At 39.0% G+C, this 72,089-nt stretch overlaps 2 protein-coding genes across 14 annotated transcripts in view; both read left to right on the forward strand.

Moving 5' to 3' along the window:
• Positions 1–3,014: 3,014 nt before the first annotated feature.
• On the forward strand, positions 3,015–35,615 carry LOC133582925 (tubby-related protein 1-like). 6 transcript variants are annotated; one of them, XM_061937035.1, is made up of 16 exons: positions 3,029–3,090; positions 3,156–3,182; positions 4,958–5,042; positions 5,382–5,420; positions 11,372–11,492; positions 11,564–11,674; positions 11,734–11,856; positions 20,946–21,065; positions 21,166–21,285; positions 21,592–21,671; positions 26,923–27,087; positions 28,218–28,330; positions 28,742–28,850; positions 28,913–29,011; positions 29,081–29,252; positions 31,988–35,615. In XM_061937035.1, the coding sequence occupies exons 1-16, from the start codon at positions 3,044–3,046 to the stop codon at positions 32,119–32,121; spliced, it is 1,665 nt and encodes a 554-aa protein (XP_061793019.1). In that variant the 5' UTR covers positions 3,029–3,043; the 3' UTR covers positions 32,122–35,615. The 6 variants fall into 6 exon arrangements, with proteins under 6 accessions (XP_061793035.1, XP_061793019.1, XP_061793027.1 ...); XM_061937043.1 differs by having other exon boundaries at positions 11,375–11,492; XM_061937073.1 differs by having other exon boundaries at positions 3,048–3,090; positions 4,961–5,042.
• A 14,494-nt stretch (positions 35,616–50,109) lies between these two features.
• The window catches only part of LOC133582976 (transcriptional enhancer factor TEF-5-like), a 111,033-nt gene continuing 89,053 nt past the window's right edge, over positions 50,110–72,089 (forward strand). For all 8 annotated transcript variants that reach the window (XM_061937092.1, XM_061937098.1, XM_061937113.1 and 5 more), the window contains exons 1-2: positions 50,110–50,261; positions 50,604–50,675. The gene's annotated coding sequence lies outside the window, so the exon portion shown is untranslated. The remainder of the gene's footprint in view (positions 50,262–50,603; positions 50,676–72,089) is intronic.

Consider the following 72,089-nt stretch of genomic DNA (forward strand, 5'->3'; position numbering starts at 1 on the left):
TTACTCTTCACCCCTTTCCAATATCACCTTTTTCCCACCTTTTTTAAGGAGCGCCGTAAGTGGCTGATCCATCGGCGGTCCCGTCTTGTCTCCCTGTAACGTATGTCTGCTCTTAGTGGGACTGGGCCCACATTTCCGTTCTTATGTGTCTTGTACATGTTAAAGAATGGACAATAATAAAGCATCTTGAATAATACATACAATGTAAATGTATATATATAATATATACAACGTAAATGTATATATATAATACATACAATGTAAATGTATATATATATAATACATATAATGTAAATGTATATATATATATATATATATATATATATAATACATACAATGTAAATGTATATGTATATAATACATACAATGTAAATGTATCTATATATAGTATATATATAAAATACATACAATGTTAATGTATATATATATATATATATATATACATATATGTGTATAAATATATATATATAATATATATATATATATATATGTTTATATATATATGTATATATATATACACACTATACATACAATGTAAATGTGTGTGTATATATATATATATATATATATATATATATATATATATATATATATATATATATATATAATACATACATTTGGACTGGATGTAAAGTTTCTTCAGCGCAAAAAATATAACTAAAGTGGTGAAGCTGTATTTTTATTTCCACTTGAATTCTACTAACAGTTTAGTGAGGAAACATATTCATTATTGAAGTAGTGTATTTATTTGATTACTACATACTTGCATGTACATTTATGATTCACTCTCATGCAGTACTAATATTTGTAATCATGCTGACCTCGGTCTAAGGTTGATGTGTTGAGTAAATAATCATCTGGAAGAACACATGATTTCATATCAGTGGACAAGTTGTGAACTGTAAATATAATTATTGAGTATGATTCAAATAAAGAGTAAGATTACTAATTCTGTGCTTTTTGTCCTGTGCAGCCATCATGTTGTTGATGTAGATGATCTATATCTGCTCTACACTTTGACTCTAGGATAGAGAAGTGTTGACTTATTTGTATTTGACTTTGTTACATGGATTTTTATAACATAACCCCACAAGCAGTGAAGTTGTCAGGTTGTGTAAATGGTCAATAAAAAGAGAAAACAACAAATCCTTTTCAACTTATATTCAATTGAATAGACTGCAAAGACAAGATATTTCATGTTCACAATGAGAAACTTTCCTATTTTTTTGCAAATAAAAGCTCATTTGGAATTTGATGCCTGCTGGCACAAGTGGCAAAAAAGACTGAGAACGTGGAGGAATGCTCATCAAAGACTTATTTGGAACATCCCACAGGTGAACAGGCTAATTGGGAACAGGTGGGTGCCATGATTGGGTATAAAAGCAGCTTCCATGAAATGCTCAGTCATTCACAAACAAGGACAGGGCGAGGGTCACCACTTTGTCAACAAATGCCTGAGCAAATTGTTTAAGAACAACATTTCTCAACAAGGAATTTAGGGATTTCACCATCTACGCTCCGTAATATCATCAAAAGGTTCAGAGAATCTGGAGAAATCACTGCACGTAAGCCATGATATTACGCACCTTGGATCCCTCAGGAGGTACTGCATCAAAAAGCCACATCAGTGTGTAAAGGATATCACCACATGGGCTCAGGAACACTTCAGAAAACCACTGTCAGTGACTACAGTTGGTCGCTACATCTGTAAGTGCAAGTTAAAACTCTACTATGCAAAGCCAAAGCCATTTATCAACAACACCCAGAAATGCTTCGCTGGGCCCGAGGTCATTTAAGATGGACTGATGCAAAGTGGAAAAGTGTTCTGTGGTCTGACGAATCCACATTTCTAATTGTTTTTGGAAACTGTGGACCAAAGAGGAAAAGAAGCATGGGGACTGTTCTAGGGTGAAAGTGTAAAAGGCAGCATGTGTGATGGTATGGGGGTGTATTAGTGCCCAAGACATGGGTAACTTACACATCTGTGAAGGCACCATTAATGCTGAAAGGTACATACAGCTTTTGGAGCAACATATGTTGCCATCCAAGCAACGTTATCATGGACGCCCCTGCTTATTTCAGCAAGACAATGCCAAGCCAGGTGTTACAACAGCGTGGCTTCATAGTAAAAGAGTGTGGGTACTAGACTGGCCTGCCTGTAGTCCAGACATTGAAAATGTGTGAAGGCTAAAATATGAGAAGGGAGACTGTTGTAAAACTTAAGCTGTACATCAAGCAAGAATGGGAAATAATTCCACTTCAAAAATGTGTCTCCTCAGTTCCCAAACCTTTACTGAGTGTTGTTAAAAGGAAAGGCCATGTAACACACTGGTAAAAATGCCTTTTTTGCAATGTGTTGCTGCCATTAAATTCTAAGTTCATGATTATTTGCAAAAAAAAGAACAAAGTTTCTCAGTGTGAACATGAAATATCTTGTATTTGCAGTCTATTTAATTGAATATAAGTTGAAAAGGATTTGTTGTATTCTCTTTTTACATATATATATATATATATATATATATATATATATATATATATATATATCCAGTATTTATTCCACCTGAATGCAGCTGGGATAGTCTCCAGACACCCAAGAGAGACAAGCGGTATAAAATGGATGGATGTATAAGTTTGTGTATCTGCTTTGTGTGTAGTTGCAGTTTATGAAGTCAATGGCGCCACCTGCAGTCCAAACATGCTCCGTCATTCACCTCCACCCTGCACAGCCTGCTAATGCTAGCAGACGGTTAGCAGCTGATGACTTTAATCCCAATTGAAGGTTGAGGTTTGGAGATAGAGGGGGGGTGTCGGGTGTTGGCGGCTTTAAAAAAGATCCTCTTAGGTCAGGTCATGTGACCGCTCTGTGGGTGTGTAGGCATTGACTGGCCATGTTGGCTCCTCCTCTTAGCGTAGCTTCACGTGCTACTAACCCGTCTTCTTATTGGTCCACAATGCCACTCCATGATAGCAGGACTCCAGAGGCCTGGACCCGTGACAGGTATGTGGTCTACCTACTACTAACCCGTCTCCTTATTGGTCCACAATGCCACTCCATGATGGCAGGACTCCAGAGGCCTGGACCTGTGACAGGTATGTAGTCTACCTACTACTAACCCGTCTCCTTATTGGTCCACAATGCCACTCCATGATGGCAGGACTCCAGAGGCCTGGACCCGTGACAGGTATGTGGTCTACCTAACAATCATGGTATTTGTGTGTATGCATGTCTTTTTCAAACACCACCTTCGCCCACTTCGGGTGTTGCTCTTTTCTAGATGGCCATTACTGTTTGGCCACGCCCACTTTCCGACCCAGCTGGCCAAGTGGTGCTAAACCAATTAGTGTCAAAGCTGCCATGCAAACTGTTGGGCTGACTCAGTCATTGGGCGGCCATTTTTAAGCCTTTGTTTTGATCCGCCTGTCCAGAATGTTCTTGTTGGTCTTACTAATGTTCATTAATTATTGGTCTTACTAATGCTGATTAATTGTTGCTCTTACTAATGTTCATTAATTGTTGGTCTTACTAATGCTGATTAATTATTGGTCTTACTAATGCTGATTAAATGTTGGTCTTACTAATGTTCATTAATTATTGGTCTTACTAATGCTGATTAATTGTTGCTCTTACTAAAGTTCATTAATTATTGGTCCTACTAATGCTGATTAATTGCTGGTCTTACTAATGCTGATTAATTGTTGCTCTTGCCCATGTTCATTAATTATTGGTCTTACTAATGCTCATTAATTGTTGGTCTTACTAATGCTCATTAATTATTGGTCTTACTAATGCTGATTAATTATTGGTCTTACTAATGCTGATTAATTGTTGCTCTTACAAAATGCTCATTAATTATTGGTCTTACTAATGCTGATTAATTATTTGTCTTACAAATGCTCATTAATTATTGGTCTTACTAATGCTGATTAATTGTTGGTCTTACTAATGCTCATTAATTGTTGCTCTTACTAATGTTCATTAATTATTGGTCTTACTAATGCTCATTAGTTGTTACTTGTACTTACAGATGTAGCGACCAACTGTAGTTACTGACAGTGGTTTTCTGAAGTGTTCCAGAGCCCATGTGGTGATATCCTTTACACACTGATGTCGCTTGTTGATGCAGTACAGCCTTAGGGATCGAAGGTCACGGGTTTAGCTGCTTACGTGCAGTGATTTCTCCAGATTCTCTGAACCCTTTGATGATATTACGGAGCGTAGATGGTGAAATCCCTAAATTCCTTGCAATAGCTGGTTGAGAAACGTTATTCTTAAACTGTTCAACATTTTGCTCACGCATTTGTTGACAAAGTGGTGACCCTCGCCCCATCCTTGTTTGTGAATGACTGAGCATTTCATAGAATCTACTTTTATACCCAATCATGGCACCCACCTGTTCCCAATTAGCCTGCACACCTGTGGGATGTTCCAAATAAGTGTTTGATGAGCATTCCTCAACTTTATCAGTATTTATTGCCACCTTTCCCAACTTCTTTGTCACGTGTTGCTGGCATCAAATTCTAAAGTTAATGATTATTTGCAAAAAAAAAAAAGTTTATGAGTTTGAACATCAAATATGTTGTCTTTGTAGCATATTCAACTGAATATGGCTTGAAAATGATTTGCAAATCATTGTATTCCGTTTATATTTACATCTAACACAATTTCCCAACTCATATGGAAACGGGGTTTGTATATATATATATACACACACACATATGTACATATACATACACATATATATGCATACTTATACATACATAAATACACACACACACATATTTTATTTTTAATTTTTTTGTATTTCTCCTTAATTCAGTTATTATCCTAAGTATTCTAAAACTGGGATTGGGTTGGTTTTGGGGTTGTTGTATTTTCTTTGATTAGATTGATTAGTGTGTTTTTGAAGTAAATGGGGGAAAAGGTATATTAAGTAAGACTTTCTAATCTTCCACACAGCAGCGACCAGGAGCGGATCGATAAGTGTGCATCCTCCTCTCAGCTGATCAATAAGTGTGCATCCTCCCCTCAGCTGATCAATAAGGTAAACACTGGATTCATAAGATGAATATTCCTCCCTCTGCCACTAGAGGCAGTATCACACATCACACTTCAGCTTGGTGCAGCTTTGACAAGTGGAATTATGTTGTCTTGTTAGGTAAACACCCCACAAGTCCCAGGGACACGTCACACACCTTCTCCCCCCCTCCCCCCCTGCTGGGTTTAGGTGTTAGCAGATGGCTGCACACCTCAATCCTCTTAGATGCACTGAATACAACCATGTCTCACTGTGTCCTCTTCTCACTAGTCTTCTTTTCTCCTCTTGTCTCCATGTTGTGACCACAAGTCTTCTTTTCTCCTCTTGTCTCCATGTTGTGAGCAGAAGCTGACGTCAGGAGGCCTCACCATGTCTGCAGAGAAGGTAAAAGGCAGAGTTTGACCTTTAAAACCGTTGATGGACTCTCACAAGTCCAGTCCAGGACTAACTTTGCTAATTATTGTTCATAAACAATTAATATTGTCTATTATTTTCAGAGCAAACAAACCACTGATGTAAAGACCATACATAACAATAATAATAATAATAATAAAAGTATACCCTTTCAAATGCAACAAACTTGTATTTATACAATATTTTAACTTTGGAATGTCAACTTTGAAATGTCCAAATGAAATAAGACAAGTAATAAAAAGTCAAATAAACTACATCTGTTAGCAAACATGAATAACAATTCGAACCAAAAGCAATTAAATGTGTTGCGCCCTCAAAATATACCCTACCAAAACAATAAATAACATTGCTAAATACAATTAATGTGACCAAAAATATTACGCTCATCATATCTTCAAATGTGTTTAAAAAAAAAAAGTACTGACACTAAAATATTTGAACCAAGTTGTATTTTAATAACTAATATAAATAAACACGCAATGTGCTTTCTTGACAGAGGAAACATTAAATGATTATTTATTTATTTGTATTTAATATTTGTGAGTTTAATATGTTTATCTTCTTCTATTTTAATTTGTAAACGTTCTACAATGTTTTGTCACTTCCTGTTTGTGTGTGACATCACGTGAGTTCACTTCCTGTTCACGTCTATTTCAACTTGACACTGTGGACTTTATATCCACAACTTTGTGCAAAGACACAACATTCTTTATGTTTAATGTGAATACTGTATCTTAGTAGTTTATGTTTAATGTGAATACTGTATCTTAGTAGTTTATGTTTAATATGAATACTGTATTTTATTTGTTTATGTTTAATGTGAATACTGTGTCTTAGTTGTTTATGTTTAATGTGAATACTGTATCTTAGTAGTTTATGTTTAATGTGAATTCTGTATCTTAATTGTTTATGTTTAATGTGAATACTGTATCTTTGTTGTTTATGTTTAATGTGAATACTGTATCTTAGTTGTTTATGTTTAATGTTAATACTGCATTTTATTTGTTTATGTTTGATGTGGATACTGTATCTTAGTTGTTTAAGTTTAATGTTAATACTGCATCTTAGTTGTTTATGTTTCATGTAAATATTGTATCTTGGTAATTGAGACAGTAATGTGTTCATACAAGTTTAGTTTGGGGTATGATGTTTCTTAATGGGGAGAGCTGTTAATGTCTCTGTTTTTCATGTTAGCATTGAAGCTAATGCTAGTTGGTCCATACATTTATCAGGGTGTGTTTATCCATCACGTTTTTCAACCATTTAAATTCAAGACGGTTATCCTAAATGTGGGGAGTTTTACAGCGGTTATTATTTCTCCTGTTGATGTTCATGTCGTACAAACGCTGCTGAAACTGTGACTGCTTGTGATGCTCCTCACCTCGCTTCTTGGCCTTTATGTTGCTTATCCAGGCTGGCAAACGTATCCACTTGATGTCCATTAATCGTTCGAATAATTGACTAGTCGAATATCAGCCCACGTTTAGTCAAGTCAAGTCATAGCTTGTCATTTATATTTGTATTAGTACATATATTATTTATATTAGTACATATATTATTTTTATTTATTTATTTTAGTACATGTATTTTTTATACGTATTTACATTCGTACATATATTATTTATATGTATTTATATTAGTACATATATGATTTTATGTATATTACATTAGTACATATATTATTTATATTTATTTATATTAGTACATATATTATTTATATATATATTTATATTAGTACATATATTATTTATATTTATTTACATTAGTACATATATTATTTTTATTTATTTATTTTAGTACATATATTTTTTATATGTATTTACATTCGTACATATGTTATTTATATGTATTTATATCAGTACATATAGTATTTTTATTTATTTATATTAGTACATATATTATTTCTATTTATTTATTTTAGTACATGTATTTTTTATACGTATTTACATTCGTACATATATTATTTATATGCATTTATATTAGTACATATATGGTTTTATATATATTACATTAGTACATATATTATTTATATTTATTTATATTAGTACATATATTATTTATATATATATTTATATTAGTACATATATTATTTATATTTATTTACATTAAATGATAAATAAATGATAAATGGGTTATACTTGTATAGCGCTTTTCTACCTTCAAGGTACTCAAAGCGCTTTGACACTACTTCCACATTTACCCATTCACACACACATTCACACACTGATGGAGGGAGCTGCCATGCAAGGCGCTACCAGCACCCATCAGGAGCAAGGGTGAAGTGTCTTGCTCAGGACACAACGGACATGACGAGGTTGGTACTAGGTGGGGCTTGAACCAGGGACCCTCGGGTTGCGCACGGCCACCTTCCCACTGCGCCACGCAGTACATATATTATATTATTTTTATTTATTTATTTTAGTACATATATTTTTTATATGTATTTACATTCGTACATATATTATTCATATGTATTTATATCAGTATATATATTATTTTTATTTATTTATATTAGTACATATATTATTTATATTTATTTATATTAGTACATATATTTATTTATATTAGTACATATATTATTTATATATATTTATATTACTACATATATTTGTTATAAGTATTTAGATTCGTACATTCAAACAGAATACTATAATAATAATTAGACTTTCTTAAATCTGGACGTGTTTGCCTCTTTAAGTAAAAAGACAATCATTCACTAACCAACTAACTAACTAACCCACATAACATTTACAGCAAGTTGTTGAATAGAGTCAATCATGTTTCATAGAAGATCAAAGTTTTTGTGTACAATTTCTTGAGAACATTTCTTCTCGACATTTGTTGAATCCAATAAGATCTACATGATAAAGAACCAGTTCAAGTCAAAATAAATGACTACTTTTGAGTTATTTGCACGATCTTTCTCCTATTCCAGCATTTACTGTGCATCTGGAAAGTATTCACACGTTTTATATATTTTGTTGTGTTCCAGCTTTATTCCAAAATGGAATAAATTCATTTTTGGCCTCAAAATAAAATATGTTTTATTTAAATTGTTTTAGATTTTTTGGCAAATTTGTAAAAATAAAAAAATAAGAAATACATATAAAACATTTATTTACCTAAACCACAAACTATGTGTTTGAAAACACGTCAACTGTTTATTTTTAACTTGAAACATGATTTGGAGTACATGAGAAAGTAAAGTACAAACATAGCTCTTTGACCACATCAAATGTATTAGATAGATAGATAGATAGATAGATAGATAGATAGATAGATAGATAGATAGATAGATAGATAGATAGATAGATAGATAGATAGATAGATAGATAGTACTTTATTGATTCCTTCAGGAGAGTACCCTCAGGAAAATTAAAATTAAAACATATATTGTACAACATAGCTAATAGGTAATATTTTATAATAAGTACACACTATTAGGCAATAATAACGCTTTAGTAAATACTAAATTCATCATTTATAAAGCATATTTTTGACATGAGTATTCAATAGTAAGCCGTTTATAAAGACAATTGTATGTTAATTATTGGTTAGCATATTATATATATATATATATATACAGTATATATATATATATATATATATATATATATATATGCAAACCCCGTTTCCATATGAGTTGGGAAATTGTGTTAGATGTAAATATAAACGGAATACAATGATTTGCAAATCCTTTTCAAGCCATATTCAGTTGAATATGCTACAAAGACAACGTATTTGATGTTCAAACTCATAAACATTTTTTCTTTTGCAAATAATCATTAACTTTAGAATTTGATGCCAGCAACACGTAACAAAGAAGTTGGGAAAGGTGGCAATAAATACTGATAAAGTTGAGGAATGCTCATCAAACACTTATTTGGAACATCCCACAGGTGAACAGGCTAATTGGGAACAGGTGGGTGCCATGATTGGGTATAAAAACAGCTTCCCAAAAAATGCTCAGTCTTTCACAAGAAAGGATGGGGCGAGGTACACTCCTTTGTCCACAACTGCGTGAGCAAATAGTCAAACAGTTTAAGAACAACGTTTCTCAAAGTGCAATTGCAAGAAATTGAGGGATTTCAACATCTACGGTCCATAATATCATCATCGGTTCAGAGAATCTGGAGAAATCACTGCACGTAAGCGGCATGGCCGGAAACCAACATTGATCTCTCAGACGGCACTGTATCAAAAACCCACATCAATCTCTAAAGGATATCACCACATGGGCTCAGGAACACTTCAGAAAACCACTGTCACTAAATACAGTTGGTCGCTACATCTGTAAGTGCAAGTTAAAGCTCTACTATGCAAAGCGAAAGCCATTTATCAACAACACCCAGAAACACCACCGGCTTCTCTGGGCCCGAGATCATCTAAGATGGACTCATGCAAAGTGGAAAAGTGTTCTGTGGTCTGACGAGTCCACATTTCAAATTGTTTTTGGAAATATTCGACATCGTGTCATCCGGACCAAAGGGGAAGCGAACCATCCAGACTGTTATCGATGCAAAGTTCAAAAGCCAGCATGTGTGATGGTATGGGGTGCATTAGTGCCCAAGACATGGGTAACTTACACATCTGTGAAGGCACCATTAATGCTGAAAGGCACATACAGGTTTTGGAACAACATATGCTGCCATCTAAGCGGCGTCTTTTTCATGGACGCCCCTGCTTATTTCAGCAAGACAATGCCAAGCCACATTCAGCACGTGTTACAACAGTGTGGCTTGGTAAAAAAAAGAGTGCGGGTACTTTCCTGGCTCGCCTGCAGTCCAGACCTGTCTCCCATCGAAAATGTGTGGCGCATTATGAAGCGTAAAATACGACAGCGGAGACCCCGGATTGTTGGACGACTGAAGCTCTACATAAAACAAGAATGGGAAAGAATTCCACTTTCAAAGCTTCAACAATTAGTTTCCTCAGTTCCCAATCGTTTATTGAGTGTTGTTAAAAGAAAAGGTGATGTAGCACAGTGGTGAACATGCCCTTTCCCAACTACTTTGGCAAGTGTTGCAGCCATGAAATTCTAAGTTAATTATTATTTGCAAAAAGAAAATAAAGTTTATGAGTTTGAACATCAAATATGTTGTCTTTGTAGCATATTCAACTGAATATGGGTTGAATATATATTTACATCTAACACAATTTCCCAACTCATATGGAAACGGGGTTTGTATATGCACACACAAAATAAAGCTAACACATTCACAAATAGTTATTACATGTGTGAATTTTGTAAGTGCATGCATCAAAATACATCTAAAGAGGTTATTAATTATGTACTTTCAAAATGAAGGGTTCATAAATGTTCTAATGCTTAATGCAGAAATGCTGAATCATTAATGAAAGTGTGAAAAAGTATCTCTAAAACATTTGTTGTGTTTATACTAATGAATATTCATGTCTGAAATATGTTTATATAGATGATGAATTTAGTCATTATTTACTAGTCTTCAACTAATGTGTTTGTAAGTCAAATATGTTGCATACTAATGAGTAAGTCAGAAATATGCTTTATCAATTAGGATGGTTGTCGTAGCGACCAGGAGCAAACTGCACACTCAGCAATATTGCCAGGGATGATGTCATCGTAAAGAAGAAATGTAACACACCAGATTGTCATTTGAGAGAAACATCTGCTGGATGCTGACCACTAACGCTCCCTCAAACGTGTATCTTGTGGAGTTTAATTACATCAGGAGGTCGCCTACAGCCACGGCTCTTGATGGTATGGTGCTAGTTAGAGACAAACTGAACTTGTTTTTGTTTCTTTACCCTTGCATCATCCTCTGATCGGATTGGTGCTGGTGAGTTCTTCACATGTTTCATACTTTGAGATCATCTCTGATACAAGCTGACTTAATCATTTAGTGTCATGTGACCCTTGTGTGACAGGAAATGGACGAAAGAAGCCAAAGAAGAAGAAAGAGGAGGCCAGCAGCACCACGGAGGCCAAGCTGAAAGGAGGCGAGGCCAAGATGAAAAAAGTCAAAAGTAAAAAGAAGGAGGAGGCGCCAGAGGAGACTCAAAGTAGACCTCAGACACTTTCCTACTGTTTGTCTGCTGGCAATGACCAGAGTGCATCAAATATTGTGTTCCAGGTGGAAAGAAGGTGAGGAACAAGAAGGCAGAGAAGACTAAAGAAGAAGCAGACCCAGAGAAGGAAAAGGAGAGCAAAAAAAAAGTCAAAAGTGATCCCAAGAAAAAGAAAGGTCTGTCGTTGCTTCAACACATGAAAACATCTTCTTCATTGGTCGGGCTGCTTGTGTAGGTTCTGTCACGGACGAGGAGGACCAGGACGAGGAGGAGAAGGACACCCCCAAGAAGAAAGGCAAGAAAAAGACCAGCAAGGACAGCTCACCTTCTGCCAAGGAGAAGAAACCTCGATCTAAAGGTGAAGAACATCACCTTGTTGTGGGGGAACCTCCTCAATATGTGGGGTAACCTCCTCAATATGTGGAGGAACCTCCTCAAAATGTGGGGGAACCTCCTCAAAATGCGGGGGAACCTCCTCAAAATGTGAGGGAACCTCCTCAACATGTGGGGGGACCTCCTCAATATGTGGAAGAACCTCCTCAAAATGTGAAGGAACCTCCTCAATAAGTGGGGGAACCTCCTCAATATGTGGAGGAACCTCCTCAAAATGTGGGGGAACCTCCTCAAAATGTAGGGGAACCTCCTCAAAATGCGGGGGAACCTCCTCAGAATGTGGGGTAACCTCCTCAATATGTGGGGGGAACTCCTCAATATGTGGAAGAACCTCCTCAAAATGTGAAGGAACCTCCTCAATATATGGAGGAACCTCCTCAATATGTGGGGGAACCTCCTCAATATGTGGGGGAACCTCCTCAATATGTGGAGGAACCTCCTCAATAAGTGGGGGAACCTCCTCAATATGTAGAGGAACCTCCTCAATACATAGGGGAACCTCCTCAATATGTGAAGGAACCTCCTCAAAATGTGGAGGAACCTCCTCAAAATGTGGGGGAACCTCCTCAATATGTGGGGGAACCTTCTCAATATGTGTAGGACCCTCCTCAATATGTGGGGGAACCTCCTCAACAAGTGGAGGAACCTCCTCAATATGTGGAGGAACTTCATCAATATGTGGCGGAACCTCCTCAATATGTGGGGGACACTATTTCCACATACACCATTCACACACTGATGCAAGGCTCTAACCACGACCCATCAGGAGCAAGGGTGAAGTGTCTTGCTCAAGGACACAATGGATGTGTGTATATATATATATATACTGTATATATATATATATATATATATATATATATATATATATATATATATATGTATATGTATGTGTATGTATATGTATATGTATATATATATGTATATATATATATATATATGTGTGTGTGTGTGTGTGTGTGTGTGTGTGTGTGTGTGTGTGTATATATATATATTTTGTTTTAGTTTTTTAGTTTTTTTTATTCAATTCATGGTCCTCAACCTGAATTTCTCACATTGTCCACAAGATGGCGACTAAGTTGCAGTACTCACACTGAAAGAAAATCAGTATAATTACGTAAGAACATGTGCGGAGAAACCTGCCAGAAAGTTCTGCTCTAAAGTCTCATTTGGCGGTAAAACATGACTTTTTCTACCTGTACGAAAGCCTATTGTGTGCCGTTAACCAGTTCTGTAATGTTCCTGTGCTTTTAAGTTGATAGGTCAATCTGTGACGTCATTTCCCCTTTAAAATCAGAATAGCCGGTTTTGTTCAATGGTGGCAGGCAGCCTTGTGTGCGTTGACGACAAAATGTAAGTTTTGTCAATTACTGTTACAGCATTTGTCACATACTGTTACAGCATTTGTCATATACTGTTACAGCATTTGTCACATACTGTTACAGCATTTGTCATATACTGTTACAGCATTTGTCACATACTGTTACAGCATTTGTCATATACTGTTACAGCATTTGTCATATACTGTTACAGCATTTGTCACATACTGTTACAGCATTTGTCATATACTGTTACAGCATTTGTCACATACTGTTACAGCATTTGTCATATACTGTTACAGCATTTGTCACATACTGTTACAGCATTTGTCATATACTGTTACAGCATTTGTCATATACTGTTACAGCATTTGTCACATACTGTTACAGCATTTGTCATATACTGTTACAGCATTTGTCATATACTGTTACAGCATTTGTCACATACTGTTACAGCATTTGTCATATACTGTTACAGCATTTGTCATATACTGTTACAGCATTTGTCACATACTGTTAGAGCATTTGTCATATACTGTTACAGCATTTGTCATATACTGTTAGAGCATTTGTCATATACTGTTACAGCATTTGTCATATACTGTTACAGCATTTGTCATATATTGTTACAGCATTTGTCACATACTGTTACAGCATTTGTCATATACTGTTACAGCATTTGTCATATACTGTTACAGCATTTGTCATATACTGTTAGAGCATTTGTCATATACTGTTACAGCATTTTTCATATACTGTTACAGCATTTGTCACATACCGTTACAGCATTTGTCATATACTGTTACAGCATTTTTCATATACTGTTACAGCATTTGTCACATACTGTTACAACATTTGTCATATACTGTTACAGCATTTGTCGTATACTGTTACAGCATTTGTCACATACTGTTACAGCATTTTTCATATACTGTTACAGCATTTGTCATAAACTGTTACAGCATTTGTCATATACTGTTACAGCATTTGTCATATACTGTTACAACATTTGTCGTATACTGTTACAGCATTTGTCATATACTGTTACAGCATTTGTCATATACTGTTACAGCACATTTGTCACATACTGTTACAACATTTGTCACATACTGTTACAGCATTTGTCATATATTGTTACAGCATTTGTCACATACTGTTACAGCATTTGTCATATACTGTTACAACATTTGTCACATACTGTTACAGCATTTGTCATATATTGTTACAGCATTTGTCACATACTGTTGCAGCATTTGTCATATACTGTTACAGCATTTGTCACATACTGTTACAGCATTTGTCATATACTGTTACAGCATTTGTCATATACTGTTACAGCATTTGTCACATACTGTTACAGCATTTGTCATATATTGTTACAACATTTGTCACATACTGTTACAGCATTTGAACTAAATGTGGTGCCTTGCTACTTCTGCACATGTTTGCTGCATCGTATGCTAAGTTCAGATGGTTTTGGGTCAATTGAAAGATAATTAGTCTCATTGCAACTGCGATGGCGTAGTTTGGCCTCTAGATGGCGACAGAGTTCACATAATTGTCATTCATGGCTCTGAAGCTTAGAAAGTTGTTGAAGTTCATGCATAGTTGAGTGCAGTATTTATGTTGTTGTTATGCAGCTTTATATTATATTATCATGTATATTGCTGCATATTAATGACTATATCGTTGGATTGTCATTCTTCCTATTTTCTCTATTTGTTTAGACCACACACACACACACACACACACACACACACACACACACACACACACACACACACACACACACACACACTCACACACACTTGCTTACTTGCTTATGGTTGTCCATCGATTCGACGATGACCATCTTCTTTTATTTATGAGTCTGCTCCGGCCCTAACCAATCTGGCGCCCTAGGCAAGATTTTAGGTGGCGCCCCCCCACATCGGCAGTGAAGTGTATATACTCACAAGAACCCGAATAGCTTTGTCTTTGACCTTTTTTTTTTACTTACAACTATACCTAATATATAAAGGGGTGGAAAAGTGACTATTACCTGCAGGGCAAACATTAGCTAACCAGAAGGCAATAACAATGTAAACAAAAAACACCTGCTTGAGAGAGACCTAATACAAACATTTATATGCACGTACAACACTTAGAACTTTTAGCATATCAGTATGTGGAATTAAATTATGGAATAGATTAAGTAAAAAAGTTAAAAATTGTACTGATATGATCCAGTTTAAGAGGTTGTTCAAAATAATAGTGCTTACAGAGTTTAAAGAAGAAGAATTATGAGAAATACTTTCAACCTTATTGAAAATAAGATATTCTTCATCTCAGTATGTTAATAATGACTGAATTAATTAATTAATTACATATTACAAAACTGTTGTATACTAACTCATAGATGTTATTTTATTATATAAAAAGGTCAGTAAATGATTCTATATATTTGTAAACGCTTTGAAGTGGGAAAGAGGTAGGATTAAATAAGCTTTGCTTCTTCCTACTCCTTTTCGGGCATGATGTAAAATGAAATGATATGAAATTGTGTGATGTATTATGATGTAAGTGTGTTCATGTTCGAAATAAACTAAAGAAAGAAAGAAATGTCCCTGAGGAATGTAAAGTGGGAGTACTGTAATTACCTAACGTTACATTATTATTTTCCATAACAATTTAGCCCCCTCCACAATATTAACCCGACGTTAAAACAGAACTATTAGCAATTGCCGAATCATGTAACATTAGCTTAATGCTAAAAAGCCAGGTTACTATCACATTCTGTAACAGACAAATAATTTCATGCAGGCTAACGTTACCTACCTGCTACCTCTGTCTTTTCTCGTTTCTCCTCCTCTTCTTTTCTCTTTTTTCTTCCCTGGGCACCTGACAGTTTTGGCATCTTGTGTTGATTTTTTGATGTGGGGACGTCCAAAAAGAGTCATGATACGGGAAGGGAGGGGGCGCACCGTGCGGGGGAGGAGGGGGGGGGGGGGGGGGGGGTAATGTTGTAACAAATAATATTTCTATTAAATAGGCTTTACTTTGCATTTTAATTAACGTGGGACTATTTTTTGTATTTAGAAATAATAGTACCAACTTTTTTTCTTTTTTTTTTTTCTCCCAACATTTGTGGCACTGGCGTGGCGCCCCCTGATGGACGGCGCCCTTAGCATTTGCCTATACGGCCTATGCCACGGGCCGGCCCTGAGTCTGCTGATGTTTGAACAGTCCGATCCTGGATCCACAGATGCAGTTAGAGACCGGGCATGTGAAGGAGGTGCTGGGGGGAGCAGGGGTGGCTTGGCGAGCGTGCCTCTTCACACACTTTGCTGCACGGTGTTGTGTGCGCTGTTCCTCTATATAATCCACTCCCTGTGAGGAGTGGGAGCGCCAGAAGTCTCAGCAGGAAGCAAGTTCCTCCAGTGAAGAGGGGTTGATCTGGCATCTCTTCAGTGTGGTCTTCATTTGGTCTTTGAACCGCTTCTTCTGCCCACCAGCAGTGCGTTGGCCTAGGTGTAACTGACCATAGAGGATTCTGCGTGGGAGTCTATGGCTGGGCATTCGGATGACATGCCCCAACCACCTGAGTTGGTGTTGGGTCATGATGGACTCCACGCTGCAGCTGCCTGCCCTCTCCAGCACTTCTGTGTGCGGCACTCTGTCCTTCCATGTGATGCCAAGCATCTTCTGCAGACATCTTACATGGAAGGTCTCCAGGCTTCTCAGATGGCGGCTGTAGATAGTCCATGCCTCACATCCGTACAGTAATGCAGTGATGCATACTGCTCTGTAGACCAGCATTTTGGTGTGGAGTTTGAGGTTGCTGTTCTGAAAAACCCTTCTCCTTAGACGACCAAAAGATGCTGATTCTTGCTTGAGGCGGTTCTGGATCTCGTCATCCATTGAGCAGGTGTCAGCTATTATGCTCCCCAGGTATTTGAAGGTGGGCATCGTGAGCAGCTGTTGCCCTGCTGCTGTGAGGGTTATTGTGGGGTTTTGTGGGAGGTCAGCACTGGACTGACAGAGTACCTCTGTCTTCTGGGTGTTGATCGTCAGTCCCATTCTGGTATATGCAGTTACAGCTGCCGAGAGGATGTTTTGCAGAGCCTGTGGTGTATGGCCAACCAGGGCACAGTCATCGGCGCATTGCAGCTCAATGATGGTCTCCGAGGTCAGCTTGGCAGTTGCCTGTAGCCTCCTGATGTTAAACAGGTTACCATCAAGCCTGAAGTCTAAGGTAACTCCAGCCTGCTCCTCCATCCCCCTACATAGCAGTGTTGTGACACAGACGAGGAAGAGGTTGAAGAGAACTGGAGCCAGCACACAGCCCTGCCTCACTCCAGTTTTCACATCAAAGGGCTCTGAGCTGTGTCTTCCCACTACCACTCGGGCCATCATCCCAGAATGGAACTGTGCAAGGATGGTGAGAAACTTGGGTGGACACCCAAATCTCTTCAGGACTTGCCACAGTAGGTCCCTGTTCACTGTGTCAAATGCCTTTGAAAGGTCGACAAAGGCAATGAACAAGTCCGTGTGCTGCTCCCGCCATTTCTCTTGGAGCTGACGTGTCACAAAGATCATGTCAACTGTCCCCCTGTCCTTCCGAAAACCACACTGCGACTCTGGGGTGACCCGTTCTGATATTGCGGGGATGAGTCTGCGGAGCATGACCTTGGCAAGGACCTTTCCAGCAATGGCCAACAGAGAGATACCCCTACTATTGGAGCAGATGGATTTGTCTCCTTTGTTCTTGTAGATGGTCACTGTTAGAGCCATTTACTCTTTCTGTCCGTCAAATTCATGACGTCACTAAAGGGGTTGGCTCAAGGTCAAGTGCCAGTCTACTTAGGGAAGGCCTGGGATCTTGCTCAGGTGTTGCTGAGTAGAGGCGCAACAGTTTTTTACTGTGTCAGGCTATGATTTGTTTGCTCCCGTTTATTTTCCGTTTTTGTTACAAAGTGAGTTTGATTTACGTGACTGTATGTTAATAAATATTTGTGTTAAACATGGACACAATTCTGGACATCAATTATTAGCCAGCTGCACACGTCTAAACTAGCTTCAGTTATATTCGGCAACCAGTAGCAGTAATAGTTTAGGACTTTACCGCTACCGTCACAATGTTGGCATCTTTCCACTGTTGCGGGACACACTCTCGTCTCCACACCTCTGAAATGTAGAGATGCAGTGTCCGTGTACAGAGCTACCCTCCTTCCTTGAGAAGTTCAGCCGGGATGCTGTCAGGTCCAGGGGATTTATTGTTTTTCAGGGTTTTGACTGCATGCATGATTTCTTTGAAGGTTGGGGGGAGGTCGAGATCTGGCAAGCTAGGATGTTCAGGGACCTCTGCAAGGACAGTTGGGTCCCCTGGGGTGGGCTGGTTGAGCACGGTGTTAAAATGCTCAGCCCACCGCTCCACTATCATAGCCTGATCCTTGATTAAAGATGTTCCATCAGCAGATCTAACAGGTGCCACGGAGCAGTTTCTGGGGCCGTAGATGGTTTTCACTGCATCATAGAAACTGTGCATATCATTTCTATCAGCGTGAGACTGGATTTCATTGGCCTTTGAGATCCACCACTCATCTTTCAGTTTTCTGAGAGTTGTTTGGGCCTCAGAACGAAGGGCTTGCCGTTGCTTTTTATGGAATTGGGATTGTGGGTTGTTCAGGGTGGCTCTGTGTGCCTTGTGCATTCTGTACAGGAGGGTGGAGATCTCTCCAGCATTCTGGTCAAACCAGTCCAGGTGTTTCTTGGTTTTGAAACCAATGACTTGGGCTGCAGTGTCAAAGAGGATGGTGGATAGAGAGGTCCACTTCTCATCCATCCCAGACTCTAAGGTGATCAGGGGCTCAATGTCTGCCAGCTTCTCAGCTAGGGAGCGACGGAAGTTGTCACGGGTGTCGCTGCTGGAGAGTCTGGCACAGTTGAGTGTTTTTCTCTTTGGTGCACGGTGACGTGTTAGGGGCCGAACATGCATTCTGACCTTTGTTAGAATCATGCGGTGGTCGGTCCAGCAGTTTTGCCCTCGCATAGCTCTTGTAATGAGCACGTCCTTGAGGTCAGCCCTCCTCACGATCGCATAATCGATCAGGTGCCAGTGTTTGGACCTGGGATGCATCCAGGATGCCTTATATTTGTTCTTTTGTTGGAAGATGGTGTTTGTGATGGTAAGATCGTGTTCCGCACAGCGACTAAGGAGTCTCATGCCATTGGGGTTGACTTTTCCAATGCCGTGGGCGCCGATCACACCATTCCAGTTTTGCGTGTTCTTTCCGACTCTTGCATTGAAATCACCAAACAGCATGATTTTGTCACTCCTCGGGATGTGACTTAGGATGTCATCGAGTGCCAGGTAAAAGCAGTCCTTCTCTTCATCATTGGATGGCAGAGTTGGTGCATAGGCACTTACCAAAGTGACATGTCTGCATTTTGCAAGGGGGATGCGAAGAGTCATGAGCCTTTCACTGACACCCACTGGTGATTCTGTGAGCTTGAGCAGAAGGCTGTTCTTAATTGCAAAACCAACTCCGTGAAGGTGTGGTCCGCCCATGGGGTATCCTTTCCAAAAAAATGTATAACCCTCTCCTACTTCATTGAGTGAGCCTTCCTCGAGGAATCGGGTCTCACTGAGTGCTGCCACATCCACATTGTAGCGCTTTAGCTCGCTGGCAACAAGTGCTGTTCTGCGCTGTGGTCTGTCCGGACTGGCATCCAGGAGTGTCCTTATGTTCCATGCTGCAATTTTAAATGGTATAATCTTTGTATTTCGACCGCGTTATGGAATGTCCCAACAGGTGCGGTTTCCTGCCAGGGTACTGTGTTGAGTGGGCAATCTTTAGGCCACCTTTTCTAGGCCTTTCCCCAATTGGGGTGAGCAGTGCGGTCTCTAAATAGGGACTGCCCAGACGCACAGGAGTCTGCCGGAAACAGCTGCCATTCAATCCCAGCTGCTAACGACCGTTGTCCTGTGCCGCTGACGTGCAGAGTTCCAGCTAAGAGCTTCCAGCTCATTCAAACCTGCCCCCGTTACTGGGCGCTCCATCGCCGTCAGACTTTTGAGGTCGGAGACTCAGGTAAAGAAGATACCTGCGCAATGATGGTTTTTAGACTGGCATGAGGAGTGCGCTTTTCCCAACGCCACTACCTTGATTGTAAGACGATCGTTCCAGTGGCAAGGGAGAACCTAGACGACCGGCATCTTCTTACAACTGCAGGAAGCTGCCAGAATCCAGGTTTTTGGAAAACCGCCTCGAAGCTTGCCGCCACCAGCATGCTTTTCTGTCAGGGTGTGCTCCCTTAGCCTCCGTCCGCTTTTACAGCCATTGTGGTGCTTCTCACTGCTACCATCTTCTGCCTGCTCCACCGTTGAGGTCTTCGGGATCACTCTTAGTCTGGACTCTACCCTTCGACCTGTTCGGCTTGGGTAACCCTGCCAGGAGTACAAGATTCCAGCCGTCATAGCTCTAGGGGTCATGGAGACGCGCAAAGTGCCCCACCACGTAAAGGTGGTGATCTCGTCGACACACACACACACACACACACACACACACACACACACACACACACACACACACACACACACACACACACACACACACACACACACACACACATTCACATCTACCTTTCAGCAATAAAGATGATTAAAGGATTCTCTGTCCATCGTGTCCCAACTCTAAAAGAACTACTATCCCTTCCTCACACTACCTGTTGTTCATCTTTCATAACTGACCCTCAGAGGACAAGGAGTCGGATGGAAAGGAGAAGAAGTCCAAGTCCAAAGAGAAGGACAAGAAGCTAGAACCAGCCTCTATGTTCCAGATAAATGCTGATAAAGACTCCAAAACCAAAAAGAAAGGTGACAAAAACTCACCTTGCATACCTGCAATAATGACATCATCTAATTACTGCTAATGACGTCATCTAATTACTGCTAATGACGTCATCGCATCCTTCAGCCGCCAAGTCTGAGAGCGACGAGAGCGAAGAAGAAAGCAAGTCCACCAAGTCCAAGAAGAAATCAGCGTCGTCTCTCTTCCAGACGTCAGGAGACAAAGACAAGAAGTCCAAGAAGAAAGGCAAGTGTCTCGTCTTCTCCTGTTGGACATAACACCACATGTGTTACATTTGTGTCTTCTCCTGTTGGACATAACACCATATGTGTTGCATTTGTGTCTTCTCCTGTTGGACATAACACCACATGTGTTACATCTGTGTCTTCTCCTGTTGGACATAACACCACATTGTTGCATTTGTATCTTCTCCTGTTGGACATAACACCACATTGTTGCATTTGTGTCTTCTCCCGTTGGACATAACACCACAGGTGTTGCATTTGTGTCTTCTCCTGTTGAACATAACACCACATGTGTTGTTCCCCTCAGGTAAGGCGGAGCAGAGCCAGTCGGACTCGGAGAAAGAAGAGAAATCCAAAAAGAAAAAAGGCAAAGGGAAGAAGAAGAAGGTATCGAAGACACTTTGATTTATAGGAACCTGCTTGTTAGCATGTTGCTAATATAATGTGTTAGCATTTTGCTATTATAATCTGTTAGCTTGTTGCTAATATAATGTGTCAGCATGTTGCTAATATAATATGTTAGCATGTTGCTAGTATAATGTGTTAGCATATTGCTAATATAATCTGTTATCTTGTTGCTAATATCACGTGTTAGCATGTAGCTTATGTAATTTGTTAGCATGTTGCTCATATAATGTGTTAGCATGTTGCTAATATAATGTGTTAGTATGTTGCTCATATCATTTGTTATCATATTGCTAATATAATGAGTTAGCATGTTGCTAATATACTATGTTAGCATGTTGCTAATATAATGTGTTAGCATATTGCTAATATAATCTGTTATCTTGTTGCTAATATCATGTGTTAGCATGTAGCTTATGTAATTTGTTAGCATGTTGCTCATATAATGTGTTAGCATGTTGCTAATCTAATGTGTTAGTATGTTGCTCATATCATTTGTTATCATATTGCTAATATAATGAGTTAGCATGTTGCTAATATACTATGTTAGCATGTTGCTAATATAATGTGTTAGCATGTTGCTAATATAATGTTAGCATGTTGCTAATATAGTGTGTTAGTATGTTGCTCATATCATTTGTTAGCATATTGCTAATATAGTGAGTTAGCATGTTGCTAATATACTATGTTAGCATGTTGCTAATATAATGTGTAAGCAGGTTGCTCATATGTGTTAGCATGTTGTTAATATAATGTGTTAGCATGTAGCTCATATAATGTGTTAGCATGTTGTTAATATAATGTGTTAGCATGTAGCTCATATAATGTGTTAGCATGTTGCTAATATAATGTGTTAGCAGGTTGCTCATATTATGTGTTAGCATGTTGCTAATATAGTGTGTTAACATGTTGCTCATATAATGTGTTAGCACGTTGCTATTATGATATGTTAGCATGTTGCTAATACAATGTGTTGGCAAGGTGTTAACATAATGTGTTAGTTTGTTGCTAATATCATGTGTTAGCATGTTGCTCATATCATTTGTTAACATATTGTTAATATATTGAGTTAGCTTAATGCTAATATACTATGTTAGCATGTTGCTAATATAATGTGTTAGCATGTTGCAAATATAATGTTAGCATGTTGCTCATATAATGTGTTAGCATGTTGCTAATATGATGTGTAAGCAGGCTGCTCATATTATGTGTTAGCATGTTGTTAATATAGTGTGTTAGCATGTAGCTCATATAATGTGTTAGCATGTTGCTAATATAATGTGTTAGCAGGTGGCTCATATTATGTGTTAGCATGTTGCTAATATAATGTGTTAACATGTTGCTCATATAATGGGTTAGCATGTTGCTAATATAATATGTTAGCATGTTGCTAATACAATGTGTTAGCATGTTGCTAATATAATCTGTTAGCTGGTTGCTAATATCATGTGTTAGCATGTTGCTCATGTAATTTGTTAGCATGTTGCTCATATAATGTGTTAGCATGTTGCTCATATAATGTGTTGGCAAGGTGCTAACATAATGTGTTAGCATGTTGCCTAATATCATGTGTTAGTATGTTGCTCATATCATTTGTTAGCATATTGCTAATATAATGAGTTAGCATGTTGCTAATATAATGTGTTAGCATGTTGCTAATATTATGTGTTAGCATGTTGCACATATAATGTGTTAGCATGCTGCTAATATAGTTGTATAAAGTAACTGTATAAAGTTACAACTATATGTCTTAACTTTACAACATTACAGTTATGTACACTGTTTAGATGCAGTACACTGTGTAGATGCAGTACACTGTTTAGATGCAGTACACTGTGTAGATGCAGTACACTGTGTAGATGCAGTACATTGTGTAGATGCAGTACACTGTTTAGATGCGGTACACTGTTTAGATGCAGTACACTGTGTAGATGCAGTACACTGTGTAGATGCAGTACATTCTGTAGATGCAGTACACTGTTTAGATGCGGTACACTGTTTAGATGCAGTACACTGTGTAGATGCAGTACACTGTTTAGATGCAGTACACTGTGTAGATGCAGTACATTGTGTAGATGCAGTACACTGTTTAGATGCGGTACACTGTTTAGATGCAGTACACTGTTTAGATGCAGTACACTGTGTAGATGCAGTACACTGTGTGGATGCAGTACAGGATACATGCTCTCCTTTCTGAGCTGCCACCTTATGGTGGTCGAGGAGTTTGCGTGTCCCAATGATCCTAGGAGCTATGTTGTCCGGGGGCTTCTATGCCCCCTGGTAGGGTCTCCCAAGATAAACAGGTCCTAGGTGAGGGATCAGACAAAGAGCAGCTCGAAGACCTTTATGAAAAGTACAAATCGAGGACCTAGACTTCCCTCGCCCGGACGCGAGTCACCGGGGCTCCCCTCTGGATCCAGGCCCGGAGGTGGGGCATGATGGCGAGCGCATGGTGGCCGGACCTGACCCCATGGGGCTTGGCCGGGCTCAGCCCGAAGAGGCAATGTGGGTCCCCCCTCCAATGGGCTCACCACTCATGGGAGGGGTCATAGAGGTTGGGTGCAGTGTGAGCTGGGCGGGAGCCGAAGGCAGGGCACTTGGCTACATAAGCTAGCTCTTGGGACGTGGAACGTCACCTCGCTGGGAGGGAAGGAGCCTGAGCTAGTGCGCAGGGGGGAGAAGTTTCGGCTAGATATAGTTGGACTCACTTTGACGCACAGCAAGGGCTCTGGAACCATGTCTCTTGAGAGGGGCTGGACTCTCTTCCACTCTGGCGTTGCAAACAATGAGAGGCGACGGGCTGGGTGGCAATTCTTGTTGCCCCCCCGGCTCAAAGCCTGCGCGTTGGACTTTAACCCAGTAGACGAGAGGGTAGCTTCCCTCCGCCTTCGGGTTGGGGGACGGGTCCTGACTGTTGTTTGTGCTTACGCACTAAACAGCAGCTCAGAGTACCCACTCTTTTTTGATTCCCTTGAGGGAGTACTGGAGAGTGCTCCCTCGGGTGATTCCCTTGTTATGCTGGGGGACTTCAACGCTCATGTCAGAGAGAGTTTCAAATCCCACCTCCGGAAGAACTTTGAACATGTCACGAGGGAGGTGCTTGACATTGAGTCCGAGTGGACCATGTTCCGTGCCTCTATTGTCGAGGCGGCTGATTGGAGCTGTGGCCGCAAAATGGTTGGTGTCTGTCGTGGCGGGAACCCTAGAACCCGCTGTTGGACACCAGCAGTGAGAGATGCCGTCAAGCTGAAGAAAGAGTCCTATCGAGTCCTTTTGGCTCATGGGACTACAGAGGCAGCGGACAGGTACCAACATCCCAAGCGAAGTGCGGCTTCAGCGGTCGCGGAGGCAAAAACTCGGACATGAGAGGAGTTTGGGGAAGCCATGGAAAACGACTTCCGGACGGCTTCGAAGCGATTCTGGACCACCATCCGCCGCCTCAGGAGGGGGGCGGTACACTGTCAACACCGTGTATGGAGAGGATTGTGTTCTGCTGACCTCTACTGCGGCTGTTGTGGATCGGTGGAGGGAATACTTCGAAGACCTCCTCAATCCCACCAACATGTCTTCCTATGAGGAAGCAGTGCCTGGGGAATTCTGTGGTGGGCTCTCCTATTTCTGGGGCTGAAGTTGCCGAGGTAGTTAAAAAGCTCCTCGGTGGCAAGGCCCCGGGGGTGGATGAGATCCGCCCGGAGTTCCTTAAGGCTCTGGATGCTATGGGGCTGTCTTGGTTGACAACACTCTGTAACATCGCGTGGACATCGGGTGCGGTACCTCTAGATTGGCAGACCGGGGTGGTGGTTCCTCTCTTTACGAAGGGGAACCGGAGGGTGTGTTCCAACTATCGTGGGATCACACTCCTCAGCCTTCCCGGTAAGGTCTATTCAGGTGAACTGGAGAGGAGGCTACACCGGATAGTCAAACCTCGGATCCATGAGGAACAGTGTGGTTTTCATCCTGGTCGTGGAACGGTAGACCAGCTCTATACTCTCGGCAGGGTCCTTGAGGGTGCATGGGAGTTTGCCCAACCAGTCTACATGTGCTTTGTGGACTTGGAGAAGGCATTTGACAGTGTCCCCTGGGAAGTCCTGTGGGGAGTGCTCAGAGAGTATGGGATATTGGACTGTCTGATTGTGGCGGTCCGCTCCCTGTATGATCAGTGTCAGAGCTCCGGCAGGAAGTCGGACCTGTTTCCAGTGAGGGTTGGACTCCGCCAAGGCTGCCCTTTGTCACCGATTCTGTTCATAACTTTTATGGACAGAATTTCTAGGCGCAGTCAGGGCGTTGAGGGGATCCAGTTTGGTGGTTGCAGGATTAGGTCTCTGCTTTTTGCATATGATGTCGTCCTGATGGCTTCAACTGGCCAGGATCTTCAGCTCTCACTGGATCGGTTTGCAGCCGAGTGTGAAGCGACTGGGATGAGAATCAGCACCTCCAAGTCCGAGTCCATGGTTCTCGCTCGGGAAAGGGTGGAGTGCCATCTCCAGGTTGGGGAGGAGACCCTGCCCCAAGTGAAGTGGAGGAGTTCAAGTACCTCGGAGTCTTGTTCACGAGTGAGGGAAGAGTGGATCGTGAGATCGACAGGCGGATCGGTGCCGCGTCTCCAGTAATGCGGACGCTGTATCGATCCGTTGTGATGAAGAAGGAGCTGAGCCGGAAGGCAAAGCTCTCAATTTACCGGTCGATCTACGTTTCCATCCTCACCTATGGTCATGAGCTTTGGGTTATGACCGAAAGGACAAGATCACGGGTACAAGCGGCCGAAATGAGTTTCCTCCGCCGGGTGGCGGGTCTCTCCCTTAGAGATAGGGTGAGAAGCTCTGTCATCCGGGGGGAGCTCAAAGTAAAGCCGCTGCTCCTCCACATTGAGAGGAGCCAGATGAGGTGGTTCGGGCATCTGCTCAGGATGCCAACCGATCGCCTCCCTGGGGAGGTGTTTAGGGCACGTCCGACCAGCAGGAGGCCACGGGGAAGACCCAGGACACGTTGGGAAGACTATGTCTCCCGACTGGCCTGGGAACGCCTCGGGATCCCCTGGGAGGAGCTGGACGCAGTGGCTGGGGAGAGGGAAGTCTGGGCTTCTCTGCTTAGGCTGCTTCCCCCGCAACCCAACCTCGGATAAGCGGAAGAAAATGGATGGATGGATGAAAGGATACATGCTGGGACATCCTGTAGTGTCAGTTTTAATGGATGAGGCCCAGATGTGTCCAATAACAACATTCTTTGTGACTAGACAAGATCGCCATCGCCCGAGATCCACTTTGACAACCTGGAGGTGTTTGTGTTGGAGCCTGCACCTCAAGGCAGGGCTGTGAAGTGCAGAGTGACCCGGGACCAGCGGGGGATGGACAAGAGTCTCTACCCGCTCTACTACCTGCACCTAGACAATGACAAGAAGGTAGGAGGTCACCTCATGAAATATTACAATACAGTGTTACTGTTCAAACTGTGTGTCATGTTACACTGGCCTAAAATATGAAATACACTTGTTCATTAAAACCTCTGTCTTGTTTTAATGAATACTTAGGTCTACTACGCTACTGTATTTAATGTTGTCATTATGGTGGTACTTAATGAATACTTGGGTCTACTACACTACTGTATTTAATGTTGTCATTATGGTGGTACTTAATGAATACTTAGGTCTACTACACTACGGTATTTTAATATTGTCATATGGTGGTACTTAATGAATACTTAGGTCTACTACACTACTGTATTTAATGTTGTCATTATGGTGGTACTTAATGAATACTTAGGTCTACTACACTACGGTATTTTAATATTGTCATCTTATCTTCATCATCACCTTCATTCCATAAGACACATTAGTTTCATTGTACACAACAAACTGTAACACACTTATATTATTAAACATGTGAGGAACATATTAAAGCCATGCAGCTACTGCCATCTAGTGGCCTACATCAACACCTACACCCACAACTAGTGGCCTACATGAACACCTACACCCACATCTAGTGGCCTACATCAACACCTACACCCACATCTAGTGGCCTACATCAACACCTACACCCACATCTAGTGGCCTACATCAACACCTACACCCACATCTAGTGGCCTACATCAACACCTACACCCTCATCTAGTGGCCTACATCAACACCTACACCCACATCTAGTGGCCTACATCAACACCTACACCCACATCTAGTGGCCTACATCAACACCTACAACCACATCTAGTGGCCTACATCAACACCTACAACCACATCTAGTGGCCTACATCAACACCTACACCCACATCTCGTGGCCTACATCAACACCTACACCCACATCTAGTGGCCTACATCAACCCCTACACCCACATCTAGTGGCCTACATCAACACCTACACCCTCATCTAGTGGCCTACATCAACACCTACACCCACATCGAGTGGCCGACATCAACACCTACACCCACATCTAGTGGCCTACATCAACACCTACACCCACAAGTGTTTCATTGGTAGACCAGACCCCAGACCATGAATGGAAACATTCCTGGTCCTTGTCTTCTTCTTCCAGACCTTTCTGCTGGCTGGCAGGAAAAGAAAAAAATGTGCAACCTCTAATTATCTCATCTCTACTGACGCTACCGATCTATCAAGAGGAGGACATAATTTCATAGGGAAGCTGAGGTATGGCATTCATTCATTCATTCATTCATTCATTCTGTCCCAACATCCAACTAGATGCTAACATGGTCATGTGTCATTCAGGTCCAACTAGATGCTAACATCCAACTAGATGCTAACATGGTCATGTGTCATTCAGGTCCAACTAGATGCTAACATCCAACTAGATGCTAACATGGTCATGTGTCATTCAGGTCCAACTAGATGCTAACATCCAACTAGATGCTAACATGGTCATGTGTCATTCAGGTCCAACTAGATGCTAACATCCAACTAGATGCTAACATGGTCATGTGTCATTCAGGTCCAACTTGATGCTAACATCCAACTAGATGCTAACATGGTCATGTGTTATTCAGGTCCAACTAGATGCTAACATCCAACTAGATGCTAACATGGTCATGTGTCATTCAGATCCAACTTGATGGGCACCAAGTTCACGGTCTTTGACAACGCTCTGAACCCTGAGAGAGCCCTACCAGACATGTCTAATGCCCGGCAGGAGTTAGCAGGCATCATCTACGTAAGTCAGCAGAAGTCCTCTTCAACCACACGAGCATCTTCAACCTTGATTTCTGGCACCAGGAGACCAACGTCTTAGGGATGAAGGGCCCCAGGAGGATGACGGTCATCGTCCCCGGCATGGACAAGGACGACGAGCGAGTGGCCCTACGGCCAAGAAATGTGGGTTCCGGGGAGAAGAAGTCCTTGACCTGGTGTTTTCCTGCTGTGTGAACCATGACATGTTTCCAGGACTGTGACGGCCTGCTGATCCGGCACCAGAACCGCAGGATGGAGAATCTGATTGAGCTTCACAATAAGACTCCGGTGTGGAACGAAGAAACCTCCTCACATGTGCTCAACTTCAATGGCAGGGTCACCCAGGCCTCCATTAAGAACTTCCAGATAGTCCATGACAAAGACTGTAAGTCCTCCTATAGTACACATCAATACTACCTTCTTCTACCTATAGTACATATCAATACTACCTTCTTCTACCTATAGTACATATCAATACTACCTTCTTGTACCTATAGTACACATCAATACTACCTTCTTGTACCTATAGTACATATCAATACTACCTTCTTGGCGCTATAGTACACATCAATACTACCTTCTTGTACCTATAGTACACATCAATACTGCCTTCCTGTACCTATAGTACACATCAATACTACCTTCTTGCACCTATAGTACACATCAATACTACAAACAAACTTCAACCAGCCAACTACAAAGACTGAGTCTATATATTCGTTATATAGAAGAAGATCTACCATCTAGCTACCATCTAGTTACCATCTACCATCTGGCTACCATATAGCTACCATCTACTATCTAGCTACCATCTAGCTACCATCTACCATCTAGCTACCATCAACCATCTGGTTATCATCTACCATCTAGCTACCATCTACCATCTGGATACCATCTAGCTACCATCTACCATCTAGCTACCATCAACCATCTAGCTACCATCAACCATCTGGCTATCATCTACCATCTAGCTACCATCTACCATCTGGATACCATCTAGCTACCATCTACCATCTGGATACCATCTAGCTACCATCTACCATCTGGATACCATCTAGCTACCATCTACCATATAGCTACCATCTACCATCTAGCTACCATCTACCATCTGGATACCATCTATCTACCATCTAGCTACCATCTACCATAAAGCTACCATCTACCAGACGGTAGATGGTAGCTAGATGGTAGCAGATGGTAGCTAGATGGCCGCTGCTAAGCAGAGGCTAAGCAGAGGGTGTGGGAGCAGTTTGGAGAATCCATGGAGAAGGACTATCAGGCGGCACCAAAGCTGTTCTGGAAAACCATACAACACCTCATGAGGGGGAAGCGGGGAACCATCCAAACTGTGTACAGCAAGGATGGGACTCTGCTGACTTCAAGTGAGGAAGTCGTAGGGCGCTGGAAACTCCTGAACCCAATTACATCAGACACACCCTCCCTGACAGGAGCGGAGCCTGAGGATGATGGGGGATCGATGTCGATCTCTCGGAGTGAAGTCACTGAGGTAGTTAGACAACTCCACAGTGGCAAAGCTCCGGGGGTTGACGAGATCTGTCCAGAAATGCTGAAGGCTCTGGGTGTTGAGGGGCTGTCTTGATTGATACGCCTTTTTAACATTGTGTGGAAGTCTGGGACAGTGCCGAGGGACTGGCAGACTGGGGTGGTGGTTCCCCTTTTCAAAAAGGGGGACCAGAGGGTGTGTGCTAATTACAGGGGTATCACACTACTCAGTCTCCCTGGGAAAGTTTACGCCAAGGTACTGGAAAGGAGGGTCCGGCCGATTGTCGAACCTCAGATTCAAGAAGAGCAATGTGGATTCCGTCCTGGTCGTGGAACAACTGACCAGCTCTTTACTCTTGCGGGAATCCTGGAGAACACCTGGGAGCATGTCTATCCAGTCTACATGTGGTTTGTGGATTTGGAGAAGGCGTATGACCGGGTCTTCCAGGAGATCTTGTGGGATGTGATGAGGAAGTACGGGGTGAGGTGAACCCTGCTGAGGGCCATCTAATCTCTGTACAACCAAAGCGAGAGTTGTGTCCGGCTTCTTGAATGAAGTCGGAGCCGTTTCCAGTGGGTTGGTCTCCGCCAGGGCTGCGCTCTGTCACCTATCCTGTTTGTGATTTTCATGGACAGGATTTCTAGGCAGAGTCGTAGCCATGGCGGAGAGGGTTTACGTCTCGGGGGGCTAAAGGTTGCGTCACTGCTGTTTGCAGATGATGTGGTCCTGATGGCACCTTCGGTTCGTGACCTTCAGCTCTCACTGGATCGGTCCGCAGCAGAGTGTTCAGCGACTTGGAAGAGGATCAGCATCTCCAAATCTGAGGCCATGGTTCTCAGCAGGAAACCGATGATTTGTACAGTCCAGGTAGAGAACGAGACTCTGTCCCAGGTGGAGGAGTTGAAGTATCTCGGGGTCTTGTTCACGAGTGAGGGAAAGATGGAGAAAGAAATCAGCCGGAGCAGCTGGGGCAGCATTGCAGTCTCTCTGCCGCACTGTTGTGACCAAACCAGAGCTGAGCTAGAAGGCAAAGCTCTCGGTCTACCGAGCTATCTACATTCCTACTTTCACCTATGGTCATTAAGTGTGGGTCATGACCCAAAGAATAAGATACAAGCGGCAGAAATGAGTTTCCTCAGAAGGGTGGCTGGAATCTCCCTTAGAGATAGGGTGAGAAGTTCAGTCACCTGAGAGAGACTCGGAGTAGAGCCGCTGCTCCTTCGCTTGGAAAGGAGCCAGCTTAGGTGGTTCGGGCATCTCGTGCGGATGCCTCACCAGCGTCTCCCTAGGGAGGTCCTCGTTGCACGTCCCACTGGGAGGAGACCCCGGGGCAGGCCAAGGACCAGATGGGGGGATTACATCTCCTCTCTGGCCTGGGAACGCTTTGGGATTCCCCAGGAGGAAGTTGCTAATGTTGCTCTGGAGAGGGAAGTCTGGGGGTCTCTGCTGGAGCTGTTGTCCCCGCGACCCCATTCCGGATAAGCCGTTGAAGATGGATGGATGGAAGTGTATATTAGTATTGTAGACTATTAGAAGATACTACATACATCATTCCATACCTATCTATTCAGCTATAAATACAGAATGTTGATGTAACATGTCACCTTCCTTTCCAGTGGACTACATCGTGATGCAGTTTGGCCGAATAGCCGACGACATTTTCACTCTGGACTTCAAGTACCCTCTGTGTGCCGTACAAGCCTTCGCCATCGCGCTCTCTAGCTTCGATGGTAAACTAGCCTGCGAGTAACACACACACACACACACACACACACACACACACACACACACACACACACACACACACTTTCATGTATTTCTTACCTTCTGAGACCTCCAAAAAAATGCCTCCCTCTTTAGGACCAGCCTTTCTAAATATATAAAGAAATGTATGCAAAAGGTCAGAATGTCACAAGAAAAACTTGGACTTTTGGCAGTTTTATAATAAAAGTCGAAATTTTACTCAACACAAGTCAAAATGTTACAAGAAAAACTGAACATTTGTGCAATATTTTGATAAAAAGTGGAATTTTACTCAATAACAGTTGCCATTTTACAAGAAAATCTTACAATTTTGGCAAGTGGTCATTTTACTCGACAAAAGTCACAATTTTATAAGAAAACATTACAATTTTGGCAATATTACAATAATAATGTAATTTTACTCGGCAAAATTATGACAAAAGTCATAAATGTCACTATTTTACAACAACAACAAAAAAGTTGGCAATGTTGTGTTAAAAGTCAGAATTTGATATGACAAATGTCATCATTTTGCATTAAAAAGTAATAATTTAACGTAAAAAATTAATAATTTTACGAGAAAATATTGCAATATTACAAAAACAGAAAGAATATGAGAAATTGTTCCCAATTTTATAAGAAAAAGGTCGACACATTGTGAGAAAGACTGCTTTTAGTTAATTAATTATTGTTTGGGAATTTTTTGTTTGTAATTGTTTTTTAATCTTCATTATTTACTTCAAGTTATTACCGTTTGTCTCTATATAGATATTTATTTAATTGTTTTATTAATTTTACACACACACTTGTTATTTCATATGTTAACCAGAGGGGGAGCACTTAACATTTTTACACACACTTGTTATTTCATATGTTGACCAGAGGGGGCGCATTTCAATTTCTTACACACACTTGTTATTTCATATTTTGACCAGAGGGGGAGCACTTCACATTTTTACACACACTTGTTATTTCATATGTTGACCAGAGGAGGAGCACTTCACATTTTTACACACACTTGTTATTTCGTATGTTGACCAGAGGGGGAGCACTTCACATTTTTACACACACTTGTTATTTCATATGTTGACCAGAGGGGGAGCACTTCACATTTTTACACACACTTGTTATTTCATATGTTGACCAGAGGGGGAGCCCTTCACATTTTTACACACACTTGTTATTTCATATGTTGACCAGAGGGGGAGCATTTTTAAAAGCGACACACAGTCAATGTGAAAATCCCTCCTTTTTGGGACCACCCTCATTTTGATAGATGTCACCAGCAAATGAGACGTTGTCTATTAGATGTTATTGGGACCATGATTTATGTCATCACTTGTTCACACCTCCTCATATGGAAGATACTTTTCCTTCTTCATGTCTCAGGAAGGGTAGAAATACAAGAGAATACACATACACACACACACACACACACACACACACACACACACACACACACACACACACACACACACACACACGCCTATCAGACCGAGCCAGGTCCGAGGAGATGAACGTGACGATTCTGCTGCTGGGGTGGAGGCGCCACTCTCCAGGGTCTGTTGTTCCCCACAGTTATACGTCTGACGACTCAGCAGACATCTGGACTGTGGACCTGCTGTGGACGAGTCCTGATGACAATAACAACAGCATGGGTGCATCATAACAACAGCATGGGTGTATCATTGTGTTCAAATGGTGGCTGGATAGACAATGAAATGTTTGATTGGTTCCAGGCTGGTTCTTTCTCTCCAAGTCTTTGCTTTGTTACTCGACTTACAAACCCCGTTTCCATATGAGTTGGGAAATTGTGTTAAATGATTTGCAAATCCTTTTCAAGCCATATTCAGTTGAATATGCTACAAAGACAACATATTTGATGTTCAAACTCATAAACTTTATTGTTATTTGTTGCAAATAATCCTTAACTTAGAATTTTATGGCTGCAACACGTGCCAAAGTAGTTGGGAAAGGGCATGTTCACCACTGTGTTACATGGCCTTTCCTTTTAACAACACTCAGTAAACGTTTGGGAACTGAGGAGACACATTTTTGAAGTAGAATTATTTCCCATTCTTGCTTGATGTACAGCTTAAGTTGTTCAACAGTCCGGGGGTCTCCGTTGTGCTATTTTAGGCTTCATAATGCGCCACACATTTTCAATGGGAGACAGGTCTGGACTACAGGCAGGCCAGTCTGGTACCCGCACTCTTTTACTATGAAGCCACGTTGATGTAACACGTGGCTTGGCATTGTCTTGCTGAAATAAGCAGGGGCGTCCATGGTAACGTTGCTTGGATGGCAACATATGTTGCTCCAAAAGCTGTATGTACCTTTCAGCATTAATGGCGCCTTCACAGATGTGTAAGTTACCCATGTCTTGGCCACTAATACACCCCCATACCATCACACATGCTGCCTTTTACACTTTCACCCTAGAACAATCCGGATGGTTCTTTTCCTCTTTGGTCCGGAGGACACGACGTCCACAGTTTCCAAAAACAATTTGAAATGTGGACTCGTCAGACCACAGAACACTTTTCCACTTTGTATCAGTCCATCTTAGATGAGCTCAGGCCCAGCGAAGCCGAAGGCGTTTCTGGGTGTTGTTGATAAACGGTTTTCGCCTTGCATAGGAGAGTTTTAACTTGCACTTACAGATGTAGCGACCAACTGTAGTTACTGACAGTGGGTTTCTGAAGTGTTCCTGAGCCCATGTGGTGATATCCTTTACACACTGATGTCGCTTGTTGATGCAGTACAGCCTGAGGGATGGAAGGTCACGGGCTTAGCTGCTTACGTGCAGTGATTTCTCCAGATTCTCTGACCCCTTTGATGCTATTACGGACCGTAGATGGTGAAATCCCTAAATTCCTTGCAATAGCTGCTTGAGAAAGGTTTTTCTTAAACTGTTCAACAATTTGCTCACGCATTTGTTGACAAAGTGGTGACCCTCGCCCCATTCTTGTTTGTGAATGACTGAGCATTTAATGGAATCTACTTTTATACCCAATCATGGCACCCACCTGTTCCCAATTAGCCTGCACACCTGTGGGATGTTCCAAATAAGTGTTTGATGAGCATTCCTCAACTTTATCAGTATTTATTGCCACCTTTCCCAACTACTTTGTCACGTGTTGCTGGCATCAAATTCTAAAGTTAATGATTATTTGCAAAATCAGTTTGAACATCAAATATGTTGTCTTTGTAGCATATTCAACTGAATATGGGTTGAAAATGATTTGCAAATCATTGTATTCCGTTTATATTTACATCTAACACAATTTCCCAACTCATAGGGAAACAGGGTTTGTACTTTATGTCAACTTTTTTTTGCACTGCAGGGTTTTAAGAGACTAACATGTCAAGTATTTGCACTTGCACCCAGGGGTGCTACACAGACAATAAGTGGTGATCCTTGCTTTAAATCATTACCACTTCCACCTATCGGGGATCAATAAACATTGATTAGAACGTCTTCTTTATTTCATTCTTCTTGTCTTTTTGTCCACACAACTTATTTTCAAAGGGAACTTTTCAAAGGGAACTGCACTAGGAGTGACAAAAGAGGAACTAATCAATATTGTGAAAAAAGGTCAATCCAAGACCTCAACTAATTGCAACAAAATTGATATGAAAACAATAAAAAAGGTTATTGAAGAGATTTCAGAACCTTTAACAAACCTATCATTTCAAACATTCCCAGATCAAATAAAAATAGCAGAAGTTGTACTGATTTATTAGGTTGGAGACAAAGAGTTTAGAAACTACACACCTGATTCTCTACTTCTACCATTTGATACAATTATTGAAAAAGTGTTGAACAGATTAGACAAATTCATCCATAAACAGTCAGAGACAACAATGAGGATACAGAGCCAACATCTCAGCATCAATGTTAAATTTTTTTTTTATGGATTTAACAAAAACATTTGATCATATCTTAATAAACTAAATAGAAGGGTATGGCATCAGAGAGTTGGTCTTAAACTGGCTTAGAAGCTACTTAACCAACAGGAAGTAATACATGAAGATAGGAGAACACACTTCTACTAAATATATCTTGTGGTGTACCTCAGGGTTCAATACTAGGACCAACATTGTTCAATCATTATATAAATGACATTAGTAAAGTTACAAAGGAATTAGGCAAGGCAAGGCAACTTTATTTATATAGAACTTTTCATACACAAGGCAGACTCAAAGTGCTTCACAGACAACAAAGTGAAATGAAAGAAAATAAAAGCAAAATTAAAATGCAGACAATAAAAACAGTGCGGACGTTAAAAGTTAAAAGATTAAAAGATTTAGCTGAAAGCTAAGGTGAACATAAAAGTTTTCAGTCTAGTTTTAAAAGTAGTCAGAGTTGGGGAAAGTCTGACATCTTCAGGAAGTTTATTCCAGCTATTTGTTGCATAGTGACTGAATGATGCTCTCCCTTCATTTGACTTTACTCTGGAAACCGCTAACAGATTGCTCTCAGAAGATCTTAGTGATCTAGAGGGCTTATATAGTGGGAGCATATACTTGGGCCCTAGACCATGTAGTGATTTATATGTGAGCAGGAGGACTTTGAAATCAATTCTCTGATGTCTAGGGAGCCAATGTAAGGATTTAAGAATTGGTGTAATGTGCTCACATTTGTTGGTCTTTGATAGAACTCTAGCAGCAGCGTTCTGAACAAGCTGTAGCTGCCGGACAGTTTTTTTGGGGAAGACCTGCAAGGAGACCATTACAATAGTCTAGCCTACTGGTAATAAAGGCATGTACAAGTTTTTCTAAGTCTTGTTACATTTTTGAGGTGATAGTAGGCCGATTTTGTTACTCATTTGATGTGACTGTCGACATGTAAATCAGAATCTAAAATAATACCAAGATTTCTGACTTTATTTGAGGTTTTCAGGGACAGTGATTGAAGGTGTTGGATGACTTTAAACCTTTCTTTTTTAGCAGCAAAAACAATGATCTCAGTTTTATCTTCATTTAGTTGTAGGAAATGTTGGCACATCCAGTGTTTGACTTGCTCAATGCACTGGCACAGAAGATCTATGGGCGATAGTCATTTGGTGATAGCGCTACATAGATGTGGGTGTCATCGGCATAGCAATGATGGTCAATGTTATTATTTTGCATGAAGCTAGTTTGATTTGCAGATGATACAAGTGTGTGTTGTTCAGGAGAGAACACACAAAAGATAACACAAATAATAACACATTAAAAAGATGCTTTGACAAAAAGAGACTCTTTGAATCTCAGTAAAGGTAAAATAAAGATATTTGGTAAGAGTAGAAGAGAAAATCAAACAAACACAAATAGACGGAGTATACATTGAAAGGGTAAAATAAAACATATTTTGGGAGTAATAATAGATGATAAAATCAACTGGAAATCTCATGTAAAAAATATACAACATAAAGTAGCAAGAAACACGTCAATTATAATCAAATAAAATATGTTGTGGACCAAAAATGACTTTATATAATTTACTGCTCACTAGTGTTACATATGTGATTATTGTGTAGAAATATGATGACATCATGACTAAAGTAGACGTATTCACTACAAGAAAGATGAGTTATAATAAAACATCAAGTTGGATATAGAGAACATTTATTTATTCAATCACAAATATTAAAAGTCAATGATTAGCAAACATGTAAAATGATGCAAACTATAACCTGCGAGCCAAGAATGTAGAACAATTCTTCTCCACTAAAGAGGAGAAATATCATGTAAAAGATGTGTATGCACGTACAAGACTTAAAAGCTTTAGTATATCAGTATGTGGAATGAAATGATGGAATGGATGAAGTAAAGAAATGAAAGAAAGCAGCAATATGATTGACTTTAAGAGACTGTTCAAACTACAAGTCTTCACTAAGTACACACAACTACAATTAGGATCAACATCTTCAACCTTTTTTTTACATAAAGATTATTTATGTATTTAATATTTGTTTACTTACTATGGTATATCATTTATTTATTATTTATGTATTTAATATTTGTTTACTTACTATGGTATATCATTTATTTATTATTTATGTATTTAATATTTGTTTACTTACTTTGGTATATTATTTATGTATTTAACATTTGTTTACTTACTATGGTACATAATTTATTTATTATTATTTAATATTTGTTTACTTACGATGGTATATTATGTATTTATTATTATTTAATGTTTGTTTATTTACTACGGTATATAATTGTTTTATTATTATTTAATATTTGTTTACTTACATTGGTATACTATTTATGTATTATGTATTTAATATTTATTAACTTACTATTGTCATGATCTGTGGTTCGGATCATGTTTTATGTTATTTTCTGTTTAAGACTCCATAGTTCCTGGTTGCACTTCCTTGTTTGTTTTGTCACCATGGTTACTCATTGTGTTCACCTGTCTGTGATTAGTGCTCAGCTGCTTCCCGAGCACTAATCAGAGACATTATTTAAGCTTGTCTTTGCCAGTCAGTTGGCCTGGCTTCATTGTTTGCGTCACACCTTTGCCAAGTAAGTTTTTGTTCATTCCATGCCATAGCCCACGCTAAGTCCTAGCTTCACTTTCCTTTCTTGTTCTTTGCCTATGTTTTTGGTAGTTGGGTGATTTATGTTCAATAAATCAAATCCTACCTTTAAGACTTCGTCCGGAGCCATCAGTGTTGCATTGGGAGAACGAACCGCAGTGAGCTGCAAACCCCGCCGTGACAACTATGGTATATTATTTATTTTATATTTGTTTACTTACTGTGGTATACTATTTATTTGTTATTTATTTAATATTTGTTTACTTACAATGGTATATTATTTATTTAATATTTATTTAATTACTATGGTATATTTATTTAATATTGGTTGACTTACTATGGTATTATTTATTATTTATTTAATATTTGTTTACTTACTATTATAAAGTATTTAATATTTGTTTACTTACTATGGTATATTTATTATTTATGGATGTAATATTTGTTTACCTACTATGGTATATTATTATTTATGTATCTAGTATTTGTTTACTTACTATGGTACATTATTTATTTATTATTTAATATTTGTTTACTTACTATGGTATATTATTTATTTAATATGTATTTACTTACTATGGTACATTTATTTAATATTTGTTTACTTACTATGGTATATTATTTATTTAATATTTATTTAATTACTATGGTATATTATTTATTTAATATTGGTTGACTTACTATGGTATATTATTTATTTAATATTTGTTTACTTACTACGGTATATTATTTATTTATTTATTATTTAACATTTGTTTACTTACTATGGTATATTTATTTATTATTTATTTAATATTTGTTTACTTACAATGGTACATTATTTATTTAGAATGTATTTAATTACTATGGTATATTATTTATTTAATATTGGTTGACTTACTATGGTATATTATTTATTATTTATTTAATATTTGTTTACTTACTATTATATAGTATTAAATATTTGTTTACTTACTTTTACATAGTATTTAATATTTGTTTACTTATTATGGTATATTATTTATGAATGTAATATTTGTTTACTTACTATGGTTTATTATTTATTATTTATGTATCTAATATTTGTTTACTCTCTATGGTACATTATTTATTTATTGTTTATTTAATATTTGTTTACTTACTATGGTATATTATTTATTCAATATTTATTTAATTACTATGGTATATTATTTATTCAATATTTATTTAATTACTATGGTATATTATTTATTTAATGTTTACTTACTATGGTATAGTATTTAATTAATATTTGTTTACTTACTATGGTTTATTATTTATGTATCTAATATTTGTTTACTTACTATGATATATATATATATATATATATATATATATATATATATATATATATATATATATACACATACACACTTACTATGGTATATTATTTATTCATTATTTATTTAATTACTATGGTATATTATTTATTATGGTATATTATTATTTATTTGGTAGAGTGGCCGTGCCCGCAACCTTAGGGTTGCAGGTTCGATCCCCGCTTCCGCCATCCTAGTCACTGCCGTTGTGTCCTTGGGCAAGACACTTTACCCACCTGCTCCCAGTGCCACCCACACTGCTTTTAATGTAACTTAGATATTGGCTTTCACTATGTAAAACGCTTTGAGTCACTAGAGAAAAAGTGCTATATAAATATAATTCACTTCACTTCACAATTTATTTAATATTGGTTGACTTACTATGGTATATTATTTATTTATTATTTATTTAATATTGGTTGACTTACTATATATATATATATATATATATATATATAGTAAGTCAACCAATATTAAATAAATAATATACCATAGTAAGTGTATATATATATATATATATATATATATATATATATATATATATATACACATTTTTTTTAAATATTGTTTTTAAATTATTAAATCAACATAAAAAACACAAGATACACTTACAATTAGTGCACCAACCCAAAAAACCTCCCTCCCCCATTTACACTCATTCACACAAAAGGGTTGTTTCTTTCTGTTGTTAATATTGTGGTAGGTTCCTACATTATATATCAATATATATCAATACAGTCTGCAGGGATACAGTCCAGTCCGTGAAGATGATGTCCAGTCCAGATGATGTCCAGTCCAGTCCGTGAAGATGATGTCCAGTCCAGATGATGTCCAGTCCAGTCCGTGAAGATGATGTCCAGATGATGTCCATGAAGATGATGTCCAGGTGGGGCTCAGCAACACACACCTTCATCCATGTACACTCAACACTAGGACACACAACAACAGATAGCATATCATCTATAAACATAATTACACTTTCAAAATAACCCTTTGAGGACTTCCCATCTTTTTTTCATGTTTTGTGGCATCATTGTCGTTTTCAACCATGTAACTTTCTGAAGTTAAAAAATACTGAATAAATGTTTTAAAGAAAGTAATACTAAGTGAATATCTTCAAAATAAACCTTTTACCGAGTACTATTAATAAATTGACTAAGTCATGATTGTCAATCAACTCTCCTAAAATAACACAAACCACATTAAGTTTCATCAACAAAACAATCCTTCTTTTTCTACTTCCACACAAAACAAAGACACAATATGACAATACAATATGACAATACAATATGACAATACAATATGACAAAAGGAAGACACAATATGACAATACAATATGACAATACAATGACAAAAGAAAGACACAATATGACAAAAGGAAGACACAATATGACAAAAAGAAGACACAATATGACAATACAATATGACAAAAGGAAGACACAATATGACAATACAATATGACAAAAGGAAGACACAATATGACAATACGACAATACAATATGACAAAAGGAAGACACAATATGACAATACAATAGGACAATACAATATGACAAAAGAAAGACACAATATGACAAAAAGAAGACACAATATGACAATACGACAATACAATATGACAAAAGGAAGACACAATATGACAATACAATATGACAATACAATATGACAAAAGGAAGACACAATATGACAATACAATATGGCAATACAATATGACAAAAGGAAGACACAATATGACAATATAACATGACAATACAATATGACAAAAGAAAGACACAATATGACAAAAGGAAGACACAATGACAAAAAGAAGACAATATGACAATACAATATGACAAAAGAAAGACACTATGACAATACAATATGACAATACAATGACAAAAGAAAGACACAATATGACAAAAGGAAGACACAATATGACAAAAATAAGACACAATATGACAATACAATATGACAAAAGGAAGACACAATATGACAATACAATATGACAATACAATATGACAAAAGGAAGGCACAATATGACAATACAATATGATAATACAATATGACAAAAGGAAGACACAATATGACAATACAATATGACAAAAGGAAGACACAATATGACAATACAACATGACAAAAGGAAGACAAAATACAATACGACAATACAATATGACAAAAGGAAGACACAATATGACAATACAATATGACAACACAATATGACAAAAGAAAGACAATATGACAAAAGGAAGACACAATGACAAAAGGAAGACACAATATGACAATACAATATGACAAAAGAAAGACACTATGACAATACAATATGACAAAAGAAAGACACAATATGACAATACAATACGAAGGTCCTGCAGTCTTGGGTTCAATCCCGGGCTCGGGATCTTTCTGTGTGGAGTTTGCATATCCTCCCCGTGACTGCGTGGGTTCCCTCCGGGTACTCCGGCTTCCTCCCACTTCCAAAGACATGCACCTGGGGATAAGTTGATTGGCAACACTAAATTGGCCCTAGTGTGTGGATGTGAGTGTGAATGTTGTCTGTCTATCTGTGTTGGCCCTGCGATGAGGTGGCGACTTGTCCAGGGTGTACCCCGCCTTCCGCCCGATTGTAGCTGAGATAGGCTCCAGCGCCCCCCGCGACCCCAAAGGGAATAAGCGGTAGAAAATGGATGGATGGAATATGACAATACAATGACAAAAGAAAGACACAATATGACTAAAGGAAGACACAATATGACAAAAAGAAGACACAATATGACAATACAATATGACAAAAGAAGACACAATATGACAATACAATATGACAAAAGAAAGACACAATATGACAATACAATATGACAAAAGGAAGACACAATATGACAATACAATATGACAAAAGGAAGACAAAATATGACAATACAATATGACAATACCATATGACAAAAGGAAGACACAATATGACAATACAATATGACAATACCATATGACAAAAGGAAGACACAATATGACAATACGACAATACAATTTGACAAAAGGAAGACACAATATGACAATACAATGACAAAAGGAAGACACAATATGACAATACAATGACAAAAGGAAGACACAATATGACAATACAATATGACAATACAATATGACAATACAATATGACAAAAGGAAGACACAATATGACAAAACAAAGACACAATATTACAATACAATATGACAAAAGGAAGACACAATAAGACAAAAAATGACATTACAATATGACAATACAATATGACAAAAGAAAAACACAATATGACAAAAAGAAGACACAATATGACAAAAAGACACAATATGACAAAAAGAAGACACAATATGACAAAAAGAAGACACAATATGACAAAAAGAAGATACAATATGACAATACCAAAACAAATGCAGGGTGGATTCAGACTCTGGACAACATCATCTGACTCTGTCATATTCCATAGTTTGAACATTTTTCTCGTGGGTAAGAAGTTATAAATTATTTTATTTTGAAAATAATGATTTTGCACATGGATAGTAGTTTTGTAGATGAATTTGAACATTGCATCCCAAGGCAACGGGCAGTCGAAAGAGTCCTCCCATGTTCCATATGTGTTGTATGGGCCAGCCTTCAGAGATTTTTTTATTTTTTTTTAATTATATATTTTTCCATTTATTTTAGTTCCTTTTTGCCAACTAGGCTTTCTTATTAGAGGTTTACAAACTAATAATTTAGTAGTGTCACGACGTGGACTGTGAGGGTTTTGTTTTCCTGAGATGCAAATAAAGCTGGACTGGACATGGCGTGAAGGTAAGTACATATTTATTTAAAACACTAACAAACTACAAAAAAAAGGAAGCAAACAAAAGGTGCGCACAATGGCGGAGAACAAACTTGAGTAATGAAACCAAAAGACTAGCACAAAGGCAATTAACTAAGAACACGAAACAAAAACACTTAGTGTGGCATGACATGAAGCATGAAGCATGAATAGCAAGGGTGGACATGAATATGGATCATCAACAAGACATGGCATGAAGCATGAAGCATGAATAGCAAGGGTGGACATGAATATCAGCGTGGATCATCAACAAGGGTGTGATGTCGCCAGGAAGACAGCCTGGCAACTGGGAGCTTAAATAATAGTGACATGATTAGTGACAGCAGGTGCGTGACGCAAAATGTGAAAACGTGAGACAGGTGCGTGACATGAGGATGTGAACCAGGTGAAACTAATGGTTGCTACGGTGACAAAACAAACAATAGTGCACAAAAGTCCAAAAACAAAACCGAACATGACTAAAACAAAACATGATCACACAGACATGACAGTAGTTCTATAATTCATTATTTGTTTCCATCTTTTCCTAATAACTCCAGTTAGTTGATGAAATGACAAGCTTGAGCAGGCGTCACCATACATAAACTCATCATACTTCATCATCTTACCATTCTCATTCATGATGTCATCAAACTCATCATACTTCATCATCTTACCATTCTCATTCATGATGTCATCAAACTCATCATACTTCATCATCTTACCATTCTCATTGATGATGTCATCAAACTCATCATACTTCATCATCTTACCATTCTCATTGATGATGTCATCGGACTCATCGTACTTCATCATCTTACCATTCTCATTGATGATGTCATCGAACTCATCGTACTTCATCATCTTACCATTCTCATTGATGATGTCATCAAACTCATCATACTTCATCATCTTACCATTCTCATTGATGATGTCATTGACAAAAATCATTCTTCTTTTAAACATATTTTTCCAAAAGAAAGACTTTCCATCTATTACAATATTAGAGTTCATCCATATTATCTGCTGCAAAATATCCTCTCTTTTTTCTGGCACATCAAATTGAAAACACCACCATGAGTGGATTGCTTCCTTTATGCCACTTTGTTTTAATTGGCCTGCCACATTGTTTTAATTGGCCTGCTGCATCGTTTTATGTGATATGGCGCTTTAATTTATACGTTTTGCCGCGTCCTTTTATGTGATATATTTTGTGTTATTTTGTGTGCTGCCACAATGTTTATATGTGGTCTGCTAAATTGTTTAAAGTGGCCTGCTGCTTAATTGTATGTGATAAGCCATTTCAACGATGTGGCTTGGCACGTTATTTGATGTGATATGCCACATTATTGCGTGTGGCTTGGCACGTCATTTTGTCTGCCACATCAGTTTATGTAATATGTCGCTTTAATTTACATGGCTCTTCGCATCATTTTATGTCCACCAGCCACATAAATTGAAGTGGTCCGCCACGTCATTTTTTTGTGGCGCGCTACATTGTTTTATGTTGCCTGCCATTTCATTTCATGTGATATGCCGCTTTAATTTATGCAGCATGCCACATCATTTTATGTGGTCCTGTTGCATTATTGACATGGCTGGCCACGTCATTTCATGTGGTCCACCACAATATTTAACATGGACTTCCACATTGTTTTTTTAAGTGACCTGCCACTTTGGCCTGCCGCATCTTTCTATGTTGTCGCTTTAATTTATGTGACTTGTGTGGCTTGCCACATCTTTTAATATTGCCCGCCACATTGGTTTTTCAAGTGGCCTGCCACTTTGTTTTAATTGGCCAGCTGCATCATTTTATGTGATATGGCACAATATTTTAAGTGATCTGCCTCAATGATTTTATGCAGCCTGCTAAATTGTTGAAAGTGGCCTGCTGCTTAATTTGATGTGATATGCCACTTGAACTATGTGGCTTGTCTGCCGCATCATTTGATGTAATATGCCACTTTAATTTACATGACTCGCCATGTAAATGAAATCATCTGATTCTGCAGCAAGTTAAGCTTCAATCTCTTTGTAAAAATGCTAAGTTGTTGTGCAAGTGTGTAATAAGGCATGTAGTATATTGATATGTTTCCACTGTTAGAAGCGGCCCTCTGATCGGAGGGCGAGGTGGCCTCATACAAAGCATCTTGACACAGTAATGGCCTCTCAGGCTCAGGCTGACTTCCACTGGCAGCCTGCAGCCTGCAGGTGGTCAGGCCGCGCTGAGTGGCCCCGGGCTCCGGCTCCTAAATGAAACATGAGTTGGAGGTGACAGCTGGGCCTCAGAGACTGTGGATCCTGGATCCTGGATCCTGCCTGGACCTGCTCAGGTCTTGTCCAGACTCGCAATGAGAGCGAGGAAGGCCGAGGTGAGAAGATGAAAACTTCCTAGGAGTTCTCCAGTCCACGCAGAAACTAAGTCACACTTCATAGTCCCTCATATTATATCAGATGTGTGGACGTTATCATCATATTCAGACGTGCACACATACCTGCATACATAGGTGCATACATACGTGCATACATAGGTACATACATAGGTACATACATAGGTACATACACAGGTACATACATGCATACATAGGTACATACATAGGTACATACGTGGGGACGGCGTGGCACGGTTGGGGGAGTGGCTGTGCCAGCAACATGAGGGTTCCTGGTTCAATCCCCACCTTCTACCATCCTAGTCATGTCCGTTGTGTCCTTGAGCAAGACACTTCACCCTTGCTCCTGATGGATCCTGGTTAGCGCCTTGCATGGCAGCTCCCGCCATCAGTGTGTGAATGTGTGAGTGAATGGGTGAATGTGGAAATAGTGTCAAAGCGCTTTGAGTTCCTTAACCCTTGTGTGGTGTTTGGGTCTGTGGGACCCGTTTTTGATTTTTATTAAAAGATGAATGATACAATTAATTAATTTTTCAAACTGAGACTCACTGGCTTTGGCTCATTTTCTGTGAAGAACATATATCAGAATAAATATTTAATGACCACACACCATACACATTTATATTACATATAAGATGTCCAGGTCCACTGGACCCGGGCTAATAGAAGTGTGGAAATTGATGTTCTGTGTACCACACACACGCAGCCACCCACCCACCCACCCACCCACACACACACACACACACACACACACACACACACACAAACACACACACACACACACAGCAGGCCTAGACAGGGGGAGGACAGAGTGTAGGTACACAGAACATCAGAGGGTCAAATGTGCGAGAAAAAGAGAGCAGACAGTGTTGACAAACAATGTTGTAACCTTGTGTGGGAAGCGCAGGTGCAGAAACACAAAAGAAGAATCCCTGTGGGATGCAGAAACTGACAGAGAAATTTTCCGTGCAATGTTCATATTGTTGTTACTCAGCCAGCGTTTGTGGATCTTAGACTTAGACTTACTTTTTATTGTCATTCAAATTTGAACTTTACAGCACAGAGTAGAACAAAATTTTGTTGCATTAGCTCATGGTAGTGCAGGATAAAAAAGCAATAAGGTGCAGATATAAATAAATAAATAGATTACTGTACAGATAAATATATTGCACTTTTTCACATGCGTCCACGTTTATGGATGTATGTTATATTGTCTTTATATTCCAGCCAGTTAATCCATTTTGGGGGGAGTTGAGGGGATAATTTACTTATGATGCGTTCAAGAGTCTTACGGCCTGAGGGAAGAAGCTGTTGCACAACCTGGAGGTTCTGCTTCGAAGGCTGCGGAACCTCTTTCTAGAGTCCAGCAGTGAAAACAGTCCTTGGTGGGGGTGGGAGGAGTCTTTGCACATTTTCTGAGCCCTGGTCAGGCAGCGGCTTTTTGCCATCTCCTGGATAGGAGGAAGAGGAGTCCTGATGATCTTTTCCGCCGTCCTCACCACTCTCTGGAGAGACTTCCAGTCTGAGGCATTGCAGGCTCCAGTCCAGACAGAGATGCTGTTGGTCAGCAGGCTCTCTATAGTGCCTCTGTAGAATGTGCTCTTTTCATCCCACGCAAAAAGTGCATGCGCTGCTGAGCTCTTTTTACAAGAGCTCCGGTGTGTAGGGACCAGGTTATATTGTCAGTTATCTGCACCCCCAGGAACTTGGTGCTGCTTACTATCTCCACCGCTGTGCCGTTGATGAAGAGTGGAGCGTGGCTGGACTGGTGCTTCCTGAAGTCAACCATGATCTCCTTGGTCTTGTTGACATTCAGGACCAGGTTGTTGGTTCTGCACCAGTCAACCAGATGTTTCACCTCCTCCCTGTAGTCCATGTGGTTGTTGTCACAGATGAGGCCCACTACTGTCGTGTGGTTAGTAGTGGACCTGGCGCAGCAGTCATGAGTCATCAAGGTGAACAGCAGTGGACTCAGGACGCAGCCCTGGGGGGAGCCGGTGCTCAGGGAGATGGCACTGGAGGTGTTGTTGCCCACTCTCACAGATTGGGGTCTGTCTGTGAGGAAGTCAAGCAGCCAGTTGCAAAGGGGGGTACTGAATCCTAGGTTTGCTCACCAAGTGCTGCGGGATGATGGTGTTGAATGCTGAGCTGAAGTCCAGGAACAACATCCGCACGTGTGTGTCCTTTCCTTCCAGATGTTCTAAGCTCAGGTGGAGTGCAGAGGAGATGGCGTCCTCTGTGGAGCGGTTAGGGCGATAAGCAAACTGGTATGGGTCGAATGTGGGGGGAAGTCTGGAGACAATATATTCCTTTACCAGCCTCTCAAAGCACTTCATTACAGATGTTTTTTGGGATAAGGTAAACATCTGTTCAGTATTTTAACATAAAAGTGTTTGATTGTGAGGCATTAAAAGCCACAAAATGCATCGGGTCCATCAGACCCACAAACATTGGCTGAGTAACAACAATATGAAAACAACACAAGGGTTAAAAAGGTAGAAAAGCACTATACAAGTATATAACATTTACCATTTTTACATAGGTACATACATGCACACATAGGTACATACGTGCATACATACTGTAGGTATATTTATGCATACATACTGTAGGTATATATGTGCATACACAAGTACATACGTGCATACATAGGTACATATGCAGGCACAATAATACACATATACATACTGAGACACATATGGTACATACATCTACGCACACATTCACTGAACAAACAACAATACATACATACTGTACATATACATGTGCATATACATGTACATATACATGTATGTGAATATGAGTACAGATACATGTACATATACATGTACAGATCATATACATGTACAGATACATGTACATATACATGTACAGATCATGTACATATATATGTACATGTATATGTACAGATACATGTATCTGTACTCATATTCACATTGTCCACCCACACTGCTTAAGCTTAACCTATTATTACTATAACAAACTACACGGTTAATATAGGTTGTTTCTCTTTCTTCCCCTCCATTTATCTGCTTTCTTTTGTATTTCAAGTTATCATGATGTATATGTATTGTTCCATTTGAACTATTTTATTGTTGATACTAGAGGTAATTATTGTTGTTATTCATTATCAATAGTGATATTTCTATTGGTATTTGTATTGGTCCATTTGTAGTGTAATAATGTTATTGTTTTTTATTTACTAACTACTTTTTTGGTATCACTTTTACTATCATATTTGATCATATCCTATTTGATGTTGTTGTTGATGTTATTGTTGTGTTTGTTGTTGTTGTCTCTCTGTCTTATCTCCCTCTTCCTTTATATCTCTTTATATCTCCTCCTGCTGTGGTCCAAACTTAAAATTAAACCATGTCATAAAGTCAAATACTAATAAGTATCCCACACTTCTCTTTTGAAAAGTAAATGTGTACAGCAGATATAGATCATCTACATCAACTATATGATCATCTACATGAACTATATGATCATCTACATCTACTATATGATCATCTACATCAACTATATGATCATCTACATCTATGTGATCATCTACATCTACTATATGATCATCTACATCAACTATATGATCATCTACATCTACTATATGATCATCTACATCAACTATATGATCATCTACTTCAACTATATGATCATCTAGATCTACTATATGATCATCTATATCTACTATATGATCATCTACTATATGATCATCTACATCTACTATATGATCATCTATATCTACTATATGATCATCTACATCAACTATATGATCACATCTACTATATATCTGTATGATCATTGGCCAAGACAGATAAAAAAACAAGAGTAAATAAGTATCGCGAGAATACAAGTGATACCACAGTTCAGTATCGGCCGCCCCGCTCCTCACTTGGGGGGCGTGGCTTGCGTGGCAGGCCCCGCCCCCGTCCGTTGATTGACGCTCACCAATGGCCTCCTGGTCTCCTCCTCCTGCCCGCGTCTTCCAGTGGAGTGCGTTGATTTCATACCAGAGTCATACTTCACATTCCACGTCTGCTGTCAAAGCTCACTGCAAATATTCGCCCAAACATTGGCGAGCAAAGTGGGGAAAATCCATCAAGGACGGCGATTTGAGAAGAAGGTAAGTTGTTTCAAATCTCCTGGAGCGGCGAGTTGTGCTCTCTTCTACTGGCTCAACTACTAACTACTACTAACTACTAACTACCAACTACTAGCTCTCTGCTCAACTCTACTAGCTCTCTTCTCTCGCTGCTCGCTGCTCGCCGCTCGCGCTGAAGTTTTGGGATCTTTGTCATTTTTCACATTTTTCTCCGCGGAGCTGCCCGCGTTGGGAGGGAAGAAGGCAGAAGGAAAGAGCGACTTTGTGTTGGAGTGTGGAGTGTTAGTGTGGAGTGTTAGTTTGGAGTGTGGAGTGTTACACGTCCAACATGTCTTCTGACAGCCTTTTTCTCGCTTTCTGCAGAACTTCCACGCCAGCACGTCCACGGGAGACATTAACCACCTCCAGTCTGCTTTGCTGCTGCATTTTGCCAAGGTAAGACATCTTTTACACTCCTTTAAACTCCTTTGTGGAACTTCTGTGGCTTCCAACATGGATACACACTTTTTAAATAAATCTATCATCTCGCTATTGCTACTGTTAGCACTTTAGCAACTTGCTATATTGCTGTTTAGACACATTTAAAGCGACATTTCAAACTTTCAACATGTATACACACTTTTTAAATAAAGATATAATCCACTCTATTGTTACTGTTAGCACTTTAGCAACTTGCTATATTGCTGTTTAGACACATTTAAAGCGACATTTCAAACTTTCAACATGGATACACACTTTTTAAATAAAGAAATAATCCACTCTATTGCTACTGTTGGCACTTTAGCAACTTGCTATATTGCTGTTTGGACACATTTAAAGCGACATTTCAAACTTTCAACATGGATACAGACTTTTTAAATAAAGATATCATCTCTCTATTGCTACTGTTAGCACTTTAGCAACTTGCTATATTGCTGTTTAGACACATTTAAAGCGACATTTCAAACTTTCAACATGGATACACACTTTTTAAATAAAGATATCATCTCTCTATTGCTACTGTTAGCACTTTAGCAACTTGCTATATTGCTGTTTAGACACATTTAAAGCAACATTTCAAACTTTCAACATGGATACACACTTTTTAAATAAATATATAATCTCACTATTGCTACTGTTAGCACTTTAGCAACTTGCTATATTGCTGTTTAGACACATTTAAAGCGACATTTCAAGCTTCCAACATGGATACACACTTTTTAAATAAAGAAATCATCCACTCTATTGCTACTGTTAGCACTTTAGCAACTTGCTATATTGCTGTTTGGACACATTTGAAGCGAAATTTCAAGCTTCCAACATGGATACACACTTTTTTAAATCAATAAATATTTCACTCTATTGCTAATGCTAGCACTTTAGCAACTTGCTATATTGCTATTTGGACCTGGGTGCTATACAGTATATGTATATATTGTGGTATCTGCTGATGTAGTTCTGTTGTAGTTGTAAAAAACATATAAAAAAAAAGAAAGAAGATTGACATCGATAAAAAAAAGAGGCTGATACGGATATGCGTTGTCATGTCTTTGTGATCATGTTTTGTTTTAGTTATGTCCTGTTGGTTTAAGACTTTTTAGTTCCTGTTTACGCTCTCTTGTTTGGTCACCATAGCAACCCATTAGTTTCACCTGTTTCCCGTTTGGAATCACACACCTGTGTTAATCATGATCACTACTATTTAAGCCTGTCACTTTCAGTTAGTCTGCCTGGGGACATTGACTTCTGCTAACTCTGATACCTCTGTCATTATCATGCCCTGTTTATGCTTCATGCCATGCCACGTAAGTCTTAGTTTTTTCACGTCACAGTAAGTGTTTTCGTTTTCATGTCCATAGCTTTTGCCCAAGTGCTAGTTTATTGTTTAGTTCATAGGCAAGTTTTGTGTCCGCCTTGTGCGCGCCTTTAGTTTGTACCTTTTGTTAGTGTTAAAATAAAATGATGTATTTACCTTCACGTCACGTCCGCTCCAATTCCTTTGCATTCCGGGAAAACAAAGCATCCCATAGTCCACGTCATGACATACGTCAACATGCCAAATATCAGCATCGGGTTCCATTTGTGCTGTAATCTGCATTATTTGATCTAGTTTGTGGAATTATATGATGCTAAAACCACCGGGACAGAAGATTGCATGCATGTACAGTAAACGTAAGGCATTTTGACTCCTTTCTGGCTTGGTGCGTCTTACTCTGAAGTCAACAAACATGCTATAACATACCTGCCAACTACTCCGGTTTTCCCGTAATTAGTACGGTTTTCATCAACCTATTCCGGGTTACGGTTGCAGTGATAAAAAATACGGTTTTTCATTAATTTAAAAAAAACATTTTTTTTAAAATGCGCGAGGCTATTTATAGCACCGCTGCCAAGCACGAGGCACCTGTTGCCATTGTTTCCAAACGAGCGAACTATCATGGAATCAGCCGGAGAAAAATCGCAAACGAGTCTTAAACCGAAAAGAAAACTGCAGTCATTCCGTGAAGAATATTCAAAAGCCTATCCGGGAATAATTATCCGTTCCAAAAAGGGTGAAAACTACGCGAATTGCACCTTGTGCAGACAAGATTTTTCGATCGGACACGGAGGAATTAGCGATGTAAAAGACCACGTTGGGACAAAAGAACACAAGTCTAATGCCGTTGCTAGCGATACAAGTGGAAAACTTTCAACGTTTTTTCGGATTTTAGCCACAAAAAGGTAATGACACCAATGTTATCTATTGGAATTGTTTAGTACTGTTATACTGTTAAAAGTGTTTATACTATTTATGCTTTCAAGTCCAAGTTGAAGAAATCTTGTTAAATGTTGACAGCATAACTACCAAAATACAGAAGTATGTCCTTAATATTTTTGCAGTGCTATTTCTGTTGAAAAGTTAAAATGATTACATTAGAGATGTGATGTGCCACTTTTCAAGTGTCTGATGGCTTAAATTAATTGTCATTAATTTTTCATATTTTGAATTATTTTGAAAGGCTTACAAAAAAACTACATTTGAATTGTAATTCCCTGCTATTGACAGGACTATTAATTTTAATGAAGTTAGCTTACCATGTTTACAGTATGATAATTGTGATAGAAATGTGAATTTTAGGCACATAATATTTTATACAATTGAACAAGGCAGTAGATTATACAAGCTTGGACAGAAAGTTAATAATGACACCAATTTTTTTTTTAATGGAATTGTTTAGTACTGTTTTACCATTTGTTTACTGTAAAAAGTGTTTATACTGTTTATACTTTCAATTAACAAATTGAAGTCTTGTGAAAGGTTGACAGGATAACTGGCATTAACTGTCAAAATAATTTCAAACTATTGAAATTAGCTTACAGAATAAACATGTCAATCAACCCATATGATTTTTGCTGTAATATTTTTGTTTTCAAAAGTCACTGTGACTGATAGAAAAGTGATGGTTTTAGCAACATTTTAACCTGTCTGAATGCTAATAATCATTTTGCGTCGGGGGCGAAGCCTGAACCCCCCACCAGGACTTTGTCCTGGACCTACCGGGTTTTTCTGATTTCAAAAGTTGGCAGGTATGCTATAACTTACTCTGATGTCAACAAACATGCTATAACTTACTCTGATGTCAACAAACATGCTATAACTGACTCTGATGTCAACAAACTTGTTATAACTTACTCTGATGTCAACAAACTTGCTATAACTTAGTTGGATGTCAACAAACTTGCTATAACTTAGTCTGATGTCAACAAACTTGCTATAACTTACTCTGATGTCAACAAACTTGCTATAACTTAGTTGGATGTCAACAAACTTGCTATAACTTAGTCTGATGTCAACAAACTTGCTATAACTTAGTCTGATGTCAACAAACTTGCTATACCTTAGTTGGATGTCAACAAACTTGCTATAACTTAGTCTGATGTCAACAAACTTGCTATAACTTAGTCTGATGTCAACAAACTTGTTATAACTTACTCTGTGTCAACAAACTTGCTATAACTTAGTTGGATGTCAACAAACTTGCTATAACTTAGTCTGATGTCAACAAACTTGCTATAACTGCCTCTGATGTCAATAAAAATGCTACAACTGACTCTGATGTCAACAAACTTGTTCTAACTTACTCTGATGTCAACAAACTTGCTATAACTGGCTTTGATATCAACAAACTTGCTATAACTTGGTCCGATGTCAACAAACTTGCTATAACTTACTCTGATGTCAACAATCTTGCTATAACTTAGTTGGATGTCAACAAACTTGCTATAACTTAGTCTGATGTCAACAAACTTGCTCTAACTTAGTCTGATGTCAACAAACTTGCTATAACTTAGTTGGATGTCAACAAACTTGCTATAACTTACTCTGATGTCAACAAACTTGCTATAACTTAGTCCGATGTCAACAAACTTGCTATAACTTACTCTGATGTCAAAAAACTTGCTATAACTTAGTCCGATGTCAACAAACTTGCTATAACTTACTCTGATGTCAACAAACTAGCTATAACTTAGTCCGATGTCAACAAATTTGCTATAACTTACTCTGATGTCAACAAACTTGCTATAACTTACTCTAATGTCAACAAACTTGCTATAACTTAGTCCGATGTCAACAAACTTGCTATAACTTACTCTGATGTCAACAAACTAGCTATAACTTAGTCCGATGTCAACAAATGTGCTATAACTTACTCTGATGTCAACAAACTTGCTATAACTTAGTTGGATGTCAACAAACTTGCTATAACTGACTCTGATGTCAACAAACTTGCTATAACTTAATTGGATGTCAACAAACTTGCTATAACTGACTCTGATGTCAACAAACATGCTATAACTTACTCTGATGTCAACAAACTTGTTATAATGATGTCAACAAACTTGCTATAATGATGTCAACAAACTTGCTATAACTGACTCTGATGTCAACAAACTTGCTATAACTGACTCTGATGTCAACAAACTTGCTATAACTTAATTGGATGTCAACAAACTTGCTATAACTTACTCTGATGTCAACAAACATGCTATAACTTACTCTGATGTCAACAAACTTGCTATAACTTACTCTGAAGTCAACAAACATGCTATAACTTACTCTGATGTTAACAAACTAGCTATAACTTACTCTGATGTCAACAAACTTGCTATAACTTACTCTGATGTCAACAAACATGCTATAACTTACGCTGATGTCAACAAACTTGCTATAACTTACTCTGATGTCAACAAACTTGCTATAACTTACTCTGATGTCAACAAACTTGCTATAACTTAGTTGGATGTCAACACACTTGCTATAACTGACTCTGATGTCAACAAACATGCTATAACTTACTCTGATGTCAACAAACTTGCTATAACTTACTCTGATGTCAATAAACATGCTCTAACTTACTCTGATGTCAACAAACTTGCTATAACTTACTCTGATGTCAACAAACTTGCTATAACAAACTTGCTATAACTTAGTTGGATGTCAACAAACTTGCTATAACTTACTCTGATGTCAACAAACATGCTCTAACTTACTCTGATGTCAACAAACTTGCTATAACTTACTCTGATGTCAACAAACTTGCTATAACTTAGTTGGATGTCAACAAACTTGCTATAACTGACTCTGATGTCAACAAACATGCTATAAGTTACTCTGATGTCAACAAACTTGCTATAACTTACTCTGAAGTCAACAAACATGCTCTAACTTACTCTGATGTCAACAAACTTGCTATAACTTAGTCTGATGTCAACAAACATGCTATAACTGACTCTGATGTCAACAAACATGCTATAACTTACTCTGATGTCAACAAACTTGCTCTAACTTACTCTGATGTCAACAAACTTGCTATAACTTACGGTAGTCTGATGTCAACAAACTTGCTATAACTTAGTTGGATGTCAACAAACTTGCTATAACTTACTCTGATGTCAACAAACATGCTATAACTTAGTCTGATGTCAACAAACATGCTATAAGTGACTGTGAGGTCCATCATGTAGCTCATATGTTAGACGACAATATGGCGTGTGTATCTACTTTGTGTTTAAGGTGGCCAACAAACAATCAGTTAGCAGAATCAAGTCTTATATTCAGTCCACTCCTGCTCCTTATTGCTTGTGTCTTTGTGACAAATATTTCCCCAGGATGCAAAATGTTATTTTTTGGAGCCAACAGCTCGTTTGTTGAAGTCCCAGGCGTGACTCCACAGCAGAATGTGGTCCGTCAGGTCGGTGGCACCGAGCAGAAGAACCGGTTTGTGTCGGCCCGTCCGAGGTGCCCAAAGTGCGCCATTTCATTTCTTTGTTTGGCAGGTGGAGTAAATCCACTTCAAACTGATCATCTTCCTGCGTGGGGAAATGAAGTAAACATTTGCAGCCCACACTTAGAAGCATATTTTAATATTCTTACAGCAATGCGCGCGTGAAAGTGAGCTAATCGCTGTAATTAAAAGCGGTTGTGCCTGAGGCATGAGTTAGCTGTCACACGTCACGTCAAGTCAAGGATATTTAGGCCACCATGAAATCCTTTAGTTTTTTTACAAATTATTTTTTAGTTTTTTACAAACTCTTTTTCTATTAAAATTTTAAATTGAATTTTTTTTTTCTATTTACAGTATTCAAACTTTTTCCACAAGGGCTGCGTACTGACTGGTGAAAAGATGGCAGGGGCCACTTTGATGCATGTTGTACATTAAAGACTACATCATTTCTTAGTTTAACATTGTGTTTATGGTAGGACTGGAACATTATGGAACATCTGCTATTAAAATCATGATTAATAACATCATTAATCGTTAATTTGAAAACAATGAGTTAGTAATGAATCAACAACATACATTAAAATAACAATAGCAGTATAATAAAACAATCACATTCAGTTCTTCCGTTTTATTTTTTTTGATTTCATTTTTTACTTTCCAAACCTATTTTACACCCATACAGTGTGGCTTTTTGGTCCTAAATTCAATTTAATAAAAGCATACATCCTCACATTTATTGGCAAAATACATATTTGTAGTTTGGCTTTGTGTGAGTTTAAGTCAAAGCATACAAATTGTGTAAATGTATCGATAAGTGCCTTAAGCATATTGTGCTTGTGTAAGGTACTGTTTGGAAACATTTATTTTGTAAAGTGCAGTCAGACCGGATGTTGCGCACAGCGCTCTTATTGTGGAGGAGGGGAGTGTGATGCTGTTGACATGTGTTGTGTGTGTATGATTGTTTGTACATTGATGTTACATCCATGATGTCATTCACAACAACACAACAGTTGAGATGTGTTGTGTGTGTATGATTGTTTGTACATTGATGTTACATCCATGATGTCGTTCACAACAACACAACAGATGACATGTGTTGTGTGTGTATGATTGTTTGTACATTGATGTTACATCCATGATGTCGTTCACAACAACACAACAGATGACATGTGTTGTGTGTATGATTGTTTGTACATTGATGTTACAACCATGATGTCGTTCACAACAACACAACAGATGAGATGTGTTGTGTGTGTATGATTGTTTGTACATTGATGTTACATCCATGATGTCGTTCACAACAACACAACAGATGACATGTGTTGTGTGTGTGTATGATTGTTTGTACATTGATGTTACATCCATGATGTCGTTCACAACAACACAACAGATGACATGTGTTGTGTGTGTATGATTGTTTGTACATTGATGTTACATCCATGATGTCGTTCACAACAACACAACAGATGACATGTGTTGTGTGTCTGTATGATTGTTTGTACATTGATGTTACATCCATGATGTTGTTCACAACAAAACAACAGATGACATGTGTTGTGTGTGTATGATTGTGTGTACATTGATGTTACATCCATGATGTCGTTCACAACAAAACAACAGATGAGATGTGTTGTGTGTGTATGATTGTTTGTACATTGATGTTACATCCATGATGTCGTTCACAACAGATTACATGATGTGTGGGTGTGTTGATATCATACAATGATATAATCATTTGGGATGGGAATTAAAAACCTGTTCTTGTCAAGAACTGCTTCCCAGTGTTTTGGTTCCTGGCAATCATTTGCCAGACCTGTTAACGATTCCTTGATGGATGCCTGTGGGCGAGCATGGCGACGCCACACACTGTGGAGAGTTATTCACCAGAAAGTATGTCAACTTGCAGTACTTGCAGAGTGCAAATACTATGAGAAACATCAACCCACACGTGCTAACTTTGAAGGGAAGACATGTATTTCACCCAGCATGAACGGCCAGCTGCAAAGTCAGCAGTCTTCTGCTGTGACTAAGCAACACTTTCTATCATATTAGCGTCTCATTGTCAAAGCTGCTGTTATTACCGGCTAAGAATGACTCCCACGCAATATGTGAGGAGACGCCTCCTGATACCAAGTCGTAACAGGGGCAGTATTAGTCATCACGATACTGATGCTGATACTTCACATTTGAAAGATCATTAAATAAATAGAACAATAATGGATAATCAGACAAAAACACAGGACAGCTCCAGATTGGAGAAACTGATCAGGCGGGCCGGTTCTAAGATGGGAATAAAAGTGGACTCACTGGTGACGGTGGCAGAGAAGAAGACTGTGGAAAAACTAGTGAGCATCGTGGATGATGCCAGTCACCCTCTGCATAGCATTATCAGTAGCCAGAGGAGCCTGTACAGTTCTAGACTGCTTCATCCCAAGTGTAGGACTAATAGACTCAAAAACTCCTTTGTCCCACACGCCATTAGACTGTACAACTGCTCTCTGGGGGGGTACTAGCAATACTTTTTCATAACATGGTCACTACTGCCTAGTTTCTCTTGTTATATTCTTATTTTCCTGTTATATTTTTATTCTCATTGTTGGTTTTTATTTTTATTCTTATTGTAATATGTTTTTATTTTGTTTTAATTTATACCCCCATTATTTACTTTTTACTTTTTACTTTTTAAATTCGATCTCAACTCTGTAAACTGCTGCTGGAATTTTAATTTTCCTGAGGGAATCAATAAAGTACTATCTATCCATCCATCCATCCATCCATCCATAACTTACTCTGATGTCAACAAACTTGCTGTAACTTACTCTGATGTCAACAAACTTGCTATAACTTACTCTGATGTCAACAAACTTGCTATAACTTATTTTAATGTCAACAAACTTGCTTTAACTTACTCTGATGTCAACAAACTTGCGAAAAACTTACTCTGATGTCAACAAACTTGCTTTAACTTATTTTAATGTTAACAAACTTGCTTTAACTTATTTTAATGTTAACAAACTTACTATAACTTACTCTGATGTCAACAAACTTGCGAAAAACTTACACTGATGTCAACAAACTTGCTTTAACTTATTTTAATGTCAACAAACTTGCTATAACTGACTGATGTCAACAAACTTGCTATAACTTACTCTGATGTCAACAAACTTGCTATAACTTACTCTGATGTCAACAAACTTGCTTTAACTTATTTTAATGTCAACAAACTTGCTTTAACTTATTTTAATGTCAACAAACTTGCTTTAACTTACACTGATGTCATCAAACGTGTTATAACTTACTCTGATGTCAATAAACTTGCTTTAACTTATTTTAATGTCAACAAACTTGCTTTAACTTACTCTGATGTCAACAAACTTGCTATAACTTACTCTGATGTCAACAAACTTGCTATAACTTACTCTGATGTCAACAAACTTGTTATAACTTACTCTGATGTCAACAAACTTGCTTTAACTTATTTTAATGTCAACAAACTTGCTTTAACCTACACTGATGTCATCAAACTTGTTATAACTTACACTGATGTCATCAAACTTGTTATAACTTACTCTGATGTCAACAAACTTGCTTTAACTTATTTTAATGTCAACAAACTTGCTTTAACTTGTTTTAATGTCAACAAACTTGCTTTAACTTACTCTGATGTCAACAAACTTGTTATAACTGACTCTGATGTCAACAAACTTGCTTTAACTTACTCTGATGTCAACAAACTTGCTTTAACTTATTTTAATGTCAACAAACTTGCTTTAACTTACTCTGATGTCAACAAACTTGCTATAACTTACTCTGATGTCAACAAACTTGTTATTACTTGCTCTGATGTCAACAAACTTGTTATAACTTACTCTGATGTCAACAAACTTGCTTTAACTTATTTTAATGTCAACAAACTTGCTTTAACTTAGTCTGATGTCAACAAACTTGCTTTAACTTACTCTGATATCAACAAACGTGCTTTAACTTATCTTAATATCAACAAACTTTCTATCAGTATCTACCAAGTGAATATAATTTATACTGCATGGTTTATGGAATGGGACTGTGTATTGTGTTGTGCACCCGCCTCTGTCCCGCCTCTGTCCCGCCTCTGTCCCGTCTCTGTCCCGCCTCTGTCCCGCCTCTGTCCCAGATGCCAAAGGCGATTTTAATGCAGTTTATTCCTAACAACGGAAGGTGCGAAAGCAGTTGTGGTCTAGCTGAAGATGATGGCCACTTCTTCTAGGCCACACGTCAACATGTGGAAGTGATGTTCTGGAGAGACCCAAGCGAGCGCGAGGCCCAAACATTGTGTCCTCGATGAACGTGACACGCCAAGATGCTCAGCAAGAGATTTCAATGCTGTTGGGATAAATGTGGAAGGGATTAACGCGTTCTGCTGCTGTGACAGATTCCCTCCATTGTTCTTAAGCAGCCAGAATGCATCAGGCCGTCCAAAGCCTGCCTCACAGGATGTTTGTCTCACTGGATTTAGCTTGGCGGCCCTCAAAGAGAACATTTGACAACTCAGGTTGTGTCATGGAGGTCAATTAGATTACTTGGGAGTTGCACCTCCCAAAGTGGCTTCTTTTCACTTTTTTTTTTTTACCCCAGCTGCCTTCCTTTACGATGTTTTTAGCAGGACACTCCAAAGATAACCTTGCTTTTAGCACTGAACTACTTGTCAACAACAACAACAACAACATGCAGCGTTTGACGTGGCTAGGTCCACATTAAGAATCCCCTTCTATGGTCTACTCTACAGATCCACACATGTTTTTCAGGGCCGATACCAATACTGATTATCAGAAGTCATAGAGGCCGATAAGCGATATTTAGAGGCGATATTCATTTGCAGTAAAAGTTATTTAAAGATAAATATTATTTGTCAACCAGATGAGGTGTGAATGTTCCAATGCTGAAGTTGAAGTGAAATGCTGACAGAATGTAGTACAAATGTAAGAATGGTTTGAATGTTGAAGAGTTTGAATTTTCAGGAAAACCGAAATTTGGTTTGGAACTTGGGAAAGTGTTAGTTTGAATGTCCAGGATGAGCAGAATGTGTTCATGTTGGATTGGTTTGAATCGCTTGAAAAATGTGGGAATTGTCCAACTTGGAAAAATGTCCCATTCATTTCAATGGGAACTTCCTGGAAATGTGGGAATTTTGGGGAAAAGTGGGATTTTTTGGAAAATAATTAGGAGCATGAATGTCCTGAATTAGCTGAATTGGTTGGTGTTGGAATTGTTTAAATCAGTCAAGAAATGTTGAAGTAGTAACAGTTTTTTTAATTGAAAAATGGTATTACGCAATTTCTGGAAAACCGGGAATTTTTCAAGTTCTTAAACCAACTTGTTATTTTTTCCTGACTAAGAGGATTGTTTGGACAGTGGAACGCTTGAAGTGGGTTGAAAAATGTGAAAAGGAGTAATCACACTAAAAAAGGTTGGAAATAAGTTTAGAAAACATGTTTTCCATTCTTTTCAATGGGAATTTCATGGAAATTTTGGAATTCCTGGAAAAGAGGAATTTTTTTTGAAAATACTAAAAATACTAGAAAACGGTCGAGAAATGTTGAAGTAAGAACATATTTAATTGAGATATAGTATTACAGAATTCCTGGAGTTTCTGGAAAACCGGGAATTTTTTCAGTTCAAAAAACAACTTTGTTTTTTGTCCTGATTAAGAGGAATGTTTTGACTGTGGAACGTTTGAAGTGCATTGAAAAATGTGGAAGGAGTAGTCGACAGAAAAAAGGGTGAAAAAAGGGTTTGAAAAAATGGGAATTCTGGGAAATCCTGAAATTTTTTTTAATTTGGAAAAATGATAGTTTGAAGGTCCAGGATGAGTGGAACATGTTGATGTTGGAATGGTTTGAGTAGCATGAAAAATGTGGGAATTATGCAACTTGGAAAAAAAATTTGGGGAAGAGCGGGATTTTTTGGAAAATGATTAGAAGCATGAATGTCCTGAATGAGCTGAATTGGTTGGTGTTGGAATTGCTTAAATTGATCAAGAAATGTTGAAGTAGTAGCACTTTTTTGATTGAAAAATGGTATTACGAAATTTCGGGAAAACCGGGAATTTTTCAAGTTTTTAAACCAACTTGTTTTTTTGTCCTGACTAAAAGGAATGTTTTGACAGTGGAACACTTGAAGTGGGTTGAAAAATGTGAAAGGAGTCACCGCACTAAAAAAGGTTGGAAATAAGTTTAGAAAAAAAATATCCCATTCTTTTCAATGGGAATTTCATTGAAATTTTGGATTTTCGGGAAAAGAGGGACTTTTTTGGAAAATGCTAAAAAACTAGAATTTTCTGAATGAGTTGAAATGGTTGGTGTTGGAATTTTTCAAAACGGTCAGGAAATGTTGAAGTAGTAACATTTTTAATTGAGATATAGTATTACAGAATTCTTGGAATTTCGGAAAAAGCAGGAATTTTTCCAGTTCAAAAAACAACTTTGTTTTTTTGTCCTGATTAAGAGTAATGTTTTGATGGTGGAACGGTTGAAGTGGGTTAAAAAATGTGGAAGGAGTAGTTGACAGAAAACAGGGTGAAAAAAGGGTTTGAAAAATTGGGAATTCTGTGAAATCCTGGAATTGGTTTTAAACTTGGAAAAATTATAGTTTGAATGTCCAGGATGAGTGGAATGTGTTGATGTTGGAATGGTTTGATTAGGTTGAAAGATGTGGGAATTGTGCAACTTGGAAAAATGTCACATTTATTTCAACGGGAACTTCCTGGAAATGTGGGGAAAAGCTGAATTTTTTTGAAAATGATTAGGGGCATGAATGTCCTGAATTGGTTGGTGTTGGAATTGTTTAAATGGGGCAAGAACTGTTGAAGAAGTAGCACTTTTTTAATTGAAAAATGGTATTACGGTATTTCGGGAAAACCGGGAATTTTTCAAGTTCTTAAACCAACTTGTTTTTTTGTCGTGACTCAGAGGAATGTTTTGACAGTGGAACGCTTGAAGTGGGTTGAAAAATGTGAAAGGAGTCATCTCACTAAAAAAAGGTTGAAAATAAAGTTGAAAAAAAAAAGTCCCATTCTTTTCAATAAGATTTTCATATACATTTCTTCAATTTCGGGAAAAGGGGGAATTTTTTGGAAAATGCTTGAATGAGTTGAAATGGTTGGTGTTGGAATTTTTCTAAACGGTCAGGAAATGTTGAAGTAGTAACATTTTTAATTGAGATATAGTATTACAGAATTCCTGGAATTTCGGAAAAAGCGGAAATTTTTCCAGTTCTGTCCTGATTAAGAGAATGATTTGACGGTGGATCGGTTGAAGTGGGTTAAAAAATGTAGTCTTGTGAAAAAAGGGTTTGAAAAAATAGGAATTCTGGGAATTCCTGGAATGTTTTTAAATTGGGAAAAATAATAGTTTGGATGGCCAGGATGAGTGGAATGTGTTGATGTTGGAATGGTTTGAATAGCTTGAAAAATGTGGGAATTGTCCAACTTGGAAACATTTCCCATTTATTTCAACGGGAACTTCCTGGAAATTTAGGGAAAAGCGGGATTTATTTTTTTTAATATGGGGAAAATACAGGTTAGTACGTAAGGCTAACCTGTGAGAAGGAAGGATGATATTAATTAAAGGACACTTTTTCATGACACACCAATGTAGTCACGGGTGAGCAGGCCACTATTTTAAAACTTTCCATTTGTTTCTGTGATGTCATGTGTCGTTACAGTGATGTCACGTGTTGTTACAGTGATGTCACGTGTCGTTACAGTGATGTCACGTGTTGTTACAGTGATGTCACGTGTTGTTACAGTGATGTCAGGTGTTACAGTGATGTCATGTGTTGTTACAGTGATGTCAGGTGTTGTTACAGTGATGTCTCGTGATGTTACAGTGATGTCATGTGTTGTTACAGTGATGTCAGGTGTTGTTACAGTGATGTCAGGTGTTGTTACAGTGATGTCATGTGTTGTTACAGTGATGTCAGGTGTTGTTACAGTGATGTCAGGTGTTGTTACAGTGATGTCAGGTGTTGTTACAGTGATGTCATGTGTTGTTACAGTGATGTCAGGTGTTGTTACAGTGATGTCATGTGTCGTTACAGTGATGTCATGTGTTGTTACAGTGATGTCACGTGTTGTTACAGTGATGTCTCGTGATGTTACAGTGATGTCATGTGTTGTTACAGTGATGTCAGGTGTTGTTACTGTGATGTCAGGTGTTGTTACAGTGATGTCAGGTGTTGTTACAGTGATGTCACATGTTGTTACAGTGATGTCAGGGGTTGTTACAGTGATGTCATGGTATGGAATGTTCTTCTCACGGTCATTGTGACCAACATGATCATCAATATCAGCACATTGTTGATTGTGCCCAAAAAGTACTTCAACACACACTGGAATCTTTGACTTAATAAGTCAATAAATAAACATAAACATGTTTTTTCCCTGGTCAGGACAAACAGTAAATATTGTTTAAAAGCTGTATTGATGTTATTTAAGTATTTATATACTGTATGATTATCTTCTTCAGTAACGTGTTAATACACTTTGACATGTGTCTACTCTACATATTAGTTGTCTCCATACCAATATTTGGGCACCGGTACCAAAATGTATTTCAATACTTTTCTAAATAAAGGGGAGCACAAATAAAATGTCATTATTGTCTTTATTGTAACAACAAATGTTAGTGTACATGAAACATATGTTTATTATTGTCATTTAGTCCTTAAATAAAATGTTGAACATACCAGACAACTTGTCTTTTAGTATTAAGTAAACAAACAAAGACTCCTAATTAGTCGTATGCGGTAACATATTGTGTCATTTATACACCTATTATTTTGTACACATTATGAGGGACAAACTGTAAAAAATGGATTATTAATCTACTTGTTCATTTACTGTTAATTTCTGCTTATTTTCTCTTTTAACATGTTCTATCTACACTTCTGTTAAAATGTAATAATCACTTATTCTTCTCTTATTTGATACTTTACATTAGTTTTGGATGATACCACACATTTACCTAGGTATGGATGTGATACCAAGTAGTTACAGGATCATACATTGGTCAGGGACGGCGTGGCGCAGTGGAAGAATGGCCGTGCGCGACCCGAGGGTCCCTGGTTCAATCCCCACCTAGTACCGACCTCGTCATGTCCGTTGTGTCCTGAGCAAGACACTTCACCCTTGCTCCTGATGGGTGCTGGTTAGCGCCTTGCATGGCAGCTCCCTCCATCAGTGTGTGAATGTGTGTGTGAATGGGTAAATGTGGAAGTAGTGTCAAAGCGCTTTGAGTACCTTGAAGGTAGAAAAGCGCTATACAAGTACAACCCATTTATCATTTATTTATTATATTCAAAGTCCAGGGGCATATTTACTGACTTTATAAACATAATATGAATTTAAAAAAATAGTAAAAAAAATATTTTGTGACGATAAAAAATATCGATGTCATCATAGTAGTATCGACTAGAAATGCTGTTGTTCTTGGTATCATTACAGTGGATGTCAGGTGTAGATCCACCCATGGCATTTGTTTACATTGTGATGCTGGTGAGCTATTGTATCCTCCTACGGTGTGTAGTGAAGCATGTTTAGCTATTCCTCCTCCTCCAGTGATAATGCTACTTGTAAGAAAATGACTGTATTTGTCGCCATGGAGACCAGGATTAGTGACTTAGAAGTAGCTAAAACACTGTGGATGGACGTTAGCCGCTAGCTAGCTAGCCATGTCTTAAAGCAGCTCTTCCTGAGGGTGTTTCAGTGTTATAACTTCACCTTTATCTTTACTTTTTACACCAAAATGCGTCCTTTCTCCCTTTTCTGTCTACACACTGTGTCTGCTTGTAAGTACTCTGTGTGTGTGTGTGCTGCCCAACATGCTCCTCTGCTCCTAAAACCAGCAATGTCACCATGTGACGACGCGCCGTCATGCCCGTAAAAAAAAAAAAAAAAAGGGGAACCGGTACTTTAGTACCACAATACTATACTAGTACCGGTATACCGCAGAACCCTAGTACATATAGTATTGCATAACAAAAACAACACGAGATTATTTCATCATAGAAAAATAATGATCTAACCACTGTTGTATCAAACTACTCAGTATTGTTACCAGGGATCTAGACAGAGTACAGGTCTTTTTGGTACCAGTTCCTAATCGGGTGGGTCCAGAAGGTCTGTTGAGAGTCTTGACAAATGATACGACTATTTAATTTTTTTTTTGTTATTTCCAGCTGACAGTGGTAATTATGACACGCTGTCACGTTCAGTTGAAGTGTCTGCACACGAGTGCCACTCATACATCATATTTACAGCTAGAGTAATGAATGGAAACACAGTGATGGAACTGTGTGGTACTAGATGATGACATCATAACTGCACTTCTTTAAGACCTACAAAGCAGATGTTGACAAAAGACTTCCTGCTGTGAGATGTTACATGATGTTGCTGGTGCACAACCTCTGGTGCTATTATACATGCAAATAAAACTGCATTTCCCCCCCCACATCTTTACATAAAGTACCAATGAATACCAGTATCGGTGAGGAATATCCATTTGTGTGTCAGTTTTGACAAAGTCCTAAACATAGTATCGATGCATTCACCATGAGCAGTTGACATCCACCATGTCTTCCAGGGAGGATGTTTGTCAGAAATGTACTTTATTTGCCGGCATGGAGGCGAGGATTGCTGACTTGGAACTGGCTTTGCACTGTGAAGGGATGTTAGCCGGTGGCCAGAATGCTACAGTGGTGGTCAAAAGTGTACATACACTTGTAAAGAACATCATGTCATGGCTGTCTTGACTTTGCAATCATTTCTACAACTCTTATTTTTTTGTGATGTAGTGATTGGAGCACATACTTGTTGGTCACAAAAAACATTCATGAAGTTTGCTTCTTTTATGAATTTATTATGGCTCTACTGAAACTGTGCTGGGTCAAAAGTATACATGCAGCAATGTTAATATTTGCTTACATGTCCCTTGGCAAGTTTACCTGCAATAAAGCGCTTTTGGTAGCCATCCACAAGCTTCTGCTTGACCACTTGACCACTAAAATGCTGCAGTTCAGCTAAATGTGTTGCTTTTCTGACATGGACTTGTTTCTTCAGCATTGTCCACACCTTTAAGTCAGGACTTTGGGAAGGCCATTCTAAAACCTTCATTCTAGCCTGATTTAGCCATTCCTTTACCACTTTTGAGGTGTGTTTGGGGTCATTGTCCTGTTGGAACACCCAACTGTGCCCAAGACCCAACCTCCAAGCTGAAGATTTTAGCTTGTCCTGAAGAGTTTGGAGCTAATCCTCCTTTTTCATTGTCCCATTTAAAGCAGCAGTTCCATTGGCAGCAAAACAGGCCCAGAGCGTAATACTACCACCACCATGCTTGACGGTAGTTATGGTGTTCCTGGGATTTTCTCCTCCAAACATATTGCTGGGTATTGTGGCCAAACAGTTTCATTTTTGTTTCATCTGACCACAGAACTTTCCTCCAGAAGGTCTTATCTTTGTCCATGTGATAAAATGAAACCCTAGCGTTAATCAGCTATGGTTTTACAAACTTTTTAATTTGAAAGAGTGATGCTAACCGTCAGGAGTTATTAATGGTCATGTCTGCAAGGCGCTCTGACCATGCCTTGCCTCACCTCAGAGCCGTCACACAAGCCAAACACGCCAAGAGAGAAGACCTGGCAGTATTCTGTTCTAAAACCCTCCCGTGCGTGACTGCGTCCTTTCTTTTGCGCCGCCGTGTTTATTCTGGGCGCCGCATGTTGACCGTTTGTCTTCAAGCGTCTGTGTGAAAGCCACGGGAGAAAGTTAATGAGCATTCAGACCCCGTTTGTGCAGAGCCTGCTGGCTTTTTAGCACCCAGCCCTCAACTGCTTGCACCGCCCAAATGGTGGACACTGACCCTTCTGTCAGGCCCCACTGGAACAAACACCGCCTGTGTGTGTGTGTGTGTGTGTGTGTGTGTGTGTGTGTGTGTGTGTGTGTGTGTGTGTGTGTGTGTGTGTGTGTGTGTGTGTGTGTGTGTGTGAGGGCCTCAGAGTGGAGCTCTCAGCAGAAGGATGTTCATGACAATCATGCAGGACAATAATCAGTTTGATGGCAACACAGCAGCAGACTGTGCAACACGGTGGCTGGAAGTGGAACTAACCTGACAATGTAACATGTACACCACACTTTTTCAACCTTTTTTGAGCCAAGGCACTTTTTTTGCGTTGAAAAAATATCCGGAGGCACACCACCAGCAGAAATCAGTAAAAAAACGAATCTCAGTTGACAGTAAAAAGTCGTTGTTGCAATTGTTGGATATGACTTTAAATCATAACCAAGCATGCATCACTATAGCTCTTGTCTCAAAGTAGGTGTACTGTCACCATCTGTCACACCATTTTTAGCTCTTTTCCTGTGTGTAGTGTTTTAGTTCTTGTCTTGCGCTCCTATTTTGCTGGCTTTTTTCTTTTTTTGGTATTTTCCTGAAGCAGTTTCATGTCTTCCTTTGAGTGATATTCCCCACATCTACTTTGTTTTAGCAATCAAGAATATTTCAGTTGTTTTTATCCTTCTTTGTGGGGACATTGTTGATCAATCAATGTTTATTTATATAGCCCTAAATCACAAGTGTCTCAAAGGGCTGCACAAGCCACAACTACATTCTTGGTACAGAGCCCACATAAGGGCAAGGAAAAACTCACCCCAGTGGGACGTCGATGTGAATGACTATGAGAAACATTGGAGAGGACCGCATATGTGGGTAACCCCCCCCTCTAGGGGAGACCACCGAAAGTGATGGATGTCGAGTGGGTCTGACATATTGTGTGAGAGTCCAGTCCATAGTGGATCTAACATAATAGTGAGAGTCCAGTCCATAGTGGATCTAACATAATAGTGTGAGAGTGCAGTCCATAGTGGATCTAACATAATAGTGAGAGTCCAGTCCATAGTGGATCTAACATAATAGTGAGAGTCCAGTCCATAGTGAATCTAACATAATAGTGTGAGAGTCCAGTCCATAGTGGATCTAACATAATAGTGAGAGTCCAGTCCATAGTGGATCTAACATAATAGTGAGAGTCTAGTCCATAGTGGATCTAACATAATAGTGTGAGAGTCCAGTCCATAGTGCATCTAACATAATAGTGAGAGTCCAGTCCATAGTGGATCTAACATAATAGTGAGAGTCCAGTCCATAGTGGATCTAACATAATAGTGTGAGAGTCCAGTCCATAGTGGATCTAACATAATAGTGAGAGTCCAGTCCATAGTGGATCTAACATAATAGTGTGAGAGTCCAGTCCATAGTGGATCTAACATAATAGTGTGAGAGTCCAGTCCATAGTGGATCTAACATAATAGTGAGAGTCCAGTCCATAGTGGATCCAACATAATAGTGAGAGTCCAGTCCATAGTGGATCTAACATAATAGTGAGAGTCCAGTCCATAGTGGATCTAACATAATAGTGTGAGAGTCCAGTCCATAGTGGATCTAACATAATAGTGAGAGTCTAGTCCATAGTGGATCTAACATAATAGTGAAAGTCCAGTCCATAGTGGATCTAACAAAATAGTGTGAAAGTCCAGTCCATAGTGGATCTAACATAATAGTGTGAGAGTCCAGTCCATAGTGGATCTAACATAATAGTGTGAGAGTCTAGTCCATAGTGGATCTAACATACTAGTGTGAGAGTCCAGTCAATAGTGGATCTAACATAATATTGTGAGAGTCCAGTCCATAGTGGATCTAACATAATAGTGAGAGTCCAGTCCATAGTGGATCTAACATAATAGTGTGAGAGTCCAGTCCATAGTGGATCTAACATAATAGTGAGAGTCCAGTCCATAGTGGATCTAACATAATAGTAAGAGTCCAGTCCATAGTGGATCTAACATAATAGTGTGAGAGTCTAGTCCATAGTGGATCTAACATACTAGTGTGAGAGTCCAGTCCATAGTGGATCTAACATAATATTGTGAGAGTCCAGTCCATAGTGGATCTAACATAATAGTGTGAGAGTCCAGTCCATAGTGGATCTAACATAATAGTGAGAGTCCAGTCCATAGTGGATATAACATAATAGTGAAAGTCCAGTCCATTGTGGATCTAACAAAATAATGTGAAAGTCCAGTCCATAGTGGATCTAACATAATATTGTGAGAGTCCAGTCCATAGTGGATCTAACATAATAGTGAGAGTCCAGTCCATAGTGGATCCAACATAATAGTGTGAGAGTCCAGTCCATAGTGGATCTAACATAATAGTGTGAGAGTCTAGTCCATAGTGGATCTAACATACTAGTGTGAGAGTCCAGTCCATAGTGGATCTAACATAATATTGTGAGAGTCCAGTCCATAGTGGATCTAACATAATAGTGTGAGAGTCCAGTCCATAGTGGATCTAACATAATAGTGAGAGTCCAGTCCATAGTGGATCTAACATAATAGTGAAAGTCCAGTCCATTGTGGATCTAACAAAATAATGTGAAAGTCCAGTCCATAGTGGATCTAACATAATATTGTGAGAGTCCAGTCCATAGTGGATCTAACATAATAGTGAGAATCCAGTCCATAGTGGATCCAACATAATAGTGTGAGAGTCCAGCCCATAGTGAATCCAACATAATAGTGAGAGTCCAGTCCATAGTGGATCTAACATAATAGTAAGAGTCCAGTCCATAGTGGGGCCAGCGCAGGAAACCATCCTGAGCGGAGACGGGTCATCAGCACAGAGATGTTCCCAACCGATGCACAGGCAAGCGGTCCACCCCGGGTCCCGACTCTGGACAGCAGCACTTCATCCATGGCCACCGGACCTGTGAGTCTCCCCCTCCACAAGGGAGAGGGGGGCAGAGGAGAAAAGAAAAGAAACGGCAGATCAACTGGTCTAAAAAGGGGGCTATTTAAAGGCTAGAGTATACAAATGAGTTTTAAGATGGGAGGTGGAGCCAGCTGTGTGTGTGCGTGTGCGTGTGCGTGTGCGTGTGCGCGTGCGCGTGTGCGTTGATTGTCATGTCATGTTCGGATGTACAGTACATTGTGGACGCCGTCTTTGCTCCACAGTAAGTCTTTGCTGTCGTCCAGCATTCTGTTTTTGTTTACTTTGTAGTTAGTTCAGTTTTAGTTTAGTTCTGCATAGCCTTCCCGAAGCTTCAATACCCTTTCTTAGGGGCACTCACCTTTTGTTTATTTTTGGTTTAAGCATTAGATACCTTTTTACCTGCACCCTGCCTCCCGCTGTTTCCCACATCTACAAAGCAATTAGCTACCTGCTGCCACCTACTGATATGGAAGAGTATTACACGGTTACTCTGCCGAGCTCTAGACAGCACCGACACTCAACAACAACACATCATTTGCAGACTAGAATTACTGCTTTGCAAAATATATTTTTAACCCAAATAGGTGAAATTTGATCATCTCCCACGGCACACCAGACTGTATCTGTGGTTGAAAAACACTGATGTAGACCACAGGCCAGCTACTTTTCTATTGACCAAGTGGAGGAGGATCTACCTCATTCATATACCCTATTTTCCAGACTATAAGGTGCACTTAAAATCATTTTTTCCCCCTTAAAACTCAACAGTGCACCTTATAACCCGGTGCACTTAATGTACGGAA

The sequence above is a fragment of the Nerophis lumbriciformis genome, linkage group LG03, assembly GCF_033978685.3.
Source record: "Nerophis lumbriciformis linkage group LG03, RoL_Nlum_v2.1, whole genome shotgun sequence".
Taxonomy (NCBI): Eukaryota; Metazoa; Chordata; class Actinopteri; order Syngnathiformes; family Syngnathidae; genus Nerophis; species Nerophis lumbriciformis.

Coding starts and splice junctions, on each gene's coding strand:
- LOC133582925 (XM_061937035.1), top strand. CDS start 3,044: ATGCCACTCCATGATGGCAGGACTCCAGAGGCCTGGACCTGTGACAG. Junction 21,286..21,591: donor CAAGAAGTCCAAGAAGAAAG/GCAAGTGTCTCG, acceptor TGTTCCCCTCAG/GTAAGGCGGAGCAGAGCCAG. Junction 29,253..31,987: donor GATAGTCCATGACAAAGACT/GTAAGTCCTCCT, acceptor CTTCCTTTCCAG/TGGACTACATCGTGATGCAG.